The following is a 60,948-nucleotide window of genomic DNA, read 5'->3' as shown; positions in this document are numbered from 1 at the left end:
TGCAGAGGAAAGCATGTGACAGAGCTCAGGCTCAGCGCTTATCTCCCCTTCGCAGGAGGGCCACCACAGCCCCCTTCTCCCTCTGCCTCTGACTCCAGCCCGCACACAAACACACGTACACTCACACACATTGCCACAGGAGGCGCCAATGTCGGCAGCTGATTTTCATGCATTTCAATCCATAGTAAAGAAATGTGTGAGAATGTGTGTGTCTTTTCAAGGGGTAATAACATTCAGCAAGGGTCATGACAGAAACCAGGCTGAAAATAAACAGGCAGCAGCACTTAGGATCCATTAATGGTTACATGCTTTGCTGTAAATCACACAGGCACAGTGATGATAACTTCTGTAGGTAAAGCATATAGAAATAAATTGTAAGCACATAATAATGAACTTGTGTTGTTTTGAGGCAACACAGTTAAAGCAGGCAGTCATGGATGTAGCATATCGTATTGTGTTTGTTAAAGGGCTCTATAGCTAAGGTAGGGTTTGTGGATATGGGCATGGCACAGTGTATCACAATGAACCTGTTGCTGTAGAAACAAGGTTATCTGCAGTATTAATGACTGTGTTAGGTTGTTAGGTACTACAAGCTAGGTAGTCAAGATTGATTCATGTAAAGCTCATATTTTGCTATGATTGAGGTGGTGAATCAGTAATCTCAGCAAGAGTACTGAGATATAACGTATTAACTGGAAAAACAAGTTGTGCTCTTCTGCCACTGGTCAAATTCATCTCCTCAGTACTTAATTCTCAGTAACTATCCAGTGTACATAATCTTATGCAAATCATTTACAGCTGCCTGACAACTGTTGACACTATAATGTTATTTGCTGATTTACACAAGAAAGTTAAACCATTTTTGATAAGTTGTGTCACTGTCTGACAGTTATTTGATTTAAACGACTTTGATTCTTCTAAGCTCCACAAATGTAAACTGATTCAACCAACAACAGCAACTTCACACAAAGGCAGAAGCTCAAAGACAGGAATTTATTTTCTAGTCCCAAATGGAAAAAAGTCTAAAGTTTGTCCTCCATCTGCTTTGCGTGAGGCTCCTACTGTACAGCTGCTCGGGGCAGTTGCTTGTTGTGGTTCATCAGCTGGCAACATTGATTTGTTTTATTTTTCTACTACTAAAACTGAAGTGAAGTGATTAAAAGCTATGTGGAGCTAAAAGGTTTAAGGGATAACATAGAACGAGCAGGTCATTACTGCAAATTAGAACGACAACAGGGTGACGCATCAATCTGATGGGATTTAATTCACAATAATGACCTGCTCTCTATACATTATCCAGCACGACTACTTACTAGAGAAATCAGTAATTTGACACAAAATATTGATATTAAAATGATTTTATTGAAATGGTCCTCCAGAGTCTATGATCAGGACTGCGTCCACAGCAACGAAAATGCCGCAATTGACCAATACAAATTGGATATTTAACAAAGCCTGCACAGCTTCAAGCTGATATTTGTGGTATTGGCCAACCTTTTAACATAACGAGTCATTAACATTAAACAACATGTCTTAATGCATCTTTAATGCAATATAGATTGATTTTAATCGTTTTAAAAGGACGCTGTTAGCAATATCTCACAATGTTTGAGGGTGTACACATGATTTTACAGCCCCCGTTAAAATGTACCATGCAGCACATCCACCAACCAGTGTTTTATTTGGCATTGTACTCTACTGCCCTCTAGTGGTTCAAAACATCCACCGTTTTTATAATCTGCTGGAGTGAGAGCTTCAGTTAAGGAGTCACCACCACTAAAATACTGCAGAACGGATGTTATTAGCCATATAGGGTTACTGAATATGCATTTTTGTTTCTGATGATAAAACATTTGCAGTAAGTGTCAAATGATCACTTGAAACATGAATTTATTCCTTTGTTCTGTTGTTGTGTCCTTAACGTGACTGTTAATTATATCTTCTGGAATAGGGATTAACATTTTTAATATAATACACTGTCTTATATATTCTACTGATAGGCGTTCTTTTATATCTTGATGTACTAAATGATTCATCAGGTCAGCGCTGATCACCTGATTAAGAAAACTGTAATGTAATCTTATACCGCTATTATGCCCACTTTCAGGCCTTTTCCCAATCAGTGGTGTCAATACTAGTGTTACATGTTTGACAATTTCTTTTTTGTTTTTGTGATTGACAAGGAGAGTAGTATAAATGCACTTTATTTTATGGAGGGGGGGCGCGATGTTATGGTATTGTTTGTAAGTTACTTTAAAGGAAAGGAAATATACTGTGTACAAATATGGATTCTACAAATGAACACAAAAGTCTGAGTAAAAAAACATTCCACAGTTCTCTGTTCACTGAAAGTGTATTTATTTGTACCATGGGGCATTTTTGTTTGTGATAGATGTGATTCAAATGCAGACACCTGAAGTGCAGTATGTGGAATAAAATTCTGAGATTTGTTCCAAAACCGGCCACCTGTTACCCTTTTGTGATTATAATCTGTAATCAAAAAAATATGCTGCAGCAACCCTTATACTATCTTATAATAGTAAACACTTTTAAACGTATGTGTCATAGCAGATGTAACTAATAATGCTGATTATGGCTCTATTCAATTCAGGTTTATCTGTTCCAGGATCCAGTCCATTATGGCTCACTCACATGGTTTTTCACCCTTTTTTTTCCTGTTATAACAAGTCGATACATCACATGTGAAAAAGCCTGAATGAGGTAATTTTGAACTTGTCTTTTTTATTCAACGTTAATCAAAATATTGTTGCACCAATAACTCATGAATGAATTCATCTTTTTGTATCATTATACAGAATGTACAACCAAACTTTGTTCAACTTGTCGTGGTGTATGAAAAATAAGACAGAAAATAAGTTACAGACAATTTAAAAGGCACACATAAATCAACAAAAAGAAAGTAGCAGCAGTCAGTGCCTGGGCAACAGAAAGGTGTCAGTACAACTTAAAATAATAATACGTAATGTAAAGTAATAGCAGCATATACAGTGCCTATAGATAGTCATGATACCCTTTTGAAAATACTGTAGTCAATTCTTTTGTTTTACAGCCTGAAATGATAATACATAAAAAAAAAATATATTGTTACAGCTTCACATTTTGCCTTACAACATCCAAGTGATGTTTTTTCTTTTCAAAATTTCTGAAAAATAATTTAAAAAAATGAAAAACTAGAATAGTATTGTTGTAAAAGTGATGAGTCCCCAGATTTAATACTTTGTGGAGGCACCATTTGCTTTAATTACAGCCATCAGTCTGTTTGGATATGTCTCTTCTAGCTTTGTGCACCTAGACTGGGAAATCTTTCCACATTCTTCCTGCAGAACTGTTCGAGTTCACTCAAATTCTGTGGTGAGCGGCGATGGACTGCACTCTTCAAGTCCATCCACAGAAGTTCTGTAGGTAGCAGGTCAGGGCTCTGACTGGGCCCCTCTAGGACATGCACCTTCCCGTCCTAGCCATTGTGTTTGTTTTTTTATGGTGGTGTGTTTTGGGTCGTTGTCATGCTGAAGGTGAACCACCTGCCCATTTTCAAGTGTCTAACAGAGGGCTGCAGGTTTTCCTCAACAATTTGGGTGTAGTTGGCAGCATCTATTTTCTTTCAATCCTGACCAATTGCCCAGTTCCTGCTGAAGAGAAACAAGCCAACAACATAATGCTGCCACCACCATGCACTCACTGTAGGTATGGTGTGTTTTGGGTGGTGTGCTGTGTTTGGTTTCTGCCAAACATAGAGTTTGGAGTTCAGCTCAATCCTCAGTTTTGATCCCATCTGACGATATAATCTTTTGCCACATGGCATCAGAATCTTCAATATGTTTTTTGTTTTTTCTACAAGACTCAGCGTGACATTTTTTTCAGAGGAGGCTTCTTTCTTGCCACCCTGGCATACATGTAGAACTTGTGAAATTGTTGTCACATGCATAGATCGGCCACTCTCTGCCATTAAGACTTTAAGCTTCCCTGATCAATCTTTTCCTGGCTCGTTCATCCAGTTTGGAGGGGCGGCATCTTTCCAACCATGGTGAATTATTTGTGTTACCATGCACTACTAGGAGTGGAATCCACAAGGAACAGATGATTTTATTCCGAAGTAATAAAAAAAACACCACAGTTGATGTCAGGCCAAGTAACTTGGTGTGTAATCTGGAAGGTGATTGGTTATACCTGAGGATGGTTATAATGGTTATTTTAAAGAAGCCTCCAATCACTTTTGCAACACTGATTTTCTAGTTGTTGTTTTTTTTAAATTCATTTTCAGAAATTTTGAAAAAAAAAAAATCACTTGAATTTTGTGAGGAAAAATATGTAAATTACGCTGGAAAAATAGAAAACAGAAAGAGTGATAGATAGATAGATAGATAGATAGATAGATAGATAGATAGATAGATAGATAGATAGATAGATAGGTCGATAGATAGATAGATAGATAGATAGATAGATAGATAGATAGATAGATAGATAGATAGATAGATAGATAGATAGATAGGTCGATAGATAGATAGATAGATAGATAGATAGATAGATAGATAGATGTTGTAAACTATACATATAATAACATACATATCATTCATCTATTTACTATCATGTGATCCCATTACATAACACTGCTAACGTCTATTACTCGAATATTATCCAATCAGCTTTCTCACAGTGATGACGTCAACCAATGGCGTTGAGTCAGGGAAGGACAACAGGAAGTTGATGTCCTCTGCTGCTGCTGTCAAAGAGAGACACCGGAGCGGTGGCTGGTTAAAGGGACTATGTACTAGGTTGTTTCCACCACAGTTTGTACAAATTAGCTTTTTATTCGTTCAGTGGGGGTACGCTAACCGTGCTGACAAAAGCCGTGTTTTGTTGAGAAGTCATAAATATGTTTTGGTGAGTCCGGCTTGAATGCTAACGCCGGAAGCTAACGTAAAGTAGCTAGTACAATACATTTACCTTCGGAGCCTGCAATCGTGGATGTAGACAGAGGGAAGTCGCTGAAATGAGTCAAAATACTACAAGATATCGACCTTATTAACCGGCTTCTACACCAGGTACGTAAGTTAACTAGTTTTTAGCTAAGTTGGTGAATCTTTAATGTTAACGGCTGTTTAAAGGGGCTGTGACGTCACTTGAACGGAAGGAAAATATCAATTTTGCATTGACATCCCAGGACCAAACGAATGCATTGACATTGCAGTGAATATTTCTGGTCATACATTTGTAGTGCTTACATTACCTGTGTTGTGACTGTCCTGCGATCACTACTTGCTTTAGTTAAGTCAACTATATCAGTTTCTGAGTAATCGAAAATTCGTTTCTCTCCGACCCACGGTGCAATAAGTAAAAAAAAAGTAACAAAAGAAATAATATATATAATAAATAAATTCTAAATAGAGCAAAAAGTATATACAATATGTGCAATATACAGCAAACTACATAAATTGACAATGTACTATATAAAAGGACAAAGTGCAGTATAACAAACTAAATGTCAATTAAAAGGCGCTGATAAAAGTCAAAGAGTGTTCTTGAGAGTCTTTAATAAGTAAAGTGGCCGGTGCTGTTCATGATGGGGGGTTCAAAGTCCAGGGTTCTTGGGGGCAAAGGGGAGGATGTTGAACTTCCTTCCTGCCTGGTGGATGAAGCTGTTTGCCTGGTGGATGAAGCTGTTAGCCAGTCTGGTGGAAAAGGCTTGGAGGCTCCGGTACCTTTTCCCAGGTGGTAGGAGGCTGAAGAGGCTGTGTGAGGGGTGGCTGTGGTTGGACACCAGTGAATGAGGTGTATAACAGCTTGATCTGCAGTGAGGAATGATGACTTCCACTATAATCAGATGACTTTCACAGTCGCTGAAAAAAGCCTGACGTGCCAGTTGTCAAATGCTAATCATATGATGGGGTTTTTTTTCCAACATAAATGTGGAATGAAACTAACTTACTCATCAGTTTCAGAGCAGGCTGTGAAAGTCCGTAGTTGAAGACGGATGTCTTAAGTTGACACTGACTATGTTGCATTTATTTATATTTTTCAGGAAGTGAGGCCTTGCCTTATGGCTTAAAGACTGGTTGCAGTACCGTTTTTCTTTACAATCATGTGTTTTTTTTTAAACTTCATTCGCAGCTGTGGTAATGTGGTTGACAAAATAATCCTGACTTAAGGTTTACGACGTACTAGCTTTTTTTCTGGGGCTTCCAACTTGGGGTGCAAGTAAAAAATTATATTCATTTTCGATCAGTTTGCAGAGGATTAATCTGCCCCACAGAGCTTTACAATCAAGGAAGAAACATCAGGAAGATCAACAGAGTAGGATCCCTCTTCCAGGGCCGACAGACGTGCATTATATGTTCTTTTCAGTAGACAGATGTAGGAATGAGGAAAAAGAAATACTGTATAAGCCAAACCCATATTATTGAGCAAATATAAAGTGTATGTTAAAGAGTTTCAGGTAGGATAAAAAAGGGTTTGGAGTTAAGACAGTGAACTCCTGGCAATAATTTACCGCCTTTCTTTTTACACTTACCAGATCTGTGTTGCAATGAGGAGCAGCACAGCTCAGTTCTGAGGGCTCAGAGGCATGAACTCCATTTCCCCCAGTGCAGTACAGTACGTAGGGGGAGTGATGCAGGATGAGCTGGTGGAGAGCCGGAGGCAGCAGCCCCTGGAGCGGCAGGGAAGTTTTGGTCTCAGGCCGTCACAGACTCCAGATCATGGTAGAGAGACAACCGGAGAGCCCGACGAGATTGACAAGCTGAAAGCCAAACTGATGTCAGCGTGGAACAACGTCAAATATGGTTTGTACTTAGTCTAATTTGTATTTTATGGTCAACATGTAGCAGAACAACATGACAAACATATGTAAAAGCCTAATTCATCCTTGTTGATTGGCTAATTTGCCAACTTCCTTTTTTATTGGCTCCTCTTTCTGTAGGTTGGACTGTTAAGTCTAAAACCTCCTTCAACAAGATATCACCAGTCACTGTCCTGGGACACTCCTATCTGCTCAATAGTGAAGGTAAGATCTAAATACATAAAATATATGTTCATAATCTTAAGTTTGATACCTTTCTTATCACATGTGTCAGTAGATGATGTTTTATTCTACAGAAAGAGATCAGGGACCTGTTCTATAAAGCAAGTTCACCAAATAAGCCAGGCTTATTTCTGTTATTCTAAGGTCCCAGGCACTGCAGTGATTGGTTAACCACAATGGTGTAAATAATTTTCCTTTTGAAAGGTTGCTGGGTTACTTCAGAAAACAATAAGCAGCTGATCCCCACCCAAAAAAAGTTCCCCCCTAACTTTTATTTGTTCTCCTGGCAAATGAACATGAGAAAAAAAATTCAAAAACAGTTAGAATAAACATTGACATGGAAAACTTGTACTGCAGGTCACGTCAGTATTTCACTACTGTGAGAGCCGTTTGGAGGCAATCCAAGCTAGCTTTGTTTTCAACATTTCACATACAGCTCCTTTTTAAAGTTAACTTTGCATTCGCTCAGCCTTATTCAGTGTATCACAACGTCATACAGAATCACGTATTATCATGCCATCTCGGAGGAAGCGAAATAATCTTGTGTAACCCTTGCTCATGAGAGCCAGGAACATTTATCTTAGCCTCCAAATGTCCAGAGAGAAACAAACCAATGGTAAAGGACTTTGGTTAATTACCATGCAACCTTCATCTTTCTTCAACAGACATAATGTAAGAGTTCTCTTTCTTTTTCTGTCTCCTCCTCCGCCTCCTCTCAGACGAGGTGGAGCGGTTTCGTCTGGCTTTTGCGTCCAGGATTTGGCTGACCTACAGGAGGGAGTTCCCTCCACTGGAGGGCTCCACCTTGACCACGGACTGTGGCTGGGGCTGTATGCTGCGCAGTGGGCAGATGCTGCTAGCACAGGGGCTCCTGGTCCATTTGATGCCCAGAGGTTTGTCTCTCTCACAGTTACACACGGTTTTAATTTCATGCACAGAAAATATAGGTACATTTACATTGAAGGAGCACTATGTGTGAGCCATTCAGGACCTTTTTAAAAGGCTGGCTGATCAGGTTTTTTCAGTGAAATCAATCTCTTAGTAGTGTGACACGTATTCAATCTCTCTGCTGAAAGTAACAACTCTACACTGAAAGGACTTCAGTGAATATATTGTCTTGAGAAAGATAATGGGACAGCACTTTTTTCATTAGATATTTGAAAATATTAACGTCATTTCCATCCATTTCATCAACCTTAGATCGGACCCCTTTCACCGTGTCTAATTCCTGTGTTGTTCTTCCCACTGTCTTTCTTTCCTACAAGTTTTTATTTATTTAGATTCACTCATTGGTGTTTACTGCTGTTTATCTTTTTTTTCATTGTGTCCATGCTGATTAGTATGCCATTCAAAAGATGTCTACTCTCTGATTGTTTGAAGCTATTGACTGAAGAAATTAAATAAAAACTGGCTGCACTTGGTTGCTAAGTGGCATGCCTTCTTTTTTCCATAGATTGGGCTTGGCCAGATGCTCAGCAGCTAACTGATGTGGACTTTGAGGTGTTCAGACCACGTTCCCCAGCCCGGGCTGGAGGGGTCCCCATCCCTTCCTTTGGCTCTCCGCGAGGATCCAACACCCCTGAAAATTCCCTGACGAGTGATCAGGCACCCAACTGTAGCCAGAAGAAAAGACCTGAGTCTGTAAGGGACAGGCAGGCAGAGCCCATTCACCATAAGCTGGTTACTTGGTTCGGGGATCAACCCCAAGCACCCTTTGGGCTTCACCAGCTGGTGGAAATTGGCAGAAGTTCGGGGAAGAAGGCTGGTGACTGGTATGGCCCCTCTATAGTGGCACACATACTACGGTAAGGGCGTTGGAAGAGATTTACTTTTTTCTAAAATGAGTTACACCCTTAAGCATTGACTGGAGTTATCTTTTTTTTTTTTTTTTTCAGGAAAGCGGTAGTCAGAACCTCTGTGCTCCACAATATGGCTGTATATGTGGCTCAGGATTGTACAGGTGAGATTTACAAACTCGATATCTATTGAATTTATTTATCATTCCCTGTGACAGTCCAGTATTGTATTGCTTTGCTCCAACATGTATTCATCTGTAAATATCTAAAGATACATTTTTCATGTTTCTGTGCACTGCAGTGTACAAAGAGGATGTGGTGCATCTGTGTGACCTGACACTAAGCCAGACCCCCTCTGATCCATCCAGCGAAGCTTGGAGGTCTGTCATCATACTGGTGCCTGTACGGCTTGGAGGGGAGGCCCTCAACCCGTCCTACATCGAATGTGTCAAGGTCTGAATATTCTGTTTTCACACCATCTATTCATGTCTGTGCTCACTGGAGTCATTTGATGCAGAACTTACGTTCTCTCTTTTATTTCCAGAACATCCTAAAGCTGGATTGTTGTATCGGAATAATCGGTGGCAAACCGAAGCATTCACTTTACTTCATTGGCTTCCAAGGTGAGAACTTTTTCTTTTTTTGAGATGAAGGGAAGAAAAGGATTTAAGAACAATATCCTTATTTGTGACTTATTGGTTAACATTGTGGCCATGTATTCTCCGGTCAGGGCAGGCCCTGTCTGTTCAGAGTCTACATGTTCTATCCATTTTCCTCCGGTTTCCTACCATCACCTCCCACCCCCTGGGCGCTGCAAAAGGGGAGGGTTGCGTAAGGAAGGGTTCCCGGTGAAAAATCATGCCAGATCATAATATCAGATTTCCATATACCAGCTAGATGTGGCAATCCCTAACTGAAGCAACTGAAATAAGAGCAATATCTTTATTCAGAGGAAGGACCAGTAATTCTTTGGGTACAGAATTCAAGAGTCATGACCACAGAGAAGGAAGCATTTTGACATAACTTTCTCATAAAGAAACTGTTTTCGTAGTAGTATTATCAAAACATAGTATAACTTTGTTGCACTCTTACTACTCCTCCCTTCAGTCTTGTCACACCTGTTTGTCTCATGGTTGACTCACCTGTCTGCAGTGTGCACCGTGAGTTGCTGTGGGGTAAACCACAAATGACTGTAGCTGTGTTTGTATAGTGACTGTTGTTGTGGAAAGATTTTAGAGCTGATGAACTTGGAGACATAAAGGTCCGGGAGACTTGATGACTTACGCTGAAATGTTTACTGGTACTCGACCAAGGAGAATTTCGATTAAGAAGTACAAGTCAACCACGGTGAAGTGTTGCATAGTGCCATCCAAACTCTGAAGGTTCCCGTCTTCTTGAAGGACTGCTAAAACTCATGATGGACATACAAGTTTAAGAATAACAAAATATGAATATTTCCTACCCATCTACGTATGTAACGATTTTATGGGAGTTTAAACACAAGTTATGTTTAAGTCATGTTGCAGTCATCCCAGGGCCCATTCAACACATTAAGGTCAGACAATCTGATGAGAGTTCACTCTATCATATGTTGCTGTGTGTCGTGTTCAGTGTTTGTATCTCCTGTTTCTGGGACACTCTGTATGTGTTTAGTGTTACTCCTTGTGTTCTTGAAGGAGACTTATCAATGAAACTGTTTTCACACAGGGAGACAGAGATTTGAGCTATTGCTCTGAACGAGACAAGTCATGGCCTGCTGCTGTTATGTTGGTCGTTGACCCAACTGACCTGAGATACAACCGTCTCAGTTTTGCTCAGCATGAGATTGTAAACATTTTTTCCATATCACCTATTTTTGTAATAGTCAGAGCTCTTCTGTTCTTTGGTATTTATGAGTACTCTCTACCACTTTTTCTAGACGTGCATCTTTGCCACGACACCAATCTTTGAATCGGTGATGCACGATGGTGATACGGTGTTAGCTGCTTAGAGTTTCCTAACCATGAGTTAAAATGACTAACTTAAAACAATTATATAAATTTTATTTTTTTAATAACAGTAACATTACGGGGGGAAAAACACTATGGTCATAAAGACATGTATAAAGACGTTATGAAAGAAAAAGTGACCTTTTTGAAAAGTGACATGTATGTATAAGCATAGTAATACAATTCAAAATTTCATGATATCCAAAAACAAATGGGAGCTGATGGAATTTCTTGTTTATCAGGACTCCTTTTTTCCTTTGTTATGCTGCGTTCACTTGTAATCGGAAAACGGGAACTTCTAACTTCTGAGTCGGGCTTGTAGTATGGGAGGAAGTGTGATAGTAACAGGTAGGTCACACAGATAGGTGTGATAGTGTGTGTGTATGGATACAAGAGGGTAACATATAGGGGATGGACCGGAAGTAGAGAGGTGAATGTGTGTCAATTCAGTCTACAAAGGAGAAAAAAAAAAGTCAACACGGTGACCATGAACATGACAAGATGGGGGGCTCTGGAAGAACAGGCTCACCTGCAATTACATCTTAACGCCGCTAGAAACAAGATATCTCAGTTCTTACAGAGTACATCTTTAAAGAGACGGGTGCTAAAACAGAGCGTTTCAGACAGAGAGTGAATACAGATATATTCAGATGCTTGGTATTAGGAAATTACTGGATTTTTTTGTTTTAGTTTTAACATTAAAGCATGTGTGAACCTGAAAATGAGCGTAACATTGGACCCTTTTAAAGGAAATGCAACTTATAGCTCTTGGTATTAGCATCACCACACAACCATGGCTGGTCAACTGATGCATACTGTTGCAGGTGGTAATTTTATACTTTAAGACAGTGTTTTAATAACTCTTCCTGACTTCTCCTTTATTTCTGCCAGATGAGCAACTGCTGTATCTGGACCCTCACTTCTGCCAGCCTGTGGTGGATGTCTCACAAGACAACTTCTCACTGGAGGTTGGTTTCATTGTCTTCATCTCTCTCCCTACATTTTTATCAATGCTTTATCACTCTGGTCTGTCTTTGTCTCTCTCTTTTATCAGATCATATTGCACCCACGTGACTTTCAAGCTCAGTAGTGTTTGTACTTTACAAACTGTTGAAGATAACTTGATGTCCTGTCATGAACTTGTATTGACCTTGCATTGTATAACCTCCTTCTCGATCTCTGTAGTCGTTCCACTGTAGCTCTCCCAAGAAGATGCCCTTCAATCGCATGGATCCCAGCTGTACCATCGGCTTTTATGCCAAGAACAAGAAGGACTTTGAGAGTCTTTGTTCTGCTGTTAGTGTGGTGAGTTTTTACACCCTCCTGCCACTATCTGACTTTGTATGATGGCATTTAATTCAATTCAATTTTTCAATTCAATTTTATTTATAGTGCCAAATCATAACAAAAGTTATCTCAGGACACTTTACAGTGTAGGTAAAGTGTCCTGAGATGCGTGCGTGCGTGCGTGCGTGCGTGCGTGCGTGCGTGCGTGCGTGCGTGCTTGCGTGCGTGCGTGCGTGCGTGCGTGTGTGCGCAAGAAGAAGAATTCCTTTTATTGAAGGTAATATACAACTTCTGCTTTTCACTCTGTTATTAATTTATACAGGTTACACACACACAGGCCCGAAATACACACACGCACAAACAGGACCTATATACATACAATTAATGGAGAGATGTCAGAGCGAGGGAGCTGCCAATAGCTCAGCGCCCCCAGCAGTTGGGGGTTCGGTGCCTTACTCAACAGCACCTTGGCAGTGCCCAGGAGATGAACTGGCACCTCTCCAGCCACCAGTCCACACTCCATTCATGGTCCACAAAGGGACTCGAACCGGCGACCCTCTGGTTCCCAGCTGAGTCAAGCTTGGCTTCCAAACTACTTGTGATGTCACAAATCATGCTCGTAGGCCCGCCCCTTATTTAGATTTTCAATGAGCACAGAGAATTTTCCCACTTTCTGCAGATTAATGTGAAAACATCCTTTAAATGTCAAACTCTGCACGTGTATCATTCTGCACAGTGAAGCTCAAACATTCAACAGTAGCAGCAAGAAGAAAAACATTTTTTCAGTGGAGGGGGACTTTAATTTCCTACTTTTTTAAAGGATAGGTGCAGAAATTTTAGATTAATCGCAGAGGTTAACTCAAAAATGCTACACACCCCTACAGATCCCAAGTCTGGCCATAGGCTATAGATACTTGCATGATACTATTTAAAATATATAAAAAATTTGCTGGCTGGGAATAGAGAGAGAGTAACCCACATGAGCTGGGGGAAGCACGGCCTGCAGCCCATTCAATGTAGCTGGACCCAAATTTACTTGTTGAAATTTACTCTCAAGGTGTGGTATAAAGTAGGCAGGATTGGGAATAATGAAATTCTACAAGTTATACACTGTCCTTACACTTACTGCAACTGGGCAGCACTTCTTCCTCCTCTGCATGTAGTATTTTAACATGCCGTTCTAAAACAAGAGACATACAAACAATATTTCCTGAATGAAAGTTCAACCCCACCGCCTCTCTCAAACCCGGACATTGGGCAGCCTCGCATGTGCGTGTCAGAGGGCGCCTCAATGCATGGCGATTACACACCGAGCCGTCACAGTAGGGTATTCAGAGAGAGGGAGAGAAAGATCCACAAGCACCCAAAGAGGAATTTAAACCACATAATACACAAAAATGCACACACCAAGTCACTTTATTGCCTCAGGGTCGTAACACTTGGCACTTGATTTGTATTGTATTATTTAAGAAGTTGTATATTTCCTTCTTTTATAACTTGTTCATGGAATATCTTTGACATTGGGTCAAACACAAAACGGGCGATTTGAAGTATACTTATTGTAAAAACAATAGCAAGATACATCGATAATGAAAATAATCGTTCATTGCAGCTTTAGTTTAATTTGGACTCACCAACACTGAAAATGGCTTGAATGGTAGAAATTCTTGTACTCTCTTGACAAAATATTGTCTTGTGTAGTCAGTCTTCTTGTGAGATATTCTGTAGTAGTCATTTTGCTGACTTTATTGTATTGTCGTCCCAGGCCCTGTCGTCATCGAAGGAGAAGTACCCCATCTTTACCTTCGTAGAGGGTCAGAGTCAGGATTACGGACTTGAGGGTCACAGCAGCAATCACAGTGGACCTACAGCCCACATCCTGCCGCCTGGAAAACTGGGCAGGAGTAACAACAGAAGAAACAGTGATGAGTTTGTCTTCCTGTAAGGCACTGAAGAGGATGCTCTCTTAGCTCTAACCTGTAGGGGGCAGAAGAGGACGCCTTATTCCCTCGGCTTAACTGTTGATGGTGCACCTGCACTGGTCAACAGAATTAAAAACTGCGTGGCTTCTGTCATCACCTCTTGTGTGGATGGGTATTTAAGTTAACGGGCATTCAGGGGTACTGCCTGGAGCATTATTTTACTGGGCAACCGCATGATTTCAAAAGGGATCATGGTTGAAAAGGTTTCAAGTATTTGAAGTGTTCTTGATTCACTTTATCAGACTCCCAAAAAGCATCAGAGGCAAGCACTTATGAGTAAAATCAAGTACTTCAAAGTACTCCAAAATACAGTCAACTACTGTGTTTTCGTCGTGGTTGGAACCAGACAGGTGGTCTTCATGATATTTGATTGGCTTATTGGTCAGTTAGAGTGCACAATGCCTGTTGCTGTTCTTGACTTGTATGTTATACCATCTCACGAACATCTTTTTTATTTTTCATTCCTTTAATTTATTTATTAGGTTTTTAGAACATATGTTTGCTTTTAAGTGAGTGTTGGGTCAGTGTAGTTTATTTGTTTTTCTTAAATAAGCGTACTGATGTATTCAGGAGTTTGTCATGTTTAGTTTCACAGAGGTTTCAAATTCTTCCAAGAGCATCTTGAACAGTAAATTCATTCCAGTGTTACAGTCTGAGATGACCAGTGTCTTAATCTCCCATGTTTTGGCGCTCCATTATTGATCAATAAGGCTATAACACTCCGAGAAATCTACTTTTACAGTGCTCCTGAAGAGTTACTCAAGCTCCCAGGTTGGGGGTGGATACAAATGATCCCTTCAGTTGGAAATGGATGTGTACCTTTACCTGGTAAAGTGTGGCTTGTCCCATGAAGCAGGATTATAAAGTTGTTATCTGGTTACATTTGCAAAGTTAAACCCACAACAGCTCTTATTACTTAAGTTCAGGATCTGGGTTTTACTTGGCAAAGTTACAGTCAATCCACCGGCCCAAGCTGGATGGAGTTGTTGCCTTCATGCTTTTTGTTGCAATGTCATTTGTGTTATTATTAGTTTGTCCCTTTTCCATATGAAGGCTACTACTGCAAGTTGCACTACTACTGTTATTTGGTTTGGTGTCCTGATTAAACTTCAAACACTGGAATCACATTTTCCTTGTATCTCAGCGTGCATTTAACGTTTTGAATAGATGCGTTCTACTTACCTGATCACTGCAGAAGAAACACTGACTTTGTATTCTTAGACAAAATGCGATGTTCGTCTTCAGAGGAATGAGTTTCTTTTAACGACAGTTCACTCCTGTTGAAAATTGCCTGGTACGGGAAACCTGTCCTCCATCATTTAACTTTTGAAGCTAACCTGTCCTGTGACCAAGTCTCATGTTCGTTCACTTTAAGCTTGAGTATGGATGTGAAATCTCTTTAACTGAGACAGGGAGGCCTATTAAGAGAATACACAGGCATACTGACGTCCTATTTGTCAGTGATGACCATCTGACGTTTATTTTTATTAGTCACAGGTATGATAGCCATCTTAAGTGGTACATTAAAAGGGTGCTGTGCTAAATGTCATTTTGTGGTTTAACATGATTCAGGTGTTCAACATGGGTTTATTGGTTTTTGAACAAAAGGCTTTGGATTAATTCCATTCCATTTAAAAAGTTTTTGTTCTTAAAGAATTAATGAAAATGGAATGACGTAAAATGATGATGTATGTGAAAATTACAAAAAAGTACACCAAATATTCTCATTCTCAATTCTCATTTCATGCATTGATGTTACAGTGTGAGAGCAAATCTACTGTGTACAGTTGATGTTACATGGAAGATGCAGTAACTCACATCTTTGGTAGGTGTTCTGTGAAAATCATCCTGTACAGAAAACCCATGGGTTCATGCTGCTTTTAGGCCTCATCATCTGCATGTTATGAGAAATCTGACATTATTAGAAAAAAAACTCTTGTGAAGTTAACTGTAAAAATTTATTTTCTGTTGGGTTCAATTCAATTCAATTCAATTTTATTTATAGTGTCAAATCATAACAAAAGTTATCCCAGGACACTTTACAGAGTAGGTAAAGACCACACTCAATGACTTATTTATGATTTACATAGACCCAACAATTCCCCTGTAGAGTACGGTGGCAACGAAAACCTTCCCTATAACAGGCAGGAACGTCAGACAGACCCAGCTCTGTGGAGGACGGACATCTGTCTTGACCGGTTGGGGAGGAAGAAACGGAGAGAGAAAGAGAGAAAAGACACACAGATGGACAGAGAGAGACAGACAGACACACTTCCAGAGATGCAAGCAAAGCCTAACAGGGTTGTTTTTATTACCTCTTTTGTTCAAAAGTTTGTGGCATTTATGATTTCACAGTTATGTAAATAATAAGTGGATCAAAAAACATTGAACAGAACAAAAAAAAGTTAAGGATTTGATGAAAAATATTTATGCAGACTTGTGTCCTTATACTCTTTAGGGCAGTGGTTCCTAAACTCCACCTCAGAAAATATCAGGCTCTCAAGCACCACCACTAAGACAATATGTTAGAATACAACAGCGTAGGCTTACACGATTCAGCTACGGAAGGGAAGGTGTATTCCTCATCACAAGATTATTTATTGTTGAATGTTCAGCCATGACTTCAGTTTCAGAAGGACTGCTCTAAATATTCTCTTAATGATCCGCACTTATCTTCCTAATAGTTCCCAAATTGGAGCCACGATTGCAGTGTTTTCAAACTAATAATTTTACCTCTGCTTACTCCAGCAGGTAGCAGGCTGATATTGAAACAAAAGTTTATAGGGAATGCTAAAAAAAATGTAAATGTCATTGTATGGATCGGCTGGGATCGGCTCCAGCCCCTCCGCGACCCCTATAGGGACAAGAGGTTGAAGATGGATGGGTGGATTGTATGGATCTAAAAAGTATAAGTATTTTCTTTCAAAAAGTTGTAGTATTTTGATAGTATTCATTCATTCATCTTCAACCGCTTGTCCCTGTCGGGGTCGCGGGGGGCTGGAGCCGATCCCAGCTGACATCGGGCGTGAGGCGGGGTACACGCTGGACAGTACGCCAGTCTAATTTTGATAGTATTATATTTATTTATTTATTTAGTAATTAATGTTTCCTGTTTTTATTTTGGAGATTATTTCGAGTACCACAGTTTGAGAACCAGTGCTTTAGGGTGTATGTTAAAACTAACATTTGACTATACCTGTAAATGACTTTTCTGCATGTGCACACACCATAAGCCACAGTGTTGAATAGAGCCACGCATGCGCGCTGCCGCACCGCCGTGACTAGACATTCGGTCATAGAAGCGGTGGAGGGGGCGCTCGAGCCACATCCGTGAAACAAATCGACGCTTGAAGGCAGATTACCAAGAGGGTGAGTAGACTAATTGCATCAGCGGCTGCGTGTTCTTTTTATCCCCCGCAAATATGAACTCGGGAGCGCAGAAATCCACGCAGGATCGCCTGTCCTGTTGATGCGGGTAGGTCAGTCGCACAAGCACAGTCCGCCATTCCACCTTTTATAAAAATATGTATTTATATATATATATATATATTTAACGAGACACCCTTTCATGGTTTGAGTGAGGATATTCTCAGTAGCATGGGCTCATGTGCATAATTTATTGTTATTTCCCCATGTTCTGTTCAAGTGCAGTGGTAGAGCCTGCAGCTGTAATTGCATCTGCGCGTTCCGGGTGATTTGGTGCAGCAGCAGCAGCAGGAGAACGGAGTCTTCTTCTGATAGGCGTTGGATAAAAATCACCCGTACCATGCAAAGATTGTGCGCCCACTTAATTTATCAGATGATCGTAGTTGAAGTCAGATATGTAACCTCACTGTCGAGATATTTCCAACAGTGTCCTCTAATCAAACCACAAACTTATAAATGCTCATTTAGATCACTAACTTTTGCGTGCTGCAATGCCATGCTTTAATGATTTTGCAAATACAATGTCCTCCTACTCTGCCACTTCGTCTCACCTTCTCTCTGTCATTTCTCTCAGGTTCCCTGTAACTCATTAGGGAGCAGGAGGATCCAAAAGGGGGATGTCAACGCCAGATCCCCCTATGGGAGGCACCCCTCGCCCAGGTCCTTCCCCTGGTCCGGGTCCCTCCCCTGGGGCTATGCTGGGCCCCAGCCCTGGGCCCTCCCCGGGCTCCTCACACGGTATGATGGGCCCCAGCCCTGGCCCTCCAACATCTGGACACTCCCAGCCAGGGCCCTCTGGATACGGCCAGGACAACATGCACCCACTGCACAAAGTACGGACGTACAAAGACCCATATCACAGATGCACATGCTGACACAAGCCCATTGTGACATTAATCCATATTTAAGGAAAGCAATTTTAACTTTTAGTCTTTAGCTGCATATTAATCCATACATATTGAAAATACATGCTCCTTTTCCATATTTTACATGATAAGTGTCAAATTGTCATTATCTTACAACTCCTTTTTATATATATTTACTGTTTATTATTTATTTTAATGAGATTTCCCCCTATTATTATTATTATTATTATTATTATTATTGTTATTATTATTATGATGATGTTATGTGATTACCTTATAATTTTCCACAGGCTGATAGCATAATTTTTTTTACCCCTGTTTGATTTCTCCCAAAGCCCATGGAGAGCATGCATGAGAAGGGCATGAGTGAGGAGAGCCGCTTCAGTCAGATGAAAGGACTGTCTATGAGACAGGGCGGGCACAGTGGTATGGGTCCCCCACCCAGTCCTCTAGACCAACACTCACAAGGTAGGCATACCACGTAGACTTATATTGAGCAATTTCATCCTTTCGAGCGTTGTGCAAGACAAGTTGTGTTCCTTTTCTGTGATGATGTGGTCATGTGCCCTGGCTGGCTCATAGGGAGTGTCTCTGTTGTCACAATCCCATGTTTTCAAACTTTTGAAAACATTTCTTTTAATACCAAAATACTAAAAATCTGGCAGTGGGTCAGTCCAACAAAGGCACTGACAGCCAGGTAGCAATTTTGTAGCTTGGCCTCTGCATGCAGCCTGCTATAAGAAAGAGATCTTGTCTGAATCCAACAAGACAGGCGTAGCCCATGAATCAGAGTTAAAAGTATTATGAAATAACAGTGTGGCAGGATTTGAATACTGTGTGTGACTTACTCATTATTTATCTGGCTATGCTGCCGGCTTTTGTTAAAGAAATAGTTTTGACATTTTGGGAGAAGATTGATACCACTCCCACTGTCAGTGAGGTAAATGTGAAGCCACAGCCTGCAGACAGCTAGTTTATCTTAGCATAATGACTGGAAACAGCAAACGTGGCTCTGTTCAAAGGACCAAATTCCACCTACCAGCACCACTGACGCTCACTGATTTACATGTTGTATCTGTTTAATGAACCACAAACGTCAGACACAAATTGCAAAGTGTCAAAATGACAGTTTGTTGTTTTACAGGGTTTATTTGTGTTGATATTTCTTGGCCTGACAAATATTTCCCAAAATGTAAATCTTTTGCTCTAGAGACCCCAGGTGAGTAGTAGCTCAGTCTGTGGGGACTTGGCTTGAGAACCCGTAAGGACCAGATCTGCAGTGTTGACTGGCAGCTGGAGAGACGGCAGTTCACCTCCTGGGCACTGCCAAAGTGCTAAACCCCCAACGACTCAAGGCACCTGTTCTGGGCAGCCCCCCTTGCTCTGACATCTCTCCATTTAACGACTGCGTAATAGGTCCTGTTATGTGTATGTATGGCCTCTGTGTGTAAAAAAAATAACAACAGAGCAGACAATTTAATTTCCCCCCGGATCAATAAAGTGTTTCTTCCTTTTCTTGTTCTTCTTCTTCTACTTCTTCTTTTTCTTCTTCTTTGTCATCTTCTTCTTCTGTCTTTTCGTCTGTGCCTTCCAGGTTACCACTCTCCATTAGGGGGCTCTGACCACTCCAGCCCTGTCCCTTCAAATGGTCCCCCCTCTGGACCTCTCATGCCATCATCATCTTCCTCCTCGTCCTCTGGTGGTCCCGGCTCTGCCTCTGCACCTTTAGACGGCCCCAGTGGAGATCAGCACACTCTGGGTCCCAATAACCGGCCTGGCCCTCAAGTTAGTTCCGGCCCAGGACCCAGCCCTGGACCCAGCCTGGGCCCAACTGTCTCCACCCTCGGCCTTGAATCTGGAGGCCCTCCAGGCCCTGGAGGTCCTGGTGGCCCTACCCCTTTCAACCAGAACCAGCTTCACCAACTCAGAGCCCAGATCATGGCTTATAAAATGCTGGCCCGGGGACAGCCCCTGCCAGATCACCTCCAAATGGCTGTCCAGGGTAAGAGGCCGATGCCTGGGATGCAGCAGCAGCAGCCCATGCCCAGCCTGGCTCCTGGGGCTGGAGGTGGGCCAGTAGGTGGACCAGCAGGACCAGTGCCCGGGTCAATGGGCTCAGGCTACAGTCGAGCTCACGGTGAGCAGTAATGGGGAATGTCTGGAATGCCAGCTTTATCCTGTGGTCTGATGGGTAATTGATGGAAGACAAATTTGTACATTGAATCACAATACCCTAGTAAGCTACAAATGTTCACAAAAGTCTTCTTTTTTAAAATGTATTTTCTGTAATAATAATATGCTGTTAGACTTAAGAGGATCTGTACATATTTTTTAGGAATGATGGGTCCCAACATGCCTCCTCCAGGCCCATCAGGTACTCCAGCAGGGATGCAGGGACCGAACCCAAACGGACCTCCTAAGTCCTGGCCTGAAGGTATGTGTTGCTGCTGCTGTTAGACCTTGTGAAAGCAGCCTCTTGTTGAATTAATGTGAGTAACTGTGTGTTAAAAATAAAGGTGCTGAGTGAAAGCTGGTATGGCCATATCAATTCCAGTTATTACTCATATTCCAGGTAAGAAAATTAATCTGTATAGGTTAGGGATAGGATAGAAACAGTATGGAATAGTATGTTCTTATGCCAATACAGTATATGAGGCCAATTTTGTAATAATTGTCATAATTTAGGACTTTCTTGATAAGAGTTTATGGCTTTATTATTATGTTCACATTTTAGACCCTTGCCTATTTCAAATCCTACATTGTTTACATCATGTTTACTTGCTAGGAGTCTTCTTCTTCACTGTATTTGTCAGTGCATTGCTACTTTTCTTGGTACCATACCGCCTCCAATTGTTGATCAACATAGTAGTGCGAAACCAGCAACAGGAATTTGTACTCTGTCACCTATATGTGTGTCCTCATGGATGTGCACAATACAAAACAATATAAGGACCCATTCTTAGAAACATTGCTCCATAGTGCTGTCTGTGCTCACAAATTCCACTTGTTACCATTAAACATAAAATGCAGCAGAAGATTTTAGGTTTTAGTGCCTAAATGTTGCTCAAGCCCTACCAAAAACAGAATTGTAAGGGAAACACTTAACACTTTATACATTTTTCCTATGAAAATTATACATTTTCTACACATTGAATGTAGACTTTTCCTTCATTTCCACACGCCACTTTTCTCCAGGTCCTATGGTGAATGCAGCAGCCCCCTCCAACACACCCCAAAAGCTTATTCCACCTCAACCCACTGGCCGGCCCTCTCCTGCTCCCCCTTCAGTTCCCCCCGCTGCCTCCCCAGTAATGCCTCCACAAACTCAGTCCCCCGGCCAGCCAGCACAGCCTACTCCCATGATGCCTTACCATGCCAAGCAGAACCGCATTACCCCCATCCAGAAACCCAGTGGCCTCGACCCAGTGGAGATACTGCAGGAGAGGGAGTTCAGGTACACATCATCATCTCATTGACCTTTTCAGGAGTGGAAAATGACTTAATCTGAAGGGTTGAATGGTTACTGTATATTGTACTACAATCAGTGCATTGCTGGAGAGTTTTCTTGCTTAAATGTATAATTTTTTCATCGTCATTCAAATCGTAAAGCATGAATAATTCATAATAAAATACAACTCATAACTCCCTCAGGTTACAGGCTCGTATCACTCATCGTATTGCTGAACTAGAGAACCTGCCAGGCTCTCTGGCTGGGGATTTACGTACCAAAGCTACTATAGAGCTCAAAGCCCTCCGACTGCTTAACTTCCAGAGACAGGTATGCACTGTCTGATCCAGCTTCACAATCTCTAACCTGCACATTTTTGCATGTTTTCAATGGCGGTCGTTAACGATGAGTTCATGTTTGTATATTTGTCTGTGTGCACGACTATCCACAGCTGCGTCAAGAGGTGGTGGTGTGTATGCGTCGTGACACAGCTCTAGAGACCGCCCTAGATGCCAAGGCCTACAAGCGAAGCAAGCGTCAGTCTCTGCGGGAGGCGCGCATCACAGAGAAACTGGAGAAACAGCAGAAGATTGAGCAAGAGCGCAAACGCAGGCAGAAACATCAGGTAGAAGACACATACAGTTGTGATGCCGCCTTTGAAAAAGATTAGAAGTGGTATTGTTTAATTGATTCCTCTCTTCTTCTGTGTCTCCTCTTTCCTTATTCCCATACCATCTAATACACTCTGATCTTAGGAGTACCTCAACAGCATCCTGCAGCACGCCAAAGACTTTAAAGAGTACCACCGCTCCATCACGGGCAAAATGCAGAAACTGACCAAAGCAGTGGCCACCTACCATGCAAACACTGAACGGGAGCAGAAGAAAGAGAATGAGCGTATTGAGAAAGAGAGGATGAGGAGGCTCATGGTAAGAAGAAACCACACAGGCCCTGTTCACACCTGATACTAACATGCGTCTACGGTGATCCGAAACAAGTGGACAGCTCTAAGTGCAGGTTTAAATGCACCCAAGACACATTGAGGATGCATTGGGGGTGGTCTGGGCTGAATATTGCCACATTTTTTTATACTTGTGTACAGGATTGTGTCCTGGGACACAATGAAGGAGAGTGCCCCAAAGTATTTCCCATGTTGCAGAAACCACTAAGAAATCACTGTGAATCTTTTGTTTTGCATGTTGTTATCATACTGTCGGTGAGTTGTGTTGGTGTATTTGTTGAGGTGCTGCGGACAGATCTGAGAGATCCATCTCTCTGAAGCTCTGTGCAACACCGTGTTGGTCCCTGTCGTTAGACAATGACGTCATCCTTTTTGATTCATAAAATGTACCCGAATTCACAAGTGTGTAGGATATGACCACAGACATTCCTGTAATCTTACGTCGCAATGTATGCTTTATTAGCCATGCAGGGGAAGTGAGGTCCGATCTGCAGGTGGAGACGCATTCTAACGGCAGATCTGAACTGACATACTAGAGCTGTCAACATTTAGCACATGTTGATGCCAGGTCTGAACAGGGCCACGGACATAGTTGCACACTTAGCAGTATACACACTCTCCTACACACACTGTATACGTTTCTGTCCTCCCAGGCTGAGGATGAGGAGGGCTATCGTAAACTGATTGACCAGAAGAAGGATAAGCGTCTGGCTTACCTGCTGCAGCAAACTGACGAGTATGTCGCCAACCTCACCGAGCTGGTCAGAGCTCACAAAGCTGCGCAGGCCCTCAAGGAGAAGAAGAAGAAGAAAAAGAAAAAGAAGAAGGTATGGAAAACAGGAGCTCAAGCACCAGTGATATGGTGCTGGAGCTTGTTGTGATGAGTCAACTTCTTCTTGTGTTGCAGTTGGAGATTGCTGAAGGTCAGACTCCTGCCATGGGTCCTGATGGCGAGGTGAGCGGATGCAGCAGCTGTAATGATGGCATTAAAACAGGTTAACCCTGGGGTGGCTGGTGTTTCAGTGGTTAGATTGGCAAGTTTGACTCCGACCTGTCCTTGTTGCATGCCCCCCCCCCCCCCCCTCACCCCATTTCATATCTGTCCTCTTTAATAAAGGCTTAAAAAACTGCTAAAAAAATAATCCTTAAAATCGGTTAACCAGTGTAGACTGTAGATTTCAGTAAGTAGGAGGTAGTTAAAGCAAATATTCAAAGTCACTGATTTTTTGTTTCACTCATTCTTAAAGTATGCTGCGTTCACATTGGGATTGTTTATTCCTACTTGTGGTCTCCAAAGAGACTTCCTTTTAAACACAGCAAAGATCAAATTTTACACAAAGATTCAGGGTGTAATGTTGATTTTTAGAGTTGTTTTGGCAAAAAGTAGAATCAACTAGATTTTCATCGTGAACAAACTTAAAAAGCCATTGGCCATAGTCCCCGGCAACCATGTGTTCATATTCAGAGAACAGTGAAGTAAATAATCTATCAGAGGTAGCAGCACTTTTAAGCAAGTGTAGAATTATATTAATTCAACATAAACTGCACTAAATCATAATTAGATATTTGCTTGCGTTATTGGTTGTCAAATGGCTAAACAGCAGAAGCGTTATTATAACTAATGTACACTTCAGTCTTAACTGATGCTCTGATGCTTTGTCTAATACCACTTTTTTTAAAATATTGAAGAAATATTGGAGTCAAAGCCAGGCCACTGCTGCGAGGACTTTTAGCCTCTGTAAATGGGGCGCCTGCTCTAACCACTGATTCACCGGGCCCCCCACCACATTATCAAGCTAGCCCAATGAAACCAACCCAGTCCAACAGATAATTTACCTCCTTCCCTGCAGCCTCTGGATGAGACGAGTCAGATGAGTGACCTGCCTGTGAAGGTCATCCATGTGGACAGTGGTAACATTCTGACAGGACTGGACGCTCCCAAAGCTGGACAGCTGGATACTTGGCTCGAGATGAACCCCGGGTGAGACTGGCTGGATTGAGAGAAGTGTGTGTGTGCGTGTGCGCGTGTGTGTGTGCGTGCGTGCGTGCGTGCGTATTGAAATAGTGAATGTTAGATGAATTACCATAAATTTCATGGCTCAGAGTGGATGCCTTGAACCTCAGTTGAAACTTAGATCAATGCTAGGCACCATGGTAAAGATGCTGTATACATGTCTGCATGCTAACATTTGCTAACATGCTAACTGTATAAACAATTTTAACTTTATTGTCCGCAAGGGGGAGATTTAAATTTGTCTTGCAGCCAGATAAAGCATAGAACACAGAGTAAAACATTATATATAAAAAAACAAACATAAATGCTAGTGACAACAAAAAACCTAGAGTATTAGCTATTGACGAAAACATGCTAACTGTGTTATGTTGGATGTTAACTTGCAAACATCCCTCGCATTATTGAAGAACGATGTATTATAAAAATAGAAAGATCTACAAATTAGTCAGCAGAGACCGTCTCAGCCATCAAGGGGGAATTTTATTACCACAAATTGACAGAAGCTCTCACTACACCTCCGTCACACAAGTCCCAACATGTCTCCTTTCAGTCTCTCACTTTATACTGATAAAGTATATCGGGTGTTGACAAAGTTTACACGCCCCATGATTTCATATATACACTCCTATTACTGCCATCACCTCCAAGGCTCTCCCAGTGCCTTTGTGTGTCCAGAACGTCATCAAACATGCCCATATATAGTCCTGTTATTCACTTGCCAGGATGTGTTCTTATTGGCCTCTATTCCACTGTTCTTGTTGCACACACACTTTTTCCATGATAGAGCCCTACTTAACCTTAGCCTATGCCTCCGCTGATTTAATTCAGCATTTTGTTAGGCTTAGGGGTTACAGTAAGGGTCAGGGTTAGGGGGTAGTGTTAGGGTCTACATAGGCCTATTTGCCGAGGAATACGGCACCGATTGTGGAAAAAAGACCATAGGACACTTTCAGTGAAAAGCTGGCCACATCGGACCCTGCTTTTAAAAATAGGGTTTCCCTTTTATTAAAAATGGGTCCTATGTTCCCTGGTCACATACAAAGCGGGGAACATAGTTAAGCTCCCATACTGCACAGGCATCAACACACACACGGTTGAATATGGGGCCTAACGCAGCAATGTTCTACTTTAATTCTAATTTATTATACACAAAGACATAACCCATACCCTGTCTTCTAACCTAAGCCTAACCTTTACCCTACATAGTCAGCTAGCCATCTGATAACTTAAGTGTTGACGCTTGTGCAGTTTACTAGTTACGTCCGGTTTCAACATTCTAGTATCTCATCTTCAACTGCCAACTGACTGTCTCACAGGTGACGCTGTGAAATCTCTGGGAAATGAGATCCAAAAACACACCTGCAAGTACTCCTTATCGCCATAGAGAACAAAAAACAAAGATCTTCGCATTTGTATCTTATAAATATGCATTTACATGAGGAGGACTTGTACAGTTGCAATGTTCAGACACAGGGGCTGATCATTTAATTTGAGTATGCTTGCATTTTGTCCAGTTATGAGGTGGCTCCTCGCTCAGACAGTGAAGATAGCGAGGAGGAGGAAGAGGAGGAGGTGGGTTGTTTTAAAAGACATGTTTGAAGTCAGTTTCATATTCACTGCTCCGATCACTGACAAGTTGTCTGGCAGGAGGAAGAGGAGGAGCCTCAGCCATCGTCCGTTCAGGTGGAGGAAAAGAAGATTACAGACCCGGACAGCGAAGACGTGTCAGAGGTGGACGTTCGACACATCATTGAGTGAGTACATATATGGAGTACTACACTTGAATACATTTTTGTACAATTTATGTTACCCAAACAAAAAAACATGTGTTCATGAGATATTAACCAAAGCTGTCCACCAAAAGACCTCATGCCATGACTGACTAAAACTGTCCTTTGTTACCTCTGTAGAAATGCTAAACAGGATGTGGATGACGAATATAGTGGTGCAGCCTTCGCCCGAGGCCTCCAGTCTTATTATTCTGTGGCTCACGCTGTCACAGAGAAGGTGGAGAAACAGTCCAGTTTGTTAATAAATGGACAACTCAAACAGTATCAGGTGAAAAATCAGATCATTGGCATGATGTTCTCTACCTTGCCGTGCACAAAGATGTTTTTTAATTTTATGACTTGACAAGGAAGGTACAGTAAATGCTTTGCTTGTGTGTCAGATTAAAGGTCTGGAGTGGCTGGTTTCCCTCTACAACAACAACCTTAATGGGATTCTGGCGGATGAGATGGGTCTGGGAAAAACCATCCAGACAATTGCCCTCATCACGTACCTCATGGAGCTCAAACGGCTCAATGGTCCCTACCTCATCATTGTACCCCTCTCGTTAGCATTACCTCTTTATTTGCAAAAATGTGTTTTGTTCTTATCCATAAGGGAAGATTTTTTTAAACAAAGACTACAAATAAAGAAGAAAGGATTTAGTATTATTCAGAGTAAATTGTTAAATGACAACAGAGCTGTCTCTCATCGACAGAACTCTTTCTAACTGGGTGTATGAGTTTGACAAGTGGGCACCAACAGTCGTGAAAGTGTCCTACAAGGTGGGTGTTTTTTCAAAGGTTTTTTATTCATTGTTCTGTAGCTTTTGCTTTTATTTTGAAATATTCAGACCTGCTGAAGTAAATTGTGAATTTTTGTGTTGTTTTTTTATTATTTATTTTATAGTTGTAATAATAGATATTTTGGCTTTCAGGGGTCTCCTGCTGCTAGAAGAGCCTTCGTCCCCCAACTGCGCAGTGGCAAGTTTAATGTTTTACTCACCACTTACGAGTACATCATCAAGGATAAACAAGTGCTGGCCAAGGTGAGATGGGATATAAAAACAAACACAAGCAGAAGGATACGAACAAACAAACCCAGGCAGTCATAGTGTTATTCTTTTTTGTCATTTGATTTTACTCGAGGTTTCGATGTGTCTTTGTTTGTCGTCTCCCACTCCCTAAATCCCCAAAGTCTAAAAGTAATGTATCCTGGCCAATCTGACCGCCCCCCCTGTGCTGCATCTCAGTGCTTTCTCCTAGGTGCTGCCACACTGACACCACCTGTATACCGCATCTCCCACTGTCCTCTGTGACCGTCATGCTGATATGCACTCATGTAGTCATATAGGCTTCCTGACTGCTCAAAGGTGGGTGTTGTCGTTCAGGCTAGAATTTGCCTCATGTGGTGGCGCTAGGCTTTGGCTTGGGACTGAGCCAGCATGAGTGATGAGGACACACTGGATGAGATCTTCATTTCTGTTTTTTGGTTGGTTTGAATGCTGTGAGACAGACAAGTAGCAGCTTTATCCCGATGTTCTTTCCTCTCTCCCTTACCTCGACCCCACCAGATTCGTTGGAAGTACATGGTCGTGGATGAGGGTCACCGTATGAAGAACCATCACTGTAAGCTGACCCAGGTCCTGAACACCCACTACCTGGCCCCACGGCGAGTTCTGCTGACAGGAACGCCGCTGCAGAACAAACTACCTGAGCTATGGGCGTTGCTAAATTTCCTCCTGCCCACCATCTTCAAGAGCTGCAGCACCTTCGAGCAGTGGTTCAACGCCCCTTTCGCCATGACCGGAGAAAAGGTGGAGAGAAGGACTCCGTTGTAGCCACATCACATGAGTGTTGCAGAGAAGACAACAGGCAGGAGCTACACTGTCTTTCTTGCCAAATGTCTGCTTCCTTTACTCTCCAGGTGGACCTTAATGAAGAGGAGACCATTTTAATTATCCGTCGTCTCCACAAAGTACTTCGCCCCTTCCTGTTACGCAGGTTAAAGAAGGAAGTAGAGGCACAGCTTCCAGAGAAGGCATGTTTCAGCACACACAGCATTCACACTAATATCTACACATGAAAACAGACTAGCACATATTGGTCCAGATGATCACCTATTGGATGCTGAACAAATCCTGTAGTTGTTTTTATGATCTCATTTTTGCAATGCTGGTAAATGTAATGGTGGATGACCCTCTCTTCTCTCTTTTCATTAAGTCCGCCTGTCTCCCCTCTCCGTCAGGTGGAATATGTGATCAAGTGTGACATGTCGTCTCTTCAGAGGGTGCTGTACAGGCACATGCAGGCCAAGGGGGTTCTGCTCACTGACGGATCAGAGAAGGACAAGAAGGTGAGGACGCAAAAACTTAAACGCTGTGGTTATTTGGTTCATGCATTATTACAACCAAAATAATATTGTCTCCACTCTAGGTTTGTGGTTTTGTTATGCAGTTTTATGTTTTTTGGAAGTATATGTCCCCTATTGTGGCTCTTTTCTTTCCAGAATCAAAAATGTTTTTAATTCTGCTAGTGGATCATTTAAAAAAAAAAAAAGGTCTAGATAATATGTGGCACTAGATGATTTTTTTCAAAAGTTGACAGCAGGTCTAGAACTTATCCTATGATTTGAGTAGACCTTTGAATTTCACTGTCAGGAAAGACTTGAATTTCTTATTTGATTTTTTTTATGATGCTGAAGTTCTGTTTTAGGTCCTTCGCTCTCACATTTAAAGACATGATGCTTTAATTGAAGCCTGAGAGTTAATTGTTGAATGAAAGAATTAAATTTGTGAGCTGTCCGTTTTGTCTCGTGTTTGCCAGGGTAAAGGAGGCACAAAGACGCTGATGAACACCATTATGCAGCTGAGGAAGATCTGTAACCATCCTTACATGTTTCAGCAAATAGAGGTACTATTCAATTCAGTTCAATTCAATTTTATTTATAGTGCCAAATCAAAACAAAGTTATCTCAGGACACTTTACATACTAGGTAAAGACCACACTCTATGACTTATTTATGATAAACATAGACCCAACAATTCCCCCGCAGAGTACGGTGGCAACGAATAACCTTCCCTATTGAGTAATGTGTGTCCAGTTATTTGTTTAACTGCATAGATTTGTTAGGATACAGGGAGCAAATGGTGTGGCTGTGTGATGGTCAGACCATCATCCTGTGTGGTGGTCTACTGCCACTGGTGTGTGAGTGTGTATAAGCAGCACACAGAAAAAGATGCATAAAATCTCTTTTTTTCTCTTCTCAGAGAATATTGACTTTGTGGTTATAATATAGGAATCTTTACAACATTATCTACAAATTAAAGCCAAAAACTGAAGTGTTTCACTTTGTGTATGTGACTAAATTACAGAATACATTTTTGATTGCTATTGCAGGAATCTTTCTCTGAACATTTAGGATTCTCTGGCGGGATAGTCCAGGGGTAAGTGTTCATTTCACTTTAGATTGAAATCACACACCCAAACTGTAACCCATGTAACCCAATCCATCTACCTTTACTTCAGTCCTGACCTGTATCGGGCATCAGGAAAGTTTGAGGTGTTGGATCGAATCCTACCAAAGTTGAGAGTCACAAACCACAAAGTCCTGCTCTTCTGTCAAATGACCTCGCTCATGACCATCATGGAGGATTACTTTGCCTATCGCAGCTTCAAGTATCTGCGTCTGGATGGTGAGACAGTTTACTTGTAGAAGTGTTTGTCATTTTTTTTCTCGTTCCTTTGGTAAACATTTTGTCTTGCTTGCTCTGTTCTTTCCCCCTTTATTTCCTTTATGTGCACCTCCCTTACATCCCAGGCACTACGAAAGCTGAGGATAGAGGAATGTTACTGAAGACATTCAATGAACCTGGGTCAGAGTACTTTATCTTCCTCCTGAGCACAAGAGCTGGAGGCCTCGGCCTCAACTTGCAGTCTGCCGACACTGTTGTTATTTTTGACTCTGACTGGAACCCACATCAGGTGTGATGCGTGTTTATTTCAATTTACAAAATGCACTAATGAAAAATCAAGCTGAAATCAACTTTGAGTTGCTTTAAGAAGTTGGAGCAGTAAGAGACTAATGTCTGCAGGACCTCACTATACACATAACAATAGACATGAACACAGCGACACAGACCTCAGACTCAACTCAGACTTTGTTTGAGTTCAACAAGAGTTGTTACTTCTTTTGTGCTTTTTGTTTGTTTGTTTATTTACATCCTCATTAGCTTTTGCATTTCTGCAGCTTTTCTCCTTGTGGTTCACACAGTTTACATAGAGACGATACAAATTTGCGACTGAGATTTGTGCCTTTTCATTACTGAAAATTGTATCCAAAAGTGGCCCGAGGCATCTGTCTTTAGGCACTCTTATGTTACACATGTCTGAATAACTTCCATTAAAGCTGCTTATTGATCCTTTGCTAGCGTATATGATTTTATCAGTACCCAGCTGGCTGTAGATATGCAGGATGGTGGTTTGAACATTGGGATTTTTCTGATATTTGTAAAATTTAATTTCATGGAGTAGAGGCTTGTGGCCTTGTGGAATAAAGTTGTTGAAAAATGTAAACATTTTTAGATTACACCATCCAAACACAGAGTTACACAATTATCTTTGTTTTTCCAGGACCTGCAGGCTCAAGACAGAGCCCACCGTATTGGTCAACAGAACGAGGTGCGTGTGCTGCGTCTTTGCACTATCAACAGTGTTGAAGAGAAAATCCTGGCTGCTGCCAAGTACAAACTTAACGTGGACCAAAAGGTCATTCAGGCTGGCATGTTTGACCAGAAGTCTTCCAGCCACGAGCGCAGGGCCTTCTTGCAGGCAATCCTTGAACACGAGGAGCAAGACGAGGTCTGGGGTCAGGAAGTGTGTCTACGCATTAATGTGTGTACGTGCACCAGAAACACACAATTTTAAAGAGAGAGCTTGCTTATTTCTTTGGTTGCCAATGTGTGCCTGCTGTATTCAGGAGGAGGATGAGGTGCCAGATGACGAGACAGTCAACCAGATGATTGCCAGGAGTGAGGAGGAGTTTGACCAGTTTATGGTCAGTGTTTTGAAGTTTGTAGTCTTCACCTATGACCAGTAGGCGATTTGATGGGGGATGCTATCCACTTGGTTTGGAAAATGACCAAAATGCATGTCCCGTATTTACCTTCCATCGCCCTCTCCACCCCTAAGTATAAGAGAGAGTGCGAGGTAGAGGAGTTGTTTAGATGGGTCTGTCATCCCTTTTAGAAATGAACAAATCGCCTACTGCCTACAGCCCAAACTCTACCAAAATCCTCTCCTTCCATATTTGTCTCATTGTCTGTTTTTTCTGACTCTCCCTCCCTTAGCGTATGGACCTAGACCGGCGTCGCGAGGATGCCCGTAACCCACGGCGGAAACCGCGTCTGATGGAGGAGGACGAGCTGCCCACTTGGATCATGAAAGATGACGCCGAGGTCGAACGACTGACCTGCGAGGAGGAGGAGGAGAAAATGTTTGGACGAGGTTCTCGGCAGCGGAAGGAGGTGGACTACAGCGATTCACTGACAGAGAAGCAGTGGCTCAAGGTTATTAGCCTCATGGGGAAAAGGCGGAGCTGAGAAACAAATTTAAATTCAAATTTAAATACAAAATAAAAATATTATTTGTTTTCTGGAATAATGGGTTGATTCTTCTTAATCTCACAGTCTGTGTTTCCCATGCAGGCGATAGAGGAGGGCACACTGGAGGAGATGGAGGAAGAGGTACGTCACAAAAAGACGACCCGTAAGAGGAAGCGGGACCGCGACCTGGATCTCCCTGGTCCCTCCTCTTCCTTGGGGGGACGAAGGCGAGGGGACAAAGATGATGATGGGAAGAGGCAGAGGAAGAGGGGACGACCACCTGCCGAGAAACTTTCCCCCAACCCCCCCGCCCTCACAAAGAAGATGAAGAAGATCACGGACGCTGTCATCAAGTATAAAGACAGGTAGCTCACATCTTTTCTGGTGCTTATTAACTCATTTTTACCGTGTCCTTACTCATCTCTGTTACAACAATGTGACTTTCATTTTTTTTAGTTTTGTTGTACGACCTTGAACATTTATAGAAACTAAAAAAAAATCACCATACAGTGTTCACAACTGCCTACACATATTTCCTGAAATAATGTGTAATTTTCATCATCACTAAATCAGACATTTAAAATATTATCATGTACAGATGTATTTAACCATTAACTGTGACACAATAACATGAAGCACATGTATAAAAAATAATTCACCATATAAAATTTTGCATGAAATTAGCATAACCCTGCTGTATCATCAAAGCAGCAACATATTTGTCCGCACCACTGCTGGCAGGACTTAAAGACTTAAAAGGTAAATATATAAAGATCACATTAAACAGATATTTGTTATGTAAAGATATAGTGGAGTGATGGCCTCCTGAGCAGAGAATGAAGTTACTCTCCTTTTGTGTGTGTTGTGATCAGATGCTTGCAGATGCTGATAAATGTGCTTTGTCTCATCCTGATGATGTCATTTCCTGCAGCGCCAGTGGGCGTCAGCTGAGCGAGGTGTTTATCCAACTGCCGTCTCGAAAAGAGCTCCCAGAGTACTATGAACTGATCCGCAAGCCTGTGGACTTCAGGAAGATCAAGGTTAGAACAGAAAAAAAAAACTTCTTTTGATGTCAGTTGGTCACTGCAGCAGCAAATGATATCCCATACAACAAGTGATGTACATACTGTATCGCCACTGTAGGAGAGGATTCGAGGTCACCGCTACCGCAGTCTGGGTGACCTGGAGAGAGACGTCATGCTGCTCTTCCAAAACGCCCAGACCTTCAACCTGGAGGGATCCCTGGTAAGATGCTGCTATGGATACGAGGCTAGTGACGGCTCTTAAATGGCTAGCAAGCCCGTCACCTAGTGCCTCTTCTTAACTTAGAAAACGTAGAAACTTAGAAATCCATTGGCTATCGACTGATGACAGTTTAGCTTTTCATTAGCTTCTTTTTATTATATTTATTATACTTGTTATACTTTTTATTATCAACTATATTCTCACATCTTGAGATGCTAATCCGATCATAAATAATGACTGCTGCTCGGTAGAGAAAAGTCTTAGTCCGGATATCCACTGGCAACTCAGGAAAGCCCGGATGATTGCCTTCATCAGCAAGTCTTTGATAAAGGACAAAATTAAAGCTATAACTGCTGCGTCACTGGTGAAATGATATATCTTTTACTGACTGGCCCAGCAGATGCCTACATCATGCAGGTGACTTTTATCTCCCCCCATCATCTTAATCATAAATTGTGCTCACTGAAAGCGTTATGTGTTACCTGTATGTACACGATGTTGAAAAATAAACAGTTGTTTTCTACCCTGTTTTTCTTACGTGAGCAGATATACGAAGACTCCATCGTCCTCCAGTCAGTGTTCACCAGTCTGAGGCAAAAGATCGAGAAGGAGGAAGAAACCGAGGGAGAGGAGAGTGAGGAAGAGGAGGAGGAGCTGGAGGAAGGATCCGAGTCTGAAAGTAAGCATGTCTGTGTGAAAAGAGCAGCAGAGGGTGGATTTTGGCGTTTAGTTTGTTGTTTGTAAGTTATCTTTTACTTAATTTGTGTTTTACTTTGTCAAGTGTTATATTTGTTTTCTTACTGACCATTTTTCACTTGAGACTAACATTTAAGTTCCCCTTCAGTTACATTGTTTTGATGACACTAGAATGTTTTTTTCACTCTTTCTATTAGCGTAAGGTTTATTTATACGTTAAACATGTGATGTACATGTGTTTGTCTTTGTCTCCAGCTCGCTCAGTGAAAGTGAAGATCCGTCTGGGAAGGAAAGATAAAGGTGGAGATCGAGGGAAAGGGCGCAGCAGACGAACAGGACGCACCAGAGCCAAACCTGTTGTTAGTGACGACGACTCTGAAGATGAACAGGAAGAGGTAACTCTGTGTGTGTGTGTGTGTGTGTGTGTGTGTGTGTGTGTGTGTGTGTGTGTGTGTGTGTGTGTGTGTGTGTGTGTGTGTGTGTGTGTGTGTGTGTGTGTGTGTGTGTGTGTGTGTGTGTGTGTGTGTGTGTGTGTGTGTGTGTGTGTGTGTGTGTGTGTGTGTGTGTGTGTGTGTGTGTGTGTGTGTGTGTCAATTTTGTAAAGTATACCTTTAAGTTGCTGTACTTACTTTTTTTGATTGAAACAACAGAATTCAGAAGGGGAACGACATTCAAAATGCTTTGTGACAGGTGCAGCCTTAAAGGGGATTTTCTGTATTTTTCAACCTTGATCCTATTTCCTCATGTATTTGTGTCGAAGTGATTAATGGGTGAGCAAGAGCACTGCAGCCGTTAGCCTTTAACATAGCTATAATAGCTGTTATTTAAAGTGTCTGAACACCAAGATAACCCACCTACATATTCATATACTGTTGTTTTTTTACAGTGACATATGAGGTGTGTTTTTGTTAGCCGACGTGACTATTATAAAGATGTATTGTTATATTGCTTCAGAGTGAGATTATTTTTGTACTTGAGAAAAAAGAGGGGGTATATGGATGAAGACACTCTCTTCCATTCATATATTTCTACCTGCCTGAGCTGCAGAAAGCAGACATCATGCAGCAGCAACCCTGCAGAATGACAGCCTATTTCCTCTTCGTCCTTTGTTATATCTGCCAATGAGGTTATCTTTCGGTTTGGAGGAAACTGTAAAAACCTGTTGAAAGTTGGGTCATGTACAAGCTGTTTCTTCACTTTACGAGATATTAGTTTTTTAACTTTTTCAAAATTTTCTTTTGAGCTGTCGCAACAACAAAAATAACAATAAAAAAATAAGTAATGCTATACATTATATGATTGTCATCAATTTATCAGCCTTATCAGGTGTATTTTATTCATTCAGAACCGGGTTGGGCTGCAGATCAAAAAATATTCTAGACGTTTTCTAGTTTTCTCTTTTTATCTGTCCTCCAGGAGCGCTCTCCCAGTGCCACTGACGAGGAGTCCTGAACTCTGTTGTGGGAGCGAGGAGGCATGAACTCAACCAACCAACTCAAGCAGTGCATTTACAGTAAATACAACACACCTCCTTCAAATCCATCCACTCTCAGTCGAATGTCGTAGGACTCAAATAGAAGGGAGGTTTGCAATACAGGAACAGATATATATTATTAATTGATTAATCGCATTGATATTACATCAAAACATGTATATATACAATATCATAACATACAATGAACTGGACTATGCACATCGCAGCATTAAACTTTTTGTGTCTCTGTTGAGGCTCAGTCTAAAGTAATAAAAGAAGAACACAAAGGGATCAGATGAGCTTTTTATCTATATGTGCAATTTCCGGAGAGATTGTTAATCAGATTTGATGATAATGTAACTTCACATTTCTCAACTCAACTTTATTTACGAAGCACACTTAAAACAACCAACTGTCGACCAACTGACCGACGAGCTGCAACAATTACAACAGTAACACGTTGTTCCTCTATTTAGCATTCATAAGCAGTATATAAACATTTAACAAATGTTTGATATCATACTAAGATGTAGTTGTATGCAGTTATAAGGACATTTAAGTGTTTATTAATGTACAGTAATTGTAATTCTCCTATGAAGACATATTTTATATTATTACTACTGTGTTTTACTATATTGTCATTTTCTGTTTTTGAACCAGCCTCCACTTATGGGTGACCACAGGAGGAGTTTTATCTGTTGACAAATACATTAATAAATGCTTATATCTGCTGACAAGTTCATTATACTGTGTTCTAAACACTTATTAAATGTTTGGATACTTAGCTTAGTAATGCTAAATAACTAGCTAATAATAATAATAATAATATTAATTAGGAGGAATAAAGGTTTAGTTAGTGTATGACGACTGTATTTATCCAGATTATTTCATTTTTCTGGACAAATTGTAACCAAACTTGAGTCCTGAGCTAACCTGAGGAGAACTGATGGGAACCAGTTAAGTGGAGTAAACAACACTGAATGTAAACAGAAATGTTTTTCGCCCAGCGTTTACCTGACCTTACCGTGCTTCTAGACATACAAACCTGATGTTTCTCCTCTGCATCACTGTGGCAACGTGTCGGAACAGTCAGCCACTGTGATTACGGAGGTGTGTGCACATCACATACAGTATTTGTGACCGGGGCTCACTGTTTGAGTTGGAAATCCAGCCTGCTGCTGTGGGCGCAGGATGTTTCCAAATTTCTCAGAAGCTCTTTAGCAACTTGCCACAGTTATTTGAGGTTTGAGTTTTAATGGAGCTGGGTCCAGGTCACTCACTGTATGTAAAGTACAGTATCAAAACAACCTTGCTGCTTCACACGTTACACTGCCAGTATAAGCACTTATAACTGTTGATTGTAGACTTAAAGACTCATGAGGTCGTAATTCATTGATGAGTACTGTAACTTTAATTGCTTCTCCTTCGGTTGTTGTGTGGTGACTTTAGGATTTTCAGAACTGTTTAATGTACTTTGGTACTCTTTATGTTTTTTATTTCAAGACAAAGGACCAGAGGGACAGCGGCTCCTCTCTGCTTGTGAATGCCTCATGGCTGTACGGTGTTGGATATACTGTATAGAGTATTTTTTTTTATATTGAGTATAATGTCAATGCACGTGTGTACAGCTCGCAAGTTCATTACTGTACTTTTTCATTATGGTAGGCTACTACAGTAAAGTGAACAACATAAAAACCAAAGCATCAACGTTTTTCACCACCAAATTATGTGGATGTGGATGTGTCTGTGTCGTGTTGTGGTCATCGTCGCTGGAACTCAAACAGTAACAAAACAATAAATCACAGTAAAAGTGAATGTAGTCGTTTGTGTGATGTATTGCTGTAAAAACGTCTTGGTTAGCCAGTTGACAGAATATTAATATACTATTTTGATAACTAATAAATGGCTTGAGTCACTTTTTTTTAAGCAAAAATGAATAAATATTTGCTGCTTTCAGCTTCCAAAAAATGCTAATGTGCTTTTCTTTGTCTCATAAGATAGTATACTGAATATCAAGAACAAAACAAGCTATCTGAAGATGTCACCTTGGACTCTGGGAGATTGTGATCAGCATTTTTCACAACTTTAATCAGTGTTATTGTTTTATCTCAGTTACTTACGGGATCATCAGTTCATTCATCATTAGTTAACAGGTTGCTTTATATACCTGAGGTTGCTGAATTAGTCAGTAAACAATGGGTATATTCATTTTGACAGTAAAGCAAAGTACGTAGAGGTTTGTTGAAAATACCTTTTCGAAACAGCCCTCTCGCGATGTGTTTTCATACTCCAGGTACGTTGGGATGTATTCATTTTATTCCTAATAACTGGACAGAATTGAAGAAGAATCCGAAACCTGTTTGGCTCAAGGTTCCTTTGCTTTTTTGTGTGTGTCAGTGATGAGAAACTAAATCTTCCATCTACTAAAAGCAGTGCTGCTTTCCTCATCTGATCTGTATTTTTTTAATATTTTGGGAACAATGAAATCCTTGTAACAGACTGGGTTTTACATTTTGGGTCCAAATTAACCTTAAAACCACTCAAACTGATCATTAAATCTGATGTGATGCCACTGTTTGACCACTAGGAGGAGGTCTCGTACAAACACCAGTCATTCTGTCATTACCCAGCTGCAGAAGCTGGACAACCGTTTCAAATTAAATCTTGTGTATTTATCGCTGAATCTTTTCTTAAAAATTGAAAAACTTTTCACAAAGGATGTTAGACGCTACGATGTCAAATCAATTCCTGGGCATTTGTTTTTAGCTGTATGTCTATTTCTGTCATTTTCAAATGCTTCAGCACAACTTGACCTTATTCCCAACATGGCCAATACCTCCACCGTAACATGTATTATAAAATCAACATAAACATAAAACATCAGGTCACTTCTCAGTAAGGTCGTGCAAATAAATGAATAGAGGAGCTCTTCATCCAGAGGATATAAACAACCCTGTTGCCATCATATTAATGCTTATTTTGTAAGCTGGCTGGCACAGAGAGAAACATGTTGAATGTACAGTGTCCGTTAGCGGGAGGGACTTGGCACATGTTTGGATGTGTGGGATTGCGTGTGGTTTTTCAACAGAACCTCGACAGTGAGGTCTGTGTTGGGGGTCGAAGTGTTTGCTCCTGATGGAGAAGAGGGGGGAGGGGTTCAGACTCGATTTCCTTGTTTCTAGGAACTCCTGGATCCCTTTAGCAACTCAAAACCAGCGGTTAACATCTGTCTGGGGGGAGGGCAGCAGCAGCAGACTCAGGGTTTTACTAAAACTACTTAGCAGTTATAAAAAGATGTTAGTATGGGGCATCGCAGTAAGGTGGATAACCGGCTAAAAGCTATAATCTGCAAGTAATATTCATGTCATCCGGAATCTATTTCATTGGTCAAACAAATCCATGGACGCAGTTCCCTTTATAGTTTCATAATGACCCTTAAACTTCTGCTTTCAGCTACACATCAACAGTTCATGGACTTTTTATGGTTAATATCCCGCTGTATTGTTGTTTGCAGAAGAGAACGGTTTTAAGGGAATAGTAAAAGCTTGCCTGACAAGTTTTTTTATGCTTTTTAAGTGTTATCATCTCACGACACACAGATGTTGAAATACAAATCTTTCGACATTTACATGAAGAGGCTAAAAAGACTGTGATGTCTACGTCTGTTTTCACAACACTCAGATGTAAAGACACATTCTACTCTCATCCCTTGGCCCTGAGACACTGCACACGACTTTCTCATATAGTGAAGGACAGAAAACATACACATACTGTGCACACAGTCAGTAGATAAAGTAGTCTGCAGTATATTCTCTGTCTGTCTTATCCAGTCTTGTTCCCTGTTGGTCTAGAGACAAGTGTTGATATCAAGTGTATGATAAGACATCAAGGCTCAGTGAAGGCTGTCGTGATGCATTCGTGGAGACCAACGTGGATTTACCGATACTGTCTATATAATATAACTGTTTTTCATGTTTTCTGCACAGCTGACAGTCTGTTGAGCTGCTCCCAGTGAGTATTTTTTTAGGAAGGACAAATCAGTTAGGCTGCTCTCTTTTTTTTCTTTTTTACAGCAATTGAAATTGTCAAAATTAATAAGAATAATATATATATATAAACAGCTGTGCAGTACACACTGCAGAGAATATGTGAGAATAGAATAAATACTTTGAACACTTGAAAAAACTGTACAGAACATATAATACACATTTACATTTTGTGTTTTAAAGGAGTAGGAAGGACTTTGCTTGCCTAGTTTTGTACAAATCTAATCACCAATACATCAGTCACATAAAGCACTGTTCCGTCACTATAGTCTCTCTGTCCGCTGATTGACACCATAGATAGAAACAATCAGATATGTTGGCTCAAATTCAGGAGGATGCCGGTAATTAGGACAAATATGGAGTTGGATGAGTTTAAGTTGACCCACATACAGCAGTTCACATGTGCAAAAGAATGAGATTGAGATTAGTAAGATTATTGCAAAAGCAAATCTAATTTATTTTGTATTTGCATCCATGCATATTTTGTGTTAATGCACTATTTTCTAAATAACTTAACATTATTCAGGGGATTTATAATAATACTCTAATAATAGTCTTCATTGTCTTTATGGCCTTTGGCTTCACAGATTGGTTAAAAAATATCTCAATAAAACACTCCTGAAGGATGAAAGGATCAGACACGATTTGTAAGGCTTGTCAGGTGTTTTATACATACATCCCAGTGGTTTCCCAATCATTTTATAGATTTTAATTCGGAAAACAGTCTACTGTTGTTGTGAAAACCACATTGCTGCTGTTAGAGGAAAATTGTGTGTCTCCAATGTGTCAACTCTTGAGGGAAAAGAAAACCAAAATCTGCGTCCTTGTTTTAAAGTCAATGGTCTATGGGGTCTCTGTAAATCATAAACACATCTTTGTGGGGTCTTTACCTACTCTATGTTTACAGTGTCTTGAGATAACTTTTGTTATGATTTGGCACTGTAAATAAAATTGAATTGAATTGGTTAAAGCTGGTTAGAGGTAATAAAACAGACCTTTATCACAGACGACACTTGAACGTGTCACACTATGAAAAGCACAGGTGTCAATACTAAAATGACTGATGGCTGAATTCCATTTAGTTGCTTCAGTTTCAGGGTCCTGGTGTCGTCCATGCTGTCTTGGTTTTCTGGGACACTTGTGCAGAGCCTTCGTCACTGCTAAAAGTAACACGTGTGCTTTTACCACTCTGACATATCAATGGCCTGTTGTCTTTTTGTATGAGTCGCACACGGAGGGGATTCTTTGACACTGATGTAGTCGTTCAGTATGACTCACATGTTACCGTCTTCTTCGGAAGTAGGTGAAGTAGATGTTTTACTAAACCTTGTACAGGTGACAGGTGTTGTTTTAGATTGTGTGCACACACACACACTCACACACAGGCACACGCACACGCACACACTAACGTTAAGGCACTCTCAGTGGGTGTGTTAACATTGGGTGTAGCAGAATATGTGATCCAGCCACTATTTCCACATTCCCGGAATACCTCCCACTGCTCATTCCCTGCTTCTACCAGGACCCCGCCGCCCTCTCTCTCTTCACACACACACACACACACACACACACACACTTAAAAATGCTTTACTTCTCATCCAGTTTGTAAAGTCATAACACCCCAATATATTTTATCATGATACGAACTAAATCCTGCATGTGTGGGGTAAGTCAGGAAATGTCTGAATCACTTTTCTGAGACACTCTGGATCCTCTATTTATCTTTTGGAAAGTTACGTTCATAAATCAGCAGGAATGGAGGGATAAGAAGTGATGTAGAGCACTTTCTTCTAGTGAATATCACTTCCATGGAAAATATGACAGAGCTGGTTATCATCTTTCCCAGACACATTTTGCATCATTCATTACTAATGGTGATCTTTTGTTTTGCAAATGTTCTGTTTGCCTGTGAGGAGGACCACAATGCAGTGAATGTGGATACATATTAACCAGATGCAGCATCAGTAGATTCTTTTGTTTCACATTCCAGTGAAAAGAGCTGCTTACATTTTGACTGACTTTCAGGAAGGAGCTTTAAAGTCTGTCTTAAAACAAGTTTCATATGCTCATATGTGCATTGAAACTCTTTTTGCTTGTTATAATTACTTTCCATGTTCATAATGGCCGATTAATGATCTGTTCTGCAACCAGGGACAAAATCCACAGTCCTAATTCCAAAATTCTGATTAGTCAGATTTAATAAAATCCAATGAGTATCCTCCAAAGTTACACTTTTTCCCCCCCCAAAAGCCTTCCTTTTTGTTTTGTCGATGTGTTAAGGTATTCCTTCAAGTGAGTTGCTGGATTTACCCGCTTGACGTGGCATTTTACTTGCCCATGCAATTGGGCAATCCTGATCGGTGAGCCCTACATTACTGGATTCACTACAACTTTACCATCAACTAATAAACTAATTAATTGTTGTGTCATTTTTTTCTCTTTGGACTGGATTGATGTGTTTGATATTAACAATAGCACAAAGCAATCCTGTGAGGGGGTAGTGCTACCACAAGGTTAAATTATAAAATAAAATTATTTGCGAGAGCTATTTAGACTTTATACTGAGTGTACTGAGTGTACACATTTTTCAGCATCGATTTGAGCACATAGGCAAACTAAACTATGAAAATGTTGTGGAGAGAGTTTCCTGTGTATATGAGTCTGGCAGCTGTTGGGAAAGCTTCCTCCACCTCATCTCTGTGGGAAACAAAGCTGCAGTATGTGTCACCCCCTTTAGTTTACCCACAAACCCCTGCTGCTATAGAGGACTCCCCATGTGTTAGCACATGCTCACATGTGGTTTCTTATAAACACTGGGTTTCTTTCTCCCTTTTCTAATGCTAAATCATTACAGTGACCCTCTTCTGTAGGGCGTGACTGTGGGTTTATCACTGTAAAAGCTGCCTCTTAGAGAGACTGCTGTATCATCAACACGTTTGGTAAGATATGAACTTACTTTGTTAATTCTGTTTCAGTTTGTCCACTTACTTTCATTCATTATCTCTCTTACACACACACAGGAATACACCGATTTGGGAGGAAGAGATGGGGGGATGGAGGGGTGATGGAAGGACAATACACACACACGCACGCACACGCCCACACAGTGATACAGCAACACTGTGGCTCCTCCCCTCGGCGGTGCTCACGTCCACTATTAAACATCACACCACTGTTCTAGCACCGCCCTCCTGTCAGCATCATAGAAAGTCTTCAGATGTGACTCGGACCCCATAATATTTTGCTGGCACTCGCCTTTTACGCACAGCAGCGGCGTGAATCTGCTGTCTGCCCTTTCCGTCTGATCCAGAGCCTTTTTACGCACAGATCTGCTGTTGTGAGGTTGCCCACTCCTCCATATCTGCGCTCATCATAGCTGAGTGACTCTTGACTTTTTTAGTTGTCAAATAAGGGCAAAAAAGGAGGACAAGACATGTTTGGGATGTTGGGGGAACTCACCGGGCTGTCCACATGTTGCTGTCTGCTGATGCTGATTAATTTTTCTTCTCAAGCAGGTAAGCACCTTTCTTACCGGACTGGAGGGATGCTGCAGTGTTCAGAAGTTGGCGAGGCTTATTTATTGAGTCTGCAATTATAAATATCAAGCATATTCCGCGCATCAGTGTTTGTGCCTCACAATAAATAGATTAATGTCGGCATATTGTGTTTTTATCTGTATGGTTATTACGCATTTAAATGTCTCCATGAGCTCATGTCGTGGACCGGTGAATCAAGGAAATTACTTTGAGATGAGAAACATTTTTTGGTTCTTTCTGCATTTGACTTTAAGTCCTCGTGTAAATTCAATGACCGTGATGACCACAATAAGGACCTGGATAATAATCATATATGTGATGATATATGTGACACATCATTTCGGCGTATATGAATGAAATTTACGCACCGACCTTTGATTGGTTCGATTCCGTTTTAGAATGCAACCGAACAGCCAATCACGTTCGTCCTTGCTGCCGGTCCGCTTCAAGTTTCAGGTGGGCGGAACAAACGCAGAAACAGGCGGTTGTCAACGAGAAAAGGTGCGGCCTATGCTTCCCCCTCTCTGCTGCACGCTGGAGGATATGATGCTGGAAAATCTGCATTTTCTTTTAGTGGTACAAGTTTAGCGACCTCGACTGGGATAAGCGGTTGCAGATCGATGGATGGCTGGATGGATATGTGTGTGGTTGTGTGTGTGTGTGTGCATCAATGTTCAATGTGACATACTTCACATACAGTATCATTAAATGGCAGAACAAATGAATGCAAATGTTTTGAGCATCACTTACAAGACAATGAGTACACAATGCACATTCCACTAAAAAGAAAAAGAAAAGAAAATATAGAAAATAGTGGAAAGGGGAAACAGTGATATACATGACAATACAAACAAGCAGGATCCAGGCTACAATCCTGTTTCAAAAAAGGAAAAAATAAAATAAAATGTAGATATTTTATCAGAGAAAACCAAAGGAAATAAAAATGATTTTTAAAGATGCGCACTGTTTTTGAAGATTAATATATTATATCATAAACAACATATGACCCACATTAAGAAGTGGCGACTTGTAGATATAAAGTAATATTACTTAATTGACAGGCATTTAAAAATAATAAAATATTAAAACCCTCCTTTATTTTAGTCCCCTCATTGACATTCAGTTCAGCCACAAATAGATTATTACAATATTCCATTTATTTTCATACAAATAACACAACTGGTGAAGGAGAGATGCCCTTTAAGGCTAAACATATACTGAGAATGACTCTGGCTTCGGCCCCATTCTGCCAGATGATAATCCCCTGATAATCTCAACACTCCAACAGCTTTTCGGATTAAAACTGAAGTTTTTTTCAAGTTCATGGCACTCACTGTGATGTGAGTGCCATGAGTGTGTGTGTGTGTGTGTGTGTGTGTGTGTGTGTGTGTGTGTGTGTGTGTGTGTGTGTGTGTGTGTGTGTGTGTGTGTGTGTGTGTGTGTGTGTGTGTGTGTGTGTGTGTGTGTGTGTGTGTGTGTGTGTGTGTGTGTGTGTGTGTGTGTGTGTGTGTGTGTGTGTGTGTGTGTGTGTGTGTGTGTCTGTGTGTGTGTGTGTGTGTGTGCAAGCACGCGTGTGTTTAGAGGGAAATATTCACATGTACTTTCTTTCCATTTGTTTAAAGGTCAGGCTCTGGTTTGTTTAATGTATTCACTTTGTGTTTAGCATACTCTTGAAATGAGGCATAGCCTTACGCTTTAGTAAAGAAGAGATTAAAAAAGCCACCGTTTTTTTTCCACATGGAAGACTAAACTTTTAGACTGCGGTGACTCACAAAGACAACACTTTCATCTATCAATTGTTTAGAAATACCTCTGTAGTATGCTTTACAATTGTACAATTAGAGAGCTGGTGTTGCCCATACACTGATCTCTGCCTGTGTAAGATACTGCCATCAAGTTTGCGCATGCAGAAGATGACCTCTTATCGAGTGTGAAATATGAAGCCTCGCACTGACTGACCAAAGTCTTTAACTAAGATGATCAAATAGGTTCTTGGCATGTGGGAATCAGGTGTTACTGTCCAGCAGAATAAATTCTTAACCCAGTGACCTACAGTAGATTACTGGACCAGAACAACCTCAGATCCAAAGCAGAAGTGACTGCCCCCCGATGCACGTGCATCCTGGTTATTTATTAACTGTTAGGTGTATGTTTGAGTCAATAAACGCACCTCTTTGTGTGAAGGTTTTTGATGTGCGGGTGTACTGCATGAATCTGCCATAAAAAGATAGGAATGCATTGTTAGTGAACAAACTCCCATGTGGTCACAAAGGGGGATTGTTGTCATGCAGCATTGTGATGAAGACTTGTCTAACCTCGTGTGAGTATCTGCCATTCATTAAGCCAGTTTCTGCTGTCAAACAAGTATGAGTTTTCATACATTTTGGAGTGAATCGTCGCAGTCTAGTGTGTGTGTTTGAGGTGGTTCTTCAATGGCCTTACATGGTAGTGTTATGACAGGGCGATGTGCTGGTTTTTTCAGGTTCACACTGGGGGTATAAATAGCATCTGAAAGATGCAGCTTCTCTGCAGAAGCAATTGATGCACCCTCTGCTTACTGTTCAAACTGGTCTTAATACATATTGCTGATTTAAAAATACTCATGACAAAAGATGCTTACGACAAGTTCAAAGTATCTTTATTATCCCACATGGGCAAATTGTTGCACAGCCAGCAGTAACCATATGGCGGCAGACAACGAATCCTATAAACACACTACAATAAATGCAATAATTACAAAACAAAACAGTGAATAACTGTTTAATGTCCTCTTCTGTTATTAAGTTCTTCATTAGCCAAACTAAACCAGAACTTTTCACCACAGAAAAGACTTCCTGTAAAGAATTGAAGGAAATTCCTCTTACTAAAGAGTATACTTGGGAGGCTCATGACCCATATGTGGGAGCTGTAGGGAGGATTAGCAGTGGGAAATGAAAACATGGGCCTCTATAGTCAACAGTCTACATCCTCAGAGATGGGGTTGAAAGTTTTTTGGGGTCAGGAAGTTGACCCACTTTTGCTTCCTCTTCTGCAACTGTAATGAATGAACGAATCTCAAGAAGGTGAAAGTGAGCAAGAAATGTGGAGAAACTCTTTCTTCCCCATTGTACATATGTCAACACACATCTTCAGGAACAGCTGGAGCGTCCTTTGGAAACTCTATTCCTGGAATCCACACTGGCTGCGTGCCTGGTTTCCCCGCAATGTGTGTGAGTGTTTGTGTGTGTTTGTGGTTTCCCCGAAAGCATGCGTGTATGGGCTACTCAGGAAGAGAAAAGATCCCCTAATCAGTGAAACCCAGAATCACCTTAAAGGAATATTTGCTATATATATACAGTATATATATATATATGTTTATCAATTACTCAACCTGTGTTACCTTGAATTCTTGAAGAAAATGCATCCCCTAACGATGCTAGAATATGCGTCATTTGCTAGCTAACAACATGAATCAACAGCTAGCTATTTGGGATCCGGCTATTTCCTGGAACAAAAAAGTTAATTCTGAAGGTTACATCGCTGATGCTTGAAATGTTTGAGCTTGCTACGATGTAACATCCCCGGTCTCGTTTTCTTCATCTGGACTTGAATTTACCGTAGCGTGTACCCAGAATGCTGTTCGGTGGTGTGACAGTTAATATGGATCCCCTCTGTAAACACTGCACAGTATGTACATAATGCTGCAATAAACAAAATGCCCGTAGATCTCAAGAGCTCGCACTCGACACTGCCCTTCTTTAAGTCCAGACCCGCCAAATATAGATGCTAGCTTATACCCACTGAACGAGTCACTGAACAAATCTGGCATACACAACCCTTAACGCTTAAGTTAGCAGCTAGCTAATGTTATCCATGGAGGGTTAAGATTAGGGTTAGATTAAAAGACAGGATTAGGGTTACATCTCATCAAATAACTGTCTGTGTTGACGTCTGTGCTGTACAGCATGCTATGTTGTCGTTTGGCGGGTACGATCTAGCAACTACCCCAGCCAAGTGTGAAGTCAATCGGATAAACTGTTGTCGGCAAAATTGAAGAACATGACTAGACAGAGACTCCGTCCATTTTAGTTAGATGTTCCCAAGAATAAGAAAAAGTAAGATTCAGTCGAATTATCACTCCAGTTTTTACATTTCAAAATCAGTGGGGGGGTGCGTCTTAATCTTTCTCAATATTGAGAATACATCCTCTCCTTATTTCATAATTTACCAGTCAGACCTGTACTGTCCCTGTTTTAGCTGTCTCATTGACTCACTCAAGCTGACACACTTCCTTGTGTTTAGAGTCTCCGCCTCAGTCTGTGGGTCACCATAGTGATGCTGTTATGAGAAATGTCACTCTGGGACCAATCAGCAACTGGTGGTGTGACTGTTCAACTCCTCCCATGCTATTGTTCTAAAGGGATAGTCTGTCATGTCCCAAGCCTGCAGGTCACACAGGAGACTAACGGTGCAGAGGTGATGGAGGAAGATAGTCACTTGAGTGTGAAAAGCATTTCTTGGTTTCACATTTCACATACCTTGATGTGGACATGTGTCACATACCTTGATGTTGGCTCTGACGTTTGCTTTCTCTGGCGGATTTACTGAAGTGTGATCATCTTGGGGCAAGACCCCTAGACCTAAGGTCGTACCAAAGCTTTCAAACCTCAAGCTGAGTATTGAAGCTGTCCTCACATATGTGACAAAAAGACCCATGTGAGCTCTGTTCCATACCTCTACGCTTGAGTGTGCACCTGTAGGAGAAGCGATACAGATGACTGATAAGTGGAGATTCCTACCATAGCAATGAAACACATTTTTGTACATTTAAAAGGTATTTTTTTAGTTGTAGTCTGTTTCTTCTAATTATTCATGATGATTTCTGATTTTTATTCTATTCTATTCTATCTATCTCTTATTTTTATTCATCTATTTATTAATATAAAATATGTAATTTAATTCCAAAAGTAAAGTGAAACAAAAATAATTAAATATGACTGCCCATGAGTGTGTTATGGGGAAATAAAGAAAGTCAGGGCTACTAATTTCATGTTCCTGGAAAGCAAGGGCCTGACACAGGGAACCACACAGTGAGATTATCAGAATTTGGCCATCACCTCTGAGAGTAAAAGGTGTGGTTTTCACAGTTACCTGAATGTCAGTGGCCTTCAATAGTTATTTTTTGTCCGGTGTGTAATTTTCAGTTAAATGTTAACCTCAGAATGATAACAGTTTTTGTGTGTTGACACGAGCGCACATTACTCACAAGCAGCAAGTGTAAATTGAGCCGTAAATGTCCCTTTTATCACTTACAGATGCAGCCTTCACATGCAGCTCCACTCAGTTGAAATGTGGAAATGGGAGGTGCATCACCCGCGGGTGGATTTGTGATGGAACTGACGACTGTGGCGATGGAACTGATGAACTGCCTGCAACCTGCGGTAAATTTTTTCGTCACTGAGGATGTGTGACCTTGCTCATTACTTTATTTAATACATGTGAACATGACTGCAACTAGGCATTATGACCATATGATCAGTGATCCTTAATATGCCACTGCTTTTCTTAATCCATCATTTTACCATGATAGTGTAAAAAAACTCAAGGTGACGTCTTCAAGGGGACATTTGCCCAACAATTCGAAAACCAAAGGTTTTTCATTTGCTATCATGCATGCCAAAGAAAACCATTGGATGTTAACTAAAATCATGTTGATACAAAATATGAAAGAAATTAAGCACAGAACCATTATCTTAACCCGCTCATAATGTAAAATGACGTGAAGTAGAAACACAACCATTGAGCCATGTGCAACAACAGTTTCCATGAGTTAATGATTAATGATCACAGGTCGTATCTCTTCGAGATCATTTCAGTACTTCCTGTTTCCGTCCTCAGCGACCAAAACATGTCTGCAGTCAGAGTTTAATTGTGGGCCTCCCAGGAACCAGTGTATACCAGGAGGCTGGCACTGTGACGGCAAAACTGAATGTGAGAATGGAGCTGACGAGAACAACTGCAGTAAGTTTTATATAATTTCCCACCTTAGCGTTAGTGAATAGGTAATAAGGCCCTTATAAGTTCTTTAAGAATCTTATATTGTTTAATTTGAGTATATAACTGTTTATAAGCACTTAGAAGAAATGCATTAGTATGCCCTTCCTGACAGTTAATCATGCTTTTTGCAGCTATGCCTTCATTGAGTTACCAAACAATAACAGATATATAATGTAGATTATTATCCTTAAAAAAATAGAAAACCATATGGCTACATTATTAGCATTTACTATATGGATATTGATGCACTATATATATATGAATAGTTAATACAAAGTGTAATGACACAAATAATTACAAATACAATGAGAAGATAAGCAGGCTGACATAATGGAATCAGGTGGTGGCTAAAATGTGTTTTGTGTGAGTAGAAATAAATTCAGATGTTTCACTTTTTGCAGAAAAAGAAAGAAAGAAAGAAACAAAAAAAACAATCGAATGTCCAGATAATATTTATACATTTGGTATTTAGAAAGAAGTATAAGGTTATTATAACACTAAATAACTCCACTGATGTGTTGCTTTAGGTGTGAATTTCACATCTGATCAATTTATCAACCCCTCTCTTCTCCCTGTCCTGCCTCACCACAGTGGCCAAACAATGCAGCCCCAGCGAGTTTAAGTGCGCCAACGGCCAGTGCATATCCACCACCTTTGTCTGTGACAAAGACAACGACTGTTCAGACGGCTCAGATGAGATTTCCTGCCCCAAACCCAAGTGCAGCTCTAGTTCCTTCCAGTGTAACAACTCTGTGTGTGTGCCGATCTCGTGGAGCTGCGATGGAGATAAGGACTGTGCTGACGGGTCAGACGAGTGGCCGCAGAACTGTGTGGGACAGCAGCCAGAGAAGACAGCAGTGCGCTGCAGCAGTCACGAATTCCAGTGTGCAAATGGGGACTGTATCCACAGCAGCTGGAGGTGTGATGGAGGCATTGACTGCCTGGATCGATCAGACGAGGTCGACTGCAGTGAGTCGGCTTTTGTTATTTATTCCCTAGCTTTTTTCATTCCGTCCATTTTCTCTTCTGCAAACATATCTTCCTCTGACTCATATTTAGTGTTCTCTTTAATAGAAATCTGAGCAGAACAGATGCAGTCTATTCATGCTTGAGTATACTTAATATCCTGTTGACATCCAAGGCCACCTGCTCCGTATCATCAATATTGACACACGATCCTCAACTAATCAAGCTTGCAAGGATTTTCTCCTCATTCTATGTCTATGCCTGCATGTTACTGTCTCTTTTGCTCGTTTCATCCATTTGGCTTCTTTTTTTTTAGGTCGTCCTACTTGTCGCCCAGATGAGTTCCAGTGTAATGACGGTGCCTGTATCCATGGAAGCCGCCAGTGTGACAAAGTGTCCGACTGCAGGGACTTGAGTGATGAGATCGGCTGCCACATAGGTGACTGTTGCACCTACGCACTTAACTGTATACAAATGCTAATATTTTCTTCCTCAAGACCTATTGAAAAGTTGTAATGTCTTTACAAAGCAGTCTCATTCTATTAGATAACAATTAAATTCACAGTGTCCCGTTGTTCTCCACAGAAAATGAATGTGAAGGCCCCGCCAAGTTCAAGTGTGGCAGTGGGGAGTGTATCAGCACGGACAAAGTGTGCAACAAACAAAGAGACTGCAGGGACTGGTCCGATGAACCTGAAAAAGAGTGTAGTGAGTGAAGTCTTATTTTACCATCCATTTCAAAAATCATTAGTGTATCAAATTTTGAATAAAAACTCTACGTAAAGAAAACGTGAAACCAAATCACAGCGTGGAAATTATGATCAGAACAGCTAGCCAAGTGGCCTCGGCTGAGTTGGCCTAGATAGTTTGTGGTTTGAATGAGCGAATTTGTTGTCAACTTGACCAAACCATTAGGAAAATAGTTGTCACGGATACTGTGTAAGCTCTGTGTATCTGCGTCTCCACAGACAACAACGAGTGTTTGACTGGAAATGGTGGATGCTCCCACTCCTGCCAGGACCTGAAGATTGGCTTCAACTGCTCCTGCCCTGCTGGATACAGCCTTAAGATGGACAAGAAAACCTGTGAAGGTGAGTGGAGGGAGTCTGACAAATCAAATGTAATCTATGTTACAGGTGGGCTGCATGTGACCAGATTTGGATAATAAATGCCTATTAGAAACTTGAGTTTATTTGCCAACTGCTATCTCTCAATTTGTACCTTGAACCTTCTTTTCCACCACCTGCAGACATCGATGAATGCGCTGAGCAGGACACTTGCAGTCAGATCTGCATCAACCTGCCCGGCAGCTACAAGTGTGACTGTGAGGAGAACTATGAGTTCGACCCTGTGAGCAAGACATGCAGGGCTGAATCAGGTGAATGTTTAACAGAAAGCATGTCCTTGCTGTGTAGAGTAGCTGTCTCATCTTACAATTGACATATTTGTAGTGCAATCTGAAATTTGTTCTCTTCATTTCTCTTCTGTGTCCTCCAGGCGCTGTACCCACCCTCTACTTCACCAATAGACATGAGGTGAGAAAGATGACGGTGGACCGCAGCGAGTACATCAGTCTGATCCCCAGGCTGAAGAATGCAGTGGCTCTGGACATGGACATGCCTAATAAGATGATCTTCTGGTCCGACCTGTCCCTGAAGAAAATCTACAGGTTAGGAAGACTATGAAACTTTATCGACCTGTTTCTCTGTGTCTATCTCTGTCAAGGGTGAGGGATCTCCGCTTTAAAGGTCCCATAGTGTAAAAAGTGAGATTTCTGTGTCTTTTTTTTATTATAAAGCAGGTCGAAGTGCTACATAAATACTGTGAAAGTATCAAAATGTTCAATCCACAGAGAAATGCACAAGACCGTCAGGACCTCTGTATGGTTGTGATGTCACAAATATACTATATATGGTTAGAGAGTGATGCTGCAGTGCCGTTACAGTCATTCCCTGGCTGTTGACAGTGCAGAGATGGTGAGAGTGCAATGCGGAAGACCTGTAAAGGTGGCCAATCAGAGCAGATGGGGCTTTATCAGGATTGTTTCAGACAGAGGGTGAATACAGGTATATTCAGACAGACAGTATGAGAAAAACAATGTGTTTCTCAAAGCATGTAAACAGGTTCTAGTAGAAACCCAAAATACAAGTATAAACCTGAAAATGAGAACAATATGGGTCCTCAAAGTAAGATCTCTAGGCTTTTTCTGCACCAGAAAACCTGTATCTGTAACTGTGTACTGTATCTGAATTGAAAGTGATATCTGTCTCTAAAGTGAAACCCTCCACCCTTGTCTACCTCCTGACAGCTCCAAGATAGACATGGCCGGTAACTCCTCTTTCCACACCGCAATAATTGGCAGTGGGATTGTGGCTCCTGAGGGCATTGCGGTGGATTGGATCCATGGCAACATCTACTGGACTGACAGTATTTTGAAGACGATCTCTGTGGCAACAACAGACGGCAGCAAGAGGAAGACCCTGATCACAAAAAACCTGGAGAAGCCCAGAGCCATCACAGTCGACCCTGTAAATAAGTAAGTGAAAGTTCCAGACAGGTTGCGGGACAGAGTTGTGAAATTGCTGAAATGTATTTTTTGGGATCAACTGAAGCTTTTTGTTGTGATTTCTTTATTTCAATTTTTTTCTTCCTCTGTAGCTTTATGTACTGGACAGACTGGGGTGAGGAGGCCAAGATAGAGAAGAGTGGGTTGAATGGAGCGGATCGCGTTGCCTTGGTGACGGATAACATTGTGTGGCCCAATGGCATCACCCTGGGTATGCAGAATGGATGCACAAATGGAAACCAGTAACCATTCAAACTGCATAATGAGCACACAGTTATCCTGACCAGTCAAATCTCTCTGCTCTCTCCGGACAGACTCGGTCAACAAGCGTCTGTACTGGGTGGACTCCAAGATGCACACTCTGTCCAGTATTGATGTGAACGGAGGGACACGACACAGTCTCATTTTCAGCGAGGAAAAGCTCGCCCACCCCCTCTCTCTGACTGTCTTTGAGGTTAGTGAGAAAATTAACACCCTGCAGGATGTGGTGGTTGTTTTGGTGACTTCCTATTTTGGTGACTTTAAGTGGTCAGCTGTAGATGCATGATTGACACAGGTGTGAACGGCCACGTGTATCAGCTTTTCACTTGTGTTTTGATCAACGAAATGCATTTAAAACGAAGTATAAATAGGGTTTACGTCATTATCATTTAAAAGTCATTTAATTACCATTGATGTTATTTGCTAAAACGGCTGGTGAGACTATAGAATTGTGGTCAAAAACATAAACATGATCTGCCTCAAATGACAAAATAATTCAAAGAATAGGGATGTATTGCTAATTCTAAACCAGTCTTTCTCATGAATCCATTATTACTGGGGACGGTTAAGCAAATGATAAATTAATTATTAACCCTTGTATGATCCTCACTTTTGTGATCCTCTGGTATCAATGGGGTCAGATTGACCAGGGACATATTTGGGGTTTTAAAAATAAGTCTGAAATCAAGTTTTACTTCATATACCATTAACATATATTGTCTTTATCCCAATTTCAAACAAAAGAGATAACATATATGTTTAATAATTGCTAGCAGTCTCTACTAAAACACAATTACCAATGGAAGTGTGCTTCTTTTATTGTTGTGGTGGTGGTGGAGGTGGACACATGACAGAGGGTAAAGAGTGAGGGCTTATCTGTGCTTAGATTATAATAATGTAACATTATCTCTGTGTTTGTTCGTGTGGACATTTTTCTGTGTCTCTGTGTACGCGGGTCAAACTGACCCGAAGAATGTGTGGGGTATAGTAGCATGTGTGCGCTGTTTTTTTGTGTTGTTATGTTTATCACATAAAATAAGCTAAGGCCACTGTGTTTCAGGAAGAGAATATACTAATATACTTGAAACAGGTCAATTTGATCTGAATACCATACAAGGGTTATACAAATGATGTTTTAACTGTATTGCATTTCTTTTTTAAACAGGATACACTGTATTGGACAGACATGAGCAACAGTGCTGTTTTCAGTGCCAATCGCCTAACAGGGAAGGACATCACTAAGTTGGCAACAGACCTGGTCCAACCAGAGGACATCGTACTGTATCACAACCTCAAGCAGCCAATTGGTACACTCAGATCAATCAATACTTTAGTACAGACTCAGAGTCCAGATAAAAGACAAAAGACAAAAAACATTGCATTACAGAAACATCACTCCAACTGTTAAAGCCATATAATGATTTCTAATGATCCTTTCACCCACCTGTTGTAGGTACTAACTGGTGCAGAGAGAGCAACAGTATGAACGGAGGATGTGAGTTTCTGTGCCTCCCTGCCCCTGTGATCAACCAGCGCTCTCCTAAATATACCTGTGCCTGTCCTGACAACATGATCATGGGACCTGACATGAGGAAATGCGTGGCAGGTAGGTATCCTCTGCACGTGGAATTACAAATAAACTGTAATTTAACATTGAATCATGCCGGTAACCCTTATATTTACTTCCTCAGCAACCTCAGTTGCCCCTCCTGCTGAAACCAAAAGTGATGCACCGGTCCCGACTGAAGCTCCCACCAAGCCTGCACCGCCCAGACGGCTCATCCCTACTGCTGCCACAACTACAACTACAACTACAACCACTACCACTACAGTGACCACCAGAGCTGCCACAAAACCTACAACTACCTCATCTGGCCAGGAGAGCACACAGCAGCCTGCCGCCACTGCTCTAGGTACAGAAAAGGGTTCTGGATAACTGCTGGAAAAACGTTATAGTAATACTGTATGGAAAAAAAAAGAGTTAGTATTATTTTGAGAAACGTTCTCATTATTTTTGAGACACTTAAGTCATTATTACAGGAAAGATTGTCATTATAATGATCTACAGGATTAGGGTTTTTTATCACATGGTAGAAATGGTATATTGCATATTACAAAATATCTGCAACAGTCTAGAAAGGTGCTTCATTGTCCATTTCCTATGGCCCCATATGAAGGAAAGAAAGCTTTTGAGCCATGCTAGCGGTGTGGCTCCAGTGATGACACTGTGTTATGTGTTATATGTTAGCATTGTTAGCATACAGCCTCAAAGAGTAGCTAGCATGCCTGTAGTATTATTTAATGATTGTTCGTAGCCAGGTAACTCATAATTTATAGTTTCACCCATGAAGTAACTAAGAGAGAAGATCGGGGGCAATTATAACAATTTCTTTTCAAGCAATGATAGAGAGACAATATTGATTGAAATACTAGGAGTCAACACTTAGTAACTACATATACTGTAAATAACAAGGACCTCAATAAAATCCCACAGATGTAGATATAGTTAAAACAATGTAATATCCATTGAACAGTTAAACCCACTTTAATTGAAACAGCATAATGAATCAAATAATTAAGTCTTGGCAGAAAGCTTTGACAAGTGAGAGTTTGTCCGCTGGAAGGCAGAGAGGGATTTTTTAAACAATATATTTTCTGCTTTTTCAGGTAACAGATTGGCAGCCTTGCCCAAAGAAGCGTCTTCATCCCACCCTATTGCTCTCTATGTCGTGTTGCCAATATGTAAGTTCCACATGTCGAATACTCACTCACACAACCTAAAGGGCTGTTTAATCTGCACTGATTTTCAATACTTTCCTTGATCTCATCAAGTGACCTTGTACTTCCATTTTGCGCCGCAGTGGTAATGTCCCTGCTGGTCTTCGGAGCAGTGTTGCTATGGAGAAACTGGCGTCTGAAGAACACCGTCACCATCCACTTTGACAATCCAGTGTACCAGAAAACTACAGAGGATGAGCTACACATCTGCAGGAACGGCTCTGATGGCGGCTACGTATATCCTCAGGTATCTTCACTTTGATAAAGTCACTTTGTTATTATGTTTAATTAAACTTAGTCTCTAAAAATGGACTTAAAGTAAGAAGTTTTACAGTTTTGCTAAATCAGTGTTACTTTTTTTGCAGAGGCAAATGTTGAGCACAGAAGACGTGGATGTTGCATGACCCAAAGATGGAGAGCTTTATTCAAAGTGATTTTTTTCCCCGATGCAAACGTGAAGGAACAAAGGCCTTTTTTTTCTACTGCTGCTGCTTCACAGTACAGCCCCCCCACCCCCTTTGGTGAGCTCATTTTATTGCAGATGTTTCTGACCTCAGCACTGTGCCGTCCAAATCTGAAGAACTAAAAAAATGAAGGAAAAAAAGACACAACTATGGCAAAATGAAGCAGAACTGCAGGAAGCCCTTTAGTCAGACCACAAAATGGTTTCAAAATGAAGGACTAATGCATGGTTTCAGAAGATGATGTTGTTAATCCAAGAGCCTTGACTCTTTTAAAGAATTTTGAAAAATATTGCTTTGCCACCAAGTGTGTTGATTAAATACATCTAATGCATGTTCTGCAAGTTTAACTTGAAAACCCTGGCCTATACTCTCTTTACACTCATGTGTGCCTTCCAGCCTCACACTGGTAGTCAGCAACAATTATTTTTTTACAGTTTCTGTGGTGGTTAATACTATGGTACTTTAGCCCCAGGAAGACATTGCCTTCATAATTATACTGTAGCCTTCTCTTCTTTTAGGTACAGAGTTGCACATGTAGTTTGTTTCCATATCCGAGGCATCTGTCTTTATCATCCACCATGTCCTAAGTGTAAATCCCATTTAAATCAGTAGTCTTAAGTTATTTTGTTGTTCCTATTGTGACCCATCTTCAAACAATGTATCTCAGTGTGGACAGTCACAGATGGTTTACATTGTAAATGGCAACGCTGTTGTGAAGTAAAGCAAAATGAAGGAAATGTTCTATTTTTAATGAAGATAGTTAAAGGGATACTTTGCTGATTTTTTATCCACGGGGAGCGTAGCACCGGTAAAGTTCACCGGATGACATAAAACATGCAAAACACGTCATTACGTGCCATCAGCAGTTCTCGGCAGACCTCCGATCCTCCGAACTCTGTACGCTGTGGCCACAGAGCCAGACACTGTTCATCTACACACACTGCCACATTGCTGTTACACAGAGCTGGATATTAGCAAAATATCTCTTTAAGTAAAAAGTTACTGTAGATGATTACTTATCATAACACTGTAAATAATTATTGTAAATATTTTGCAAAACTCAATCTTAAGTTTACTTTGGTGTTGCTTTTTTACATCTGTAAATGTTAATCAAGAAATATTGTAAATATGTAAGAGATTCTTTTATTTATTTATGGAAACACTTGAGAGAAGGTTTTGGATTATTGTCGTCTGGCTGTAAATACAGTAATACTATATGGCAGTACCTACCAGGGTGTTTTTGTTCCAGCTAAGCCAGTCATACATTGTACAGCTGTTATTTAACTTATATTCAATCAAAACTTTGGTCACCTGCTCAGTTTTATGTGTGCGACATCCTGTAAGAGTTACTATACAGATAAATGCTAAAGAAGCTCTTTTTGTCCCTTATACAATTTATCACTTTTTCAGTGATAAATTAGATAATTTATTTTGATTCAGCTTTTCTGTTGATAGGAATTATTGCTTTCACTGTGAGATTAAGGCACAAACTGTAGTGTGCAAAGCACGATGTTCTCTGTCACGGCAAAATGTATGTACTGTTTGGACAAAGATTGATGCTGAGCAGCGTGCTTGTTAATGCTCAATGCATTGTGGATGTGCTGGTCTTTTTTTTAAATAAAAAAAACAACTTTTAAAACATGTCTTTCTGTCTCTTTTAAAAACATAATACAGGTAAATTATACACATAACACACATAACAATCTGATGATAAGACAATATACTTACTAATACACAAAAAAACAAGGGGACAAAACAATTGGACAAAGAAAATAAAAAAGGCAAAATATAATTAATAGGATCCCTTTAGTAATTCAGAGAATTAGATCGACAGTATCAGTGTATTTCCAAACTGAATATATAGGCCTGTATATGACAGCTATTTAAGGACACCCCACACTTCAATAGAGCCCCCCCCCCTAAAAAAAAAGACCAAAAAAACTGTCTCATGACTGTTGATTAGATTTTATTCAAATAAGAGGTATAAACTGACCTCAATACTAAATGTATTACAGAGCTCTCCACTGGCAAAGCAAAGCTTATTCTTGGGACAATGGTTGTCCATGAAACCTGTTTAGTGTTGCCTGGGAGCGTTGCCATCGCTCTTCATTGACATCATAATACAAAGGCAGTGGATGGGTGCTTGAACATATCACCATCAGACTCTCTGCCTTTTTCTAAAGAGCATTTTATAAACAATTGTGCTTCCTCTCTTTTGAATCATCTGCTGGTTTCACATGTTGGTTTTGGTTAAACAGAAAGGCAATCAGTTCAGAATTAATAAACGCTTGCGCTCCTCCGTTAATCACTCACAGACAGTTATTTGGCTCGATTACAGGAGCAAATGATGAATGTTCCCACTGTAAGTTATTCACATAAGTACCTACAATGACTGCCATGTTTCTATGCAGGACAGCATCTGCCGCAATCTTTATTTTTTTTACCTTTGTATCATTTCCGTCAATTCAGTTGCTGTTCTTTTTAATTTTCCCTTTAATTTTGTTTTCATTTTAATCTAAAATCCATTTCAAATGTATTTATCCATTTTTAAAATGTATTTACTTTCATACATACACTATTTCTTTTCTGCATTATTTTATTTGCATAACAACCAAGCAATCTACAAAGAAATATATAGAAAAATGTAATTCAGCAATGAATCAGATTGTGGAAATAAAGAGAGAGAGAGAAATTAAAAAGGAAAATGATACAGAAGCATATTAAAACAAAAAATATCAATTACTGTAACAGTTTAACAATCAATGAATGCCTTGTGTTTTAGTTAATTTAATAGTATATTAATTAATCAAATAATTTGTCTATTTATTAGCGATTTTGTCGGCTTCCGTCCTCTGTAGTGTCCCCATTGGATAAAGAGAATTTAAACTCTTACGTAGAATTCAACATAAGTTATGTAAGAAAGAAAGATGAGGGTTCTGTTTGAATATTAAGAGATGGCCTGACACACCCATAAAAGCAAACAACCAGCAAACATCCTCTCAATAATCTAATATACGTCCTCCATAATTCATGTTCAGTAATGGTTCCTCTCTCTGGAGTGCATCAGAGCGCAGTGGGGGCGGTCAATGGTGAGGCAGTGGTCTACCATCAATGGGAAGTGATTTATCAACCATATACAGCCCTCCTAACAGAAAGGGAAGGTGAAACCAGTAACAAAGAGTCCATAAGAAAAGCTGTTGAGTAATAAAAAAAAAACAGGATACAAATCATGTAAACTGATGCTTAGGTGAGTGCGTGCATGACAGAGACCAGATGATCAGGATCCCTATGCCAGAGGTCATGATGCAGCAAATGTTTCACCTCAAGAGAGGTAATTGTCCTGCTTGGGTGACCCAGACTTGTTCAAATATATTCAAATTTAACTCAACACTACCACTGCAGGGAAAGTGTTTCCCAGAAAGAAAGTGTTTCATGACAACAATTTATATGAGTTTAAATTGACGCTGTGTGTGTGTGTGTGTGCGTGTGTGTGTGTGTGTGTGTGTGTGTGTGTGTGTGTGTGTGTGTGTGTGTGTGTGTGTGTGTGTGTGTGTGTGTGTGTGTGTGAGAGGGCGGGGTTTGACGTCAGAGACGAGGGGACAGGCCCTGTTCAGGGACATGCTGCGCTGCACCGGGAGGTTTTGGTATGTTGTCTTTCAGGAGCTGGGATCCGCATTCCAGCGTAAAGGACTCCACGCCTCCATCAGCATCACATCTTATAAAGGCTAAATGGTGTCTGTAGTTTTTTTGCATCAACTTTAATTTTGATTGTGTCTGACACAAATCAAATGGTGATTTAAACCATTAACGGGGCTAATTGCATCTATCCATTACTACCAGCAGCTCCATCGTTTGCTCTTTAAAACAAATCAGCCTGTGTCATTGGGTGCTGCGCCCAGGAGGTAAATAGGCAGGGACACCTGAGGCTCAGGTGACAAATGACACCTGCTGTCTGCTATGCTCTATGTCATCAATAGCATCTACTCACCTCATTATTTACATATGTCTCCCATCTTTTTATTGGCCAGCTGGCAGCCAAAGGGTGGAGCTGCATCTCACACCACTGACTCGTAAGCGAAGGGGAGTGTCCTCAAAAATTGACAGTGGAAGGTGGCGGTGGATGGCAGGGTAGATATTTCCCTGTTAGGTGATCAACCAAGTTAACAACAAATGCCTTTTTGGTCTCTCCTGGCAACCGGGGGTTGAACGAGCTGAACCACAGGATCTCTGGCCGCAGGAGGCAGGAGGCAGGAGGCAGGAGGCTGGAGGCAGGAGGATGCAACTGATATTGTATTGTATTGTATAGTCATAAGCAGCTCTGTTGGGAATCCAGTATCAATTCCAAAACCAGCACTGACAGCTGTTATCGAAACACACATCTCAGGAAATCTCACTAATATCTCTTTCGCTCTGAGTCATCATGCTGAGCTCAGCTGCTCTGACCCTCACAGTATGTTTCCACTTTATACAGAAGACTCCTTAGGTGGTACTCGGGTGACGAAGCAGAGAAGGTTAAAGAGTAGACCTACAGTTCCATAGCTGTCTTTCTCATGACACAACATATTGGTTGATGATGGATTTAAGGTAATCTTTGTGAGCTGATAAGGTCACACTTATGACCAGTGGCATGAATAAAGATTCAGCCCCTTTCAAAGATGACTCGTCCATGATTCTGCTTTTATTTAGTGCAATAATCCTGTTGGA

The 60,948-nt window shown here is 40.9% G+C and overlaps 3 protein-coding genes across 3 annotated transcripts; all 3 read left to right on the top strand.

The window, feature by feature from the left end:
• The first annotated feature begins 4,759 nt into the window (after positions 1–4,759).
• On the top strand, positions 4,760–15,672 carry atg4da (autophagy related 4D, cysteine peptidase a). Its single transcript, XM_083922375.1, has 11 exons — positions 4,760–5,063; positions 6,533–6,800; positions 6,938–7,021; positions 7,759–7,932; positions 8,493–8,844; positions 8,935–8,999; positions 9,137–9,288; positions 9,380–9,458; positions 11,715–11,791; positions 12,009–12,128; positions 13,876–15,672. Exons 2-11 carry the CDS (start codon positions 6,584–6,586, stop codon positions 14,053–14,055), a joined length of 1,500 nt encoding a protein of 499 aa, XP_083778501.1. The 5' UTR covers positions 4,760–5,063; positions 6,533–6,583; the 3' UTR covers positions 14,056–15,672.
• A 1,716-nt stretch (positions 15,673–17,388) lies between these two features.
• Positions 17,389–36,888, top strand: smarca4b (SWI/SNF related BAF chromatin remodeling complex subunit ATPase 4b). Its single transcript, XM_083924913.1, has 35 exons — positions 17,389–17,461; positions 18,093–18,351; positions 18,720–18,852; positions 19,979–20,122; positions 20,255–20,521; positions 20,720–20,818; positions 21,580–21,838; positions 22,036–22,162; positions 22,284–22,457; positions 22,588–22,761; positions 23,447–23,620; positions 23,701–23,748; positions 24,644–24,774; positions 26,322–26,379; positions 26,455–26,561; positions 26,718–26,865; positions 26,978–27,141; positions 27,293–27,359; positions 27,512–27,622; positions 28,148–28,390; positions 28,501–28,614; positions 28,822–28,929; positions 29,400–29,486; positions 29,973–30,019; positions 30,102–30,268; positions 30,394–30,557; positions 31,206–31,433; positions 31,552–31,629; positions 31,922–32,140; positions 32,279–32,541; positions 33,108–33,216; positions 33,320–33,421; positions 33,968–34,100; positions 34,373–34,512; positions 35,534–36,888. Exons 2-35 carry the CDS (start codon positions 18,136–18,138, stop codon positions 35,567–35,569), a joined length of 4,839 nt encoding a protein of 1,612 aa, XP_083781039.1. The 5' UTR covers positions 17,389–17,461; positions 18,093–18,135; the 3' UTR covers positions 35,570–36,888.
• A 6,017-nt stretch (positions 36,889–42,905) lies between these two features.
• ldlrb (low density lipoprotein receptor b) lies at positions 42,906–57,843 on the top strand. The gene is made up of 18 exons (XM_083937403.1): positions 42,906–43,152; positions 48,468–48,593; positions 49,051–49,173; positions 49,801–50,178; positions 50,492–50,614; positions 50,761–50,883; positions 51,144–51,266; positions 51,425–51,553; positions 51,673–51,844; positions 52,484–52,711; positions 52,834–52,952; positions 53,056–53,195; positions 54,168–54,309; positions 54,456–54,608; positions 54,694–54,915; positions 55,670–55,744; positions 55,864–56,027; positions 56,146–57,843. Exons 1-18 carry the CDS (start codon positions 43,071–43,073, stop codon positions 56,182–56,184), a joined length of 2,661 nt encoding a protein of 886 aa, XP_083793529.1. The 5' UTR covers positions 42,906–43,070; the 3' UTR covers positions 56,185–57,843.
• The last annotated feature ends 3,105 nt before the right edge of the window (positions 57,844–60,948 follow it).

Source organism: Echiichthys vipera, assembly GCF_963691815.1.
Source record: "Echiichthys vipera genome assembly, chromosome: 2".
Taxonomy (NCBI): Eukaryota; Metazoa; Chordata; class Actinopteri; order Perciformes; family Trachinidae; genus Echiichthys; species Echiichthys vipera.
Note: the sequence above shows the minus strand (reverse complement) of the source record. Positions and strands in the feature narration are given on the sequence as shown.

Excerpts from the sequence above, each read along its gene's own strand:
- atg4da (XM_083922375.1), top strand. The coding sequence starts at position 6,584 with ATGAACTCCATTTCCCCCAGTGCAGTACAGTACGTAGGGGGAGTGATG. Across the intron at positions 9,000-9,136 it reads TGTGGCTCAGGATTGTACAG|TGTACAAAGAGGATGTGGTG; the intron begins GTGAGATTTACA and ends TGTGCACTGCAG. Across the intron at positions 9,459-11,714 it reads TTACTTCATTGGCTTCCAAG|ATGAGCAACTGCTGTATCTG; the intron begins GTGAGAACTTTT and ends TATTTCTGCCAG.
- smarca4b (XM_083924913.1), top strand. The coding sequence starts at position 18,136 with ATGTCAACGCCAGATCCCCCTATGGGAGGCACCCCTCGCCCAGGTCCT. Across the intron at positions 26,380-26,454 it reads AGGAGGAGGAAGAGGAGGAG|GAGGAAGAGGAGGAGCCTCA; the intron begins GTGGGTTGTTTT and ends GTTGTCTGGCAG. Across the intron at positions 32,141-32,278 it reads CAGAGAAGCAGTGGCTCAAG|GCGATAGAGGAGGGCACACT; the intron begins GTTATTAGCCTC and ends TTTCCCATGCAG.
- ldlrb (XM_083937403.1), top strand. The coding sequence starts at position 43,071 with ATGTTTGGGATGTTGGGGGAACTCACCGGGCTGTCCACATGTTGCTGT. Across the intron at positions 52,953-53,055 it reads GCCCAATGGCATCACCCTGG|ACTCGGTCAACAAGCGTCTG; the intron begins GTATGCAGAATG and ends CTCTCCGGACAG. Across the intron at positions 54,916-55,669 it reads GCCTGCCGCCACTGCTCTAG|GTAACAGATTGGCAGCCTTG; the intron begins GTACAGAAAAGG and ends CTGCTTTTTCAG.